This window comes from Odontesthes bonariensis, chromosome 23 (assembly GCF_027942865.1).
Source record: "Odontesthes bonariensis isolate fOdoBon6 chromosome 23, fOdoBon6.hap1, whole genome shotgun sequence".
Taxonomy (NCBI): domain Eukaryota; kingdom Metazoa; phylum Chordata; class Actinopteri; order Atheriniformes; family Atherinopsidae; genus Odontesthes; species Odontesthes bonariensis.
In genome coordinates, this window is record NC_134528.1 from 12,967,318 (window position 1) to 13,038,000 (window position 70,683).

At 38.5% G+C, this 70,683-nt stretch overlaps 6 protein-coding genes across 8 annotated transcripts; 3 read left to right on the forward strand and 3 right to left on the reverse strand.

Moving 5' to 3' along the window:
• Nucleotides 1-3,468: 3,468 nt before the first annotated feature.
• On the reverse strand, nt 3,469-9,877 carry rgrb (retinal G protein coupled receptor b). Its single transcript, XM_075457390.1, has 7 exons — nt 9,465-9,877; nt 8,959-9,115; nt 8,105-8,226; nt 5,897-6,050; nt 5,674-5,791; nt 4,226-4,339; nt 3,469-3,881 (listed from the first exon to the last, which is right to left on the reverse strand). The coding sequence occupies exons 1-7, from the start codon at nt 9,538-9,540 to the stop codon at nt 3,741-3,743; spliced, it is 882 nt and encodes a 293-aa protein (XP_075313505.1). The 5' UTR covers nt 9,541-9,877; the 3' UTR covers nt 3,469-3,740.
• A 5,448-nt stretch (nt 9,878-15,325) lies between these two features.
• lrit1b (leucine-rich repeat, immunoglobulin-like and transmembrane domains 1b) lies at nt 15,326-18,729 on the forward strand. Its single transcript, XM_075457201.1, has 4 exons — nt 15,326-15,611; nt 15,948-16,408; nt 16,623-16,928; nt 17,067-18,729. The coding sequence occupies exons 1-4, from the start codon at nt 15,493-15,495 to the stop codon at nt 18,131-18,133; spliced, it is 1,953 nt and encodes a 650-aa protein (XP_075313316.1). The 5' UTR covers nt 15,326-15,492; the 3' UTR covers nt 18,134-18,729.
• A 1,993-nt stretch (nt 18,730-20,722) lies between these two features.
• Nucleotides 20,723-22,455, forward strand: LOC142374517 (leucine-rich repeat, immunoglobulin-like domain and transmembrane domain-containing protein 2). Its single transcript, XM_075458238.1, has 2 exons — nt 20,723-21,497; nt 21,668-22,455. The coding sequence occupies exons 1-2, from the start codon at nt 20,729-20,731 to the stop codon at nt 22,453-22,455; spliced, it is 1,557 nt and encodes a 518-aa protein (XP_075314353.1). The 5' UTR covers nt 20,723-20,728.
• A 2,106-nt stretch (nt 22,456-24,561) lies between these two features.
• On the reverse strand, nt 24,562-40,990 carry LOC142373892 (cadherin-related family member 1a). Its single transcript, XM_075457354.1, has 17 exons — nt 40,785-40,990; nt 40,248-40,343; nt 39,775-39,920; nt 39,643-39,693; nt 39,214-39,303; nt 39,006-39,092; nt 37,703-37,819; nt 34,719-34,862; nt 34,553-34,631; nt 34,330-34,430; nt 34,017-34,220; nt 32,555-32,707; nt 31,505-31,669; nt 30,900-30,967; nt 29,352-29,580; nt 28,393-28,647; nt 24,562-26,254 (listed from the first exon to the last, which is right to left on the reverse strand). The coding sequence occupies exons 1-17, from the start codon at nt 40,843-40,845 to the stop codon at nt 25,718-25,720; spliced, it is 2,583 nt and encodes an 860-aa protein (XP_075313469.1). The 5' UTR covers nt 40,846-40,990; the 3' UTR covers nt 24,562-25,717.
• Nucleotides 40,991-45,699: 4,709 nt separating this feature from the next.
• ghitm (growth hormone inducible transmembrane protein) lies at nt 45,700-52,511 on the reverse strand. The gene is made up of 9 exons (XM_075457668.1): nt 52,423-52,511; nt 51,890-52,051; nt 50,696-50,798; nt 49,072-49,183; nt 48,821-48,962; nt 48,501-48,609; nt 48,105-48,293; nt 46,437-46,608; nt 45,700-46,342 (listed from the first exon to the last, which is right to left on the reverse strand). The coding sequence occupies exons 2-9, from the start codon at nt 52,019-52,021 to the stop codon at nt 46,255-46,257; spliced, it is 1,047 nt and encodes a 348-aa protein (XP_075313783.1). The 5' UTR covers nt 52,022-52,051; nt 52,423-52,511; the 3' UTR covers nt 45,700-46,254.
• Nucleotides 52,512-53,544: 1,033 nt separating this feature from the next.
• chst3b (carbohydrate (chondroitin 6) sulfotransferase 3b) lies at nt 53,545-60,110 on the forward strand. 3 transcript variants are annotated; one of them, XM_075457379.1, is made up of 4 exons: nt 53,545-53,785; nt 54,508-54,556; nt 57,380-57,582; nt 57,717-60,110. In XM_075457379.1, exons 3-4 carry the CDS (start codon nt 57,503-57,505, stop codon nt 58,933-58,935), a joined length of 1,299 nt encoding a protein of 432 aa, XP_075313494.1. In that variant the 5' UTR covers nt 53,545-53,785; nt 54,508-54,556; nt 57,380-57,502; the 3' UTR covers nt 58,936-60,110. The 3 variants fall into 3 exon arrangements, with proteins under 3 accessions (XP_075313494.1, XP_075313495.1, XP_075313496.1); XM_075457380.1 differs by lacking the exon at nt 54,508-54,556; XM_075457381.1 differs by lacking the exons at nt 53,545-53,785; nt 54,508-54,556 and having other exon boundaries at nt 57,312-57,582.
• The last annotated feature ends 10,573 nt before the right edge of the window (nt 60,111-70,683 follow it).

Sequence of the window (70,683 nt, forward strand, 5' to 3'; positions counted from 1 at the left end):
GAGTGGAATCTAATGAATGAGAGCAAGTGAAAAGCTGCATAAATGTCTAAGGATGTAAACGGGACCTAATCCCCTGGACAAGATGACATGAAAAATCACATATCACATCTTTGACTCACTCTACGGTGCACTGAAATTAAATTTTCTATATTAATAAAACCCCCAAATGACTTGAGAATAAATGCAAACAGTGTTATGTAAAAGATACCCAAGCTTCAGATCATGGTTTTCATAATATCTCCTTCCAGTTTGTGAGATAATCTGACCCGTGAACTGTAATGTGCAATGTATAATGGATTAACTCTGACCTTTGTTTCTTTTCTAAGTAGATCTCACCCTGGTCCAGCTTTGTCTTCCTCATAAGTAAACAAACTCATTATCTAAGTTTCACTCAATGTAGGACAGCTCTTGTTGATCTAATCAGCACAGACTGATCAGTAATTTAGTTGGTGAAACTGTATTTGTTTTCTAGCTAACTTCTGGACCCAATGATTATTTTTGCATTGTATAGTTTTGTCGCTCTCACTGCAGCTCAGCAGCACTCTAACAGATCAAGTGTTATATAAAGCTACAATCTTTAAATTAAAATGTGTGTTTTTTGCATTGATTTTGTTTTCATGGTAAATATAATATAGCTGCTGAAATGTTTCGTTAGGGAACTTTAGAATTCTGAAATAAAGCAGCAATAGCCAGTTTTGTCATTTTTCATGGTTGTTCAATATAAATCATACAGTCATTTTATGTTTATTAGGATAGTGAAGGACAGTATTCAGTGTATTGTAATATTCAAAGATAGACTGGTTGAGTGTTTTTTTGGGATGTATTAAGCAAGAACTGTGGTGCTCTTAAGTTTGAAAGGCTTGAATCACATAAAGTGTGCAAGAGAGCATTTTGTAAGTGTACAAGAATAAGATAAATGAAAAGTGTTGATATAAAAACTTCTGGTGGTAATGTGGATCTTTGATTAAACATAATTGGATGTGATGTCTTAAAAATGTAATGAAACAAACAAATGAAAAATTCAAATGAAATGTAATAAGTCATTGAAGCAAATTTGGCCCTGATACTGATGCATTCCTAGACTGTGCCAACCTGAGAGTTTTACATTATTCAGCAAGAACACTAATTATACTAAGTAACATCCTGAAATATATTTGAATTTGACTCTTTTTGTAAAATGAAAATTAAATAAGAGCATTGCTGTTTAAGTACACCTTTGCCTGACTTCTATTGGCAGTGCAGCAATATGTTTTTTGTTTTTTTTTAATTAGAGCATCATGTTCCTATGCTTAAAATAGATAATAATACCTGGTTGATTTGGACCGCATGAAATTAAATAAAATCCAAAAATGACGTAATGGTGAGAACTTGACTGATGAGTTCTTTCACCACTGCTGCTTCAGTTTGACAGTTTTACTGCATAATCTGAACATGAATTGATGTGAATTTTTTTGGATTTTGTAGAGAGAGGAGTAGCTAGTTAAAACTATTAATGTAGACCACAAACAGGTGAGGTGAAGGTATATAGTGAGCTAATTTGAAATGTTCGTCAGCTGAGTGGCCTAGCATTTGGGGAGCTCAGTATTTCTAAAGGTGCAGCTACAGCTATCCATTTTCTTTACTGTGGCCAATTTCCATTATTTTCAGATGTTTACACTATCAAAGCACAGTCAAGATACCCTCACTTCACCTTGTTGGAAAGTATTAGTCTAAACCCCTACTCTACTGAATGAGACGGGTTGAAATCATATTTACTTCTTTGTACACTGTGTTGGAAGCTTAACAAGGCCTGCTCTTTGTGTGACATGTCATTCTCCCCTCTGTGAGAGTGTTTGCTTCTGCAGCTTTGATAAAATTAGATCACTGGTGCACACGCCCACTGCCTTGCAATCAGCAGCCAGTTAAAAAAAGACTGCTGCTTCTTAGAATTTGATGGTAATCTGTTGGATCCTTCAGTCTCAGCTGAGAAAATCCTTCATGACCACAGGTAGAACAGGAGCACGACACATTTGAGGAAGGATGTGATTGTACCCAAGATGTAAATTCCACTAATGAGCAGCCTCTTCATGTGCTTGAGGGATATTCAAGTGAGTCAGCTCAGCGACAAAATTCAAGAGTCAGCTTCTCATCGGGGCAATTGTTGTTTTCCAACTTCAGCTTTTTAACTTACGTCCAGCCTATTTTGTGACAGATCTTCAGAAAAATACACAAATTGACTAAACCTTAATGATCTCGTTAATATGGGTATATATTCAAAAGTGTAGTCTATGCTGTTAGCATGCTAACACTGGCTAAAGGGCAGTAAGGCTCAAAGTTCAGTTGACACAAATGGGAATGTCACCGCAAAAACTAAATTAAGTCAACTATCCCAAATGTCATATTATTGTGCCTAATTTCAATCCAATAGTTTTAAAAACACACAACTGAAAAGCACCGAAAAGTTCAATGGATCACTAAAGTCTGTCGGAGTCATCCTCTGAAGACCAAGATTATTTGTCCATCCAATCGTTCTAGGGAGATAAAATTGTTAGACTACTTGCTTTGACTCTTAAATCGATGACTAAGTTGCAATAACAGTGAAGATGGAGCTGCTTTCCTGTCTAAGTTTGAATTTCTAAGCTGTGGACATTCAGGACCTTAATACTGCGTGACTCGTCATTAGAGCTGACTCCTTCTAAATGGAGCCACCATTGACGTGGGCAGGATTTTACCTGCTGAGGTTACTGTGACAGAGATTGTGTTCTTGCGTGGGTTATTTCTGGAGTGGGTTTATTTTGCTGCCCAGACAACAGCTTTCTCCGCACCCAACTTAGAAGAAAAAAATAAACAGACCAGCATGAAAGCAATCAAAAGAGATAAATGGAAAGGACCTAAACGTGTAAGCACAACTAAATGGTGCTGCCAGGTCAGTTTCAGCAGAGATTAAATCCCCCTCGCTGCTGTCATCTTAGTTAAAGTTAATCTAAAAGTCTTTACAGTTTGATATATCACCCCTTAAGCAAGTCTTCTCTGGTCTTTCTTCTCCATGTGTATAGAGAGAAATGGTTAGTCAACAATGTCTCTTTGCTAGAAAAAGCTCTACTTTTCTTTTGCACAATAAAAAGTGTAAAAAGAGAAGTTTAAAAAGCTGCTGAATATAATTTAAGCAGGTAAGATTGTGTGAGATTTTACAAACAAATACCACATTATCTACCAATGTATTCTACAGTAAAGGCTCATCGATAAACAAACAGCCACTGTACCTGAAATAGTAATCAAGCTCACTTTACCTCAGGTGTAGCATAATTGCATAATAGAGTCTTAGCACACTAAATTCTTCCTCCCCTTAAATAAAAGTTACATCACTGGAACCAGTCGACAGAACAAAAACACAATTGTTTAAGCTGTTTGGTAATTGCTTGTTCACTCTTCTACATCACTGTAAATCGGTTTAGGAAGGGCTTGACAACAAAGCACAGAGCAGACGAGCAGCAGCATTTGTTTATTGTGAGTGTTAAATGTGGACGGAGGAATACAAGTTGCTGTAGAAAGAGTTTTAAATGCATCTATCCAGCAGGATGTGTGGTTGCCTCGGACAGGGAGTGTCCTGAGTTTCATCTACCGTCTCAACGGGGTGAAAAGAGTAACTGTACAGGCCCAATGATGTTTACTTTACAACATCTTAGTATGTTAGCATGAGGTACCTATCATAAGAGCAGATAACAGTTTTGGATTTTTGCTCGAACACGCTGAGTTTTCTTTTATTTTGACTTCTTAAGGTCAGGCTCAACAATCTTCTGTCCAGTGAGGAAGTGCCAAACACCGCCACGGTAAAACTCATTTCCAAATGAGTAGAGGAGAGCATTGAAGAAAGGATTCGTCTTCGCTAGGACTGGAAGCACCTGGAAAGAAAAGTATCTCCATTAGCTAACTTAAATGATATTTTCAACTTGAGCTTTCAGTCTAGCTTTCATTCCAGTAACATGTTGACAACGTTGTGAAAAAAAATTAAAAATGAAATAAAATTAAAAAAACTCTCACAGGACATGAAACACTGAGTCACACTGACAAATGTTTACAACAAACAGGTAAGAAGGTAAAAAAGTACAAAAGTAAAACACAATTTGTGATAAAGTGCAATAATCTAATGAACTAACTCAACAATAAAAGGAGCTCCTCGATTTTGTTTTTTAAATCATTTTCTTCACAACGTGCTGGACTGAATGAAGGGAAATGTTGTGCTCACCATTCGTAGCTTTGGAGAGATGACTTTTACATTCTCGAAGCAGGCGTAGATACACATGAGGACGTACGGGCCCCAGCACATCAGCATCACCCTCAAGGGCAAAGTGGTGTTGAACTAGAAAATTGAGTTAAATGTATTATATGCTGCATAATTGATTTTGTGTGAATATATAGCTGAGAACAGAAAACAAAAAATTGTGGTCTTGTTTAGCAATAATAATGGGGAATCTTGTCTTATTGCAACTTGTGAAATGGTAATATGATCATTATATGTGATGCTGCAAAGATGACCAAATATCATCTCTTCACACTGGGAAAAACTATGAAATCATACAGGAAAATCTTAAAAGGTGCTGTCAAAGTCTTCTTAAAGGCGGCCTGTGGTTAAAAAGTTTGCAGATGACAAAGACTCAAGTCCAGGGACAATAATGTGACAATAGTGCGAAAAGTAATTGTAACAAAAAGTACAAAGCCAACACAAGGCTGGAGTCTAAAAATTATACTATAAGTGAATATATTCAAATTAGAGAACAAAATAAAGGCAATGCAGCAAACAAACCCTTAACTTTACCTCAGTTGATTTTCTGTCATCAAACATAAGTTTCTTTAAAAAGGATTTATTCACTTACTTGCCAGCAGTGAGATCTGTGTGACAGTTGTGGCACTATTGAACTGAGTGTAAAGACTGGAAACGTGTAGTAACAGCTATCCTGGCTAGTAACACAATGATCTGGCTACAGTAATGAACTTTTTTTGCTTTATATTATGAATTTTAACCAATCAGTAATGTAGTACAAAAAAACTAGAAGGAATCTTTTTTTGGCAGAAAAATTTTGACATGGGAGAACAGTCCTGAAACAAATGACTGACTCGCTTAAAATAAAATGCCGCCCCAAAAATGAAAAAAATACCGTAAAAGACATATGTCTACATTACGATACGACATCATCACTTTTTAGCATGTTGGCTGCTAGCTCGGAGGAAGTTGCTTACACCAAAACTATTAGCCTACATTACGAAAAGAAAAAAATATCAAATTTTGTGTTAAAATAGATCGTATCATACCAGTAAGCATGATTTGGCAACTTTTTCTGCCAGAAGGTAAACCCCATGGTCAAACTACACCCATGTGTTTTGTTATTTGGGTGAATTTAACGCCTACACATTTTGTCTATACCTGTGTGGCACAGTCACTAACTGTATGCGAGCTATCTGGCAGAATGGCAGTTTTCCCCCGTCTTTAAACTAAGTTATGGAAATATGCAAAGACCAAAGACTGGTGTCTATCTCATCAGAATCCAGGCAAGGAAGCCATAAACTATACTTCCAATATAACATTGTTTTTTTTGTTTTTTTTTGCAGGCAACACTGATAATTTAGAAACAGCAAACCACATGATGTTGTTTAGCATTCTGGCACAGTGGATTTTGAGGGAAATTGCAGAATTACCCTGTGGTTATGGATCTTCTTGAAATGCTTGTAGATGGCATCATAATTTGAGAACATGGCGTAAGCTGGGAACATCAGGTAGAGCAGCACCAGAGTTAGCATGTAGGTCATAAAGTCCCTGGAAGACAGGATAATCACATGAAATATGGTAAATGGTTGTAAAAGTGCTGAATACAGCTCAGAGCATAGCTTCTGTGCAATACCTAGATTTATTTATTTGTACCTGTCCCCTCTAGTGTAATCCAGTGTGCAGCATGTCTTCATAGGCTCAAAGTCATAGACGCCCCATCCCATGAGTGGAACAGCAGCCCAGAAGATGGAGAGAACCCAGATGATGGCGGTCATCACTATAGCCGTGCTCCAGAAGAGCTTCTGTCCTGCAGAATAAAAACATGCATGGAGTCAGTTTGGATACAAGTACATATTTGATTATCACATTAGGAGAAATTTAAACGTCTTAGTTTAGTTGTAGCTAATGATATCTTAAATTTATTTTACCTAAGTTTGTCAGAGCAATAAAATCTCAAACTAAGGAGCGAGTGTGAAAAAGATATACAATTAACACAACCACATCTTTCCGAGTGAACTGATCTTGCTGCCATCTGGCTGGTGTTACAGCATGCCACTATGGACAAACCATTATTTGAAATATTGCTTTCATTCTGCTAACAGGCTCTTAAACTTTGCAGCAAACTTCGTTTTAGCACCCTGAATCATGTTTAAGAAACACTTTTTTAACCTAAGGCGGTGCTGCCTGTCTGTCAGAGATGTTCATTCTGTGTATGTTTAACTTTTCCCTCTGACATGTGACTAATTGTTAGTTTTGGAGAGCTGTTTGTGGACCAACTCGCTGCAGATTAATCACTGTTTAAGGAATAACACCATTTCTGAATCCAAGTAAATAAATTAGATGGTTTTACTACACTTTACCATGAATACACGTCAAATATCAATGAAACTTCATTAACAGACTCTTAGTACACTTGAGCAGAACATGGAGATATAGACAGCTTAACATCCTGAATATTCAAACTAATGTCTGTCTGTCAAGCTGATGGTTGTTAAACAAAAGTTGTGTTCCTTCACCGTCCTCCAGGGAGTCAATACATTCTAAAGAAATGTTGGCAGTTTATTCACAATCTTTAGGAAATCGCTCAAGAAGAACCTAATAATTTCAGGCCAAGTATGCTGCAGAATCTCATGATGGGTGTCCATTTAAAGCCTCCTTGCAAGAAGAATGGTAAATACAATGTTGTTGCATGACTGGGTGGGATTAGCACAGAATTAACTTATGTTAATGCCAACAATGGCAGAAGTGGGGGCCAAAGGGACCACTGGTCGTTCCCTTCATGTCCCTGTATCACATATTTTATCATTTTTAGACGCAGATTACTAGATTTTAGTCATTCCTGTTCACTTTTAAACTGCATCTACTTTGAACATGTAACTAACTGTGACTCTAAAATCTACAATAAAGGATGCATCTTGGCTGTAGATGTTAGAACACTGACATTACACAAACAACCCTACAGTGACTGTGCACTGAAGGTCTAGCCTGGAAAAGAAAAATTCTGCAAGTTATCCATAAACATTTCTAGTTTATTGAAGCAATATGATTAGTATAGCAAAGCTGGCTCACACAAAAAAGGGAAAATACTTTAATATTAGACTTGCTTATCATTCTTTTTTCGGAAAAAAAAAAAAGATTATTTCAACATATTTCACCTGAAACGTTATTTCTTGACCATCTTCTTTGAGGACCAGATTTAAATCTCAGCATTTTTAATCTCTATGTCTCTAACAAACAAATAAGGACAGTTAAACAGCTGGTTGTTTTTTTTGAGGGACATTTTAAGTGTCATATAAAGACAATTGTACTGTACTTTAGCTAGTCTTGCACTAAGAAGAAAAGCAGTCTGTACACAATATGAACCTCTTCTATTCTTGCACTCAATTTGACTGCAGCATGCACATAAAAAGGAGGGAATTACGTGGTCTAATATGCTGTGCATGCTCTCCGCTCCCCTGACATAGTAGTATCGAGGTTCTGGTTCCAGATATTTGTTAGACAGTCTAAACAACATAGGCTTACTTTGAAAATGCATTCATATATGACTGAAGTGAGCTCTTTTTGCTGTGTGTGACAAAGGAGAATGAGCAAAAGTGCCCAATCTGGAAGAAGTGGAGCAAATATCTGGAATCATAAATTCTGCTGATAAATTCATTGTCAGCTGAGGTTTGGTTGACCCGGTCAAGAAACTGGATCGGAAGAAATATCTGGTTGTGCAGAGTTTGAGGATACGCCAGATGGCTTTGTGTGGGACAAACAGTGAATGTTTTTGTCGTCATGTTTTACTGATGCATCTGCCTAGGCAGAAACTTCAGCTGAAATGCACTTTCTGATGCAGCTGTGGTCGTTTCTTTTACTCACTGGTGCAGTACTGGTGATATCTGTCCCATGCGAGTGCAGCCATGAAACTGATGGAGGCCAGCACTGATATCATCCCCTGGAAACCGTGATAGGCACACCCATCTTGACCAAAGGGCCAAACCCTAGAGACGACAAAGAAACTTGTGTCAAGCTCCAGCTTACTGCATTCATTTAATACACACACAGAGCAGCAGGAGGATATCTCAGCCGCCACTTTGGATTAACCCACCGCTTTGTTTTTGGCTGGTGACAAACAAAACCCACTCACAACTCTGCATCACAGGTGGCCTAAATTGTTAGCTGTTAAATAACCTATTTCATGTTCATTAACTATAAGAAGTACACATGCTTTAATGTTGAAATAGACCTGTTTTTCTCATGCTGTGAATGGCTGCAGCATTTCTGCTGCTCTATCTGATCGGTGGGGGGATCTTTAAAACAAAACCTAATGTTCAAGCCTGATTATTTGTCGCCATGTTCCGTCATTATGCAACAAATCTGGTTAATTCTATTACCAAAATAAAGAAACAGTTTTTAAGACGAAACACCAAAACGGTGCGGGTGTGTTTGTTTTATACACCACTTGAGCAAAACCTGCCCTGGAAAACCAAGTAAGCCATTGTTTTACCTTGTTTGATAACTTCAAAACAGATTTGCTTGCAAGACTTTCCTTCTGAATATTGGACTGAATTATGAAACCTAGAAGCTCACTTAGCTTTAGCAGGAAATGCTCAAATAGTGGACCAAATTTTCTAAAGAATGCAACAAAGAATCACAGCAGCCTTCCTGTACATGATAAACAGTGCCTGCAGATGGAAAGTAACTTTAAAAAGTGTATGTCTTCTGTTTGATACCTGAGATAGCTTGCATAGGCAGCTGTGAGCCCGTTTATATTCAAACTGAGGTCGGCCAAAGCGAGATTGAACACAAAGAAGTTACTGGGAGTTCGCATCTCCTTGACAGTGAGGAAAGCCAAGATGCTGATGCCATTGAGGAAGAATCCCAGCAGGCCTGAAAGTGAATACAGGTGACAGATTTTCCTTCACACCTCTCATTACAAGTCTGCTTTTTTTTTTTTTTTTTTTTAAATGACACCACTGTTACCACAGTTTTATAATCAAGAACTAATCCCAAACTCTATGGAACACAAAACATGCAAACAACTGTATTTAGAATGTTGTTGTAGCCGTACTGCACTGCACATGTCAAACATTACACCCATCCACCCAATAAAACAGACATGAACGCGTTGTTTGACGTTTTATAGAAGTTTTAGAAGCTGGACTTTCACTTTCAGAAATGAACTGTCTCTTTAAATTCTGCACAATCGGGTCCGTCCTGTGCTGCAAGGCCCACTTACCCCCAACAAGAAGTGCAGAGCCGAATGTAAACATGTCAAAGTCTGTGAATCCCTCCGGTAAAGTATATGCTCCCATGTTTGGATGTACAAATTAAACTCTGCACAAAACACAAGTCTTTTTCCTCGCTGCGTATCGAGCCACCGACTCTGCTCAACTATCCCCTTTTAAAGGCTCTTTCACGTGAAAAAGCATAAAGGGACTAATCTCGGTTAACCCCCCTTGCAATCCTCGGAGGAATGTCCTAACGAGCACGCTCCCTTCAAACGTTCTGCAAGTCTTATATGACAAAAAGTTAGCGCCCTTGCTGCTCAATTATTTGAAGTGAAAGCTCAAAGTTTGTGGAATCAGTTCTCTGTTGGGATTTCAAACCCGTAGCTGACAGAAACTAACCTCCCCTTGTATTAGTTTACTTATTTCGGCTTTTGTGTGATAAGGAAACAGAATGGGAACATGGGAAATGTTGTCTTTTAATGGTAGGCCTACAATGGACTCTCATTCGGTCCTCTCACTTTTGTTCGTCTGGTCGAAATGTGCTAGTGCAACTGGCAAATTGAGATAAAGTTTAACTAAGCCATCGTGATCCAGCAACAATCCATTATTATTTCAGTCAAAATCCAGCTTGTAGATGCTTTTTGTGGCCAGATAAAACTTTTTCAGCTTGAGGTTCTTAATGTTGGTCATTTTATGGTGAATGAAGGACAATTGCCTTGTCTCCTTTTTTTTTACCTTTTCAGCTTTTTAACCGTGTGTTTGTTTGCAGAAATTGATGGTCTTCAATTGAGCCTTTTCTGTCCTCTATCGGTTAGATTCCTTGTATCACTGGCTGCAGCAACCACAACAACTTTATCAGTCCACCCCTGTGCTCAGCAGCAGAGAGTTGTTCTAAACACTTCTCATGACGAATTTTGTTTTTAGCACACAGGATGGTTTCTCTGATGACCCTTATTACAGTCATGTTTTTGCAGATTTGGCTGCATAGTAGTACAGTGTAATTATTCTGCATGGCTCCAAATTCACCCCCACCATCCTGAGGAAACTGCGACCAGAAAACAATTTTCAATTCTCCTAAACATCTCCTGTTTAGTCTGAGTGCAACAGGCAGAGTGCAACAAGGGGGAGTCCACAACTGCTGCTGATTGTTGGCACAAAGAGTCAGATGCTGTCAAACTAGAATAATGATAAGAAAAATAGCTCTGGGCTTCTTTAGTCAGACCAGCTCCGCACATTTGAGGACTTCTTCTTCTATCTATCAATCAACACGCAAATAGGTAGACAAATATGTGTTTTGTAATACTGAACCAAATATAACTACTGTATATTTTTGGCCTACAGCTACCAAAGATAGCCTACAGTTATCCCTTACAAGCTACTGCAAGTCTAAAAGGTAATTTCTTAAAGTCAATGAAGGCAACAGGATTTTATTAATTTAGACATCTGTCTGTCCCTTAGATAAACCTTGAAAAACGAGGACAGTAGAAAAGTGACCTCAGGCTGAGTCTTTTAAAATGTAACATTTGGACAGAGTCTGATTGCTCCACTAATCTGTGCACAGATTACCAAAAACTCATTAACTATGTAGTAACAATGTGTCCCAATGGACTTATAATACCCTTTTCTGAAACTGCCCATATTGTCCTGACCAAAGATATAACAAAGCTGCATTGTCAATGCACATGGCTGCATCTGCTGCTCTGATGACAGAAATCCTGACATCTCATTTGGAGCATCTGATCAGAACATAATGTCTGCTGTCCCTAATCCAAACAAAAGACCACTGAGTTATGAGTTTGTTTTCGAAACTAAGGCTGTGGTGTGAGGCCAGGCTAGAACATAAAGCAACACATTGAAACACAAGTTTCACAATCCAAAAGATTCGATAACACAATCTGTTAAGCTACTGCGGCTGAGGGTGATGAAACTGGAGCCGGTCTGAACCGACCCAACGGAGAGCATGAATGCAGTGGACTGATCGACTGCCAGAAATACCAGATGCAGAGCTCCTAATCAAAAGTTAACTAATATGGTGAGTGTTGAACTAACAGGGGACAGTATTGAATTTTGAAAGCATTAGATCTTTCACTGAGGTCAGTGCCAGGCTTATGAGATCATCGTTAAAGTAATATCTCATTAAACTTCCTCTCATCTTTTTGTAATCTTTCTTCATTGTGTTTACACTATAAATAAAAATTTGTGACCTGCATACCAAGTCTGTTTTTTTCTGATGTGCTTACACATTTGCAGTGGTTAAACATTAGTCCATTGGCAAATAGCTAATAACTCCAACATAATCTTTTGGTTTTGCAATAAAACAAAGGTTCCACTGTTGCATGGGTACCAAAGCTCAGGAGCAAGTTGACAAAATGAAAGTGGTTTTGTTTATTCCTAAAGCATAAAGAGGGAAATAACAAATTTGAATCAGTTTTTGTAAGTTAAGTCTTGTTTCCAGGTAATAGTGTTTTAGGGTGATTTCATTTTGGTTGAATTTTGCAGCAACAATTCAAAAAGAGCTGTGCTTCACTATTTCACACTGATGGTCAGAATATCTTTTCAGGTCTTTCGTCGAGGAGGTTTCTTGTTTTCACAAAAATCAGCACCCTTTTTCAACTGAACATAGTTTAGCCTTTTTCAGCCAAAAACTTAATTTTGTCAGTCCATAGGACCTGTTTCTAAAGTGCATCAGGCTTGTTCAGACTTACATTCGCAGGAACAGCTCTCAGAGTTCAACTTGGCATAAATCAATCCCTGTGGAGACTGTCCACCTCCCAAAAACATGACCTAACGTTGTCTGTTCAGGCAGGTAAAGGTTACCTTTAATGATTACCTTCATAGAACAAGTCATCTATTGTGCTAGATGAACTGTACCAGAAGTGTAAAAATGGCGTCCATGAACTTAATGGTTGTGTTGTAAAATAATTGAATTTTCACCCAAACCATGGTCATGTTGAAGGGTATAAAGAAATATGACCCTGGGGGAGTTGTTCATGTGAACTCCAGTCTCTTAATAATGTTCTGAACTGAGAGAGAGCGAAGAAAACATTTACTTTTTCTCTTATATATTTCTTCTGCTTTATACTGTGTTGGTTTGTGTTTTTGGTGATGTATTTTGTTGTTTCAATTTCTAGTTCTTTTTGTGGCTTAGTTAATACTGTAGTTTGTCCTACTTCCTGTTCTATATAGTAGAGCCCGAGTCCTTGTGTTTTCAGTAAAGTCCCTTGTTCTTTTTTTTTCTTTTTTCTACACCTGCATTAATTCATTTTAATCACCACGTCTTTTGTTAGTTGTTTGCTCCCTCAATATAAATACTCAATTTTTTTTTGTTCATTGTCAAATCCTTGTCATTGCTTGGAGTTTTATATTCTTGTTTCTTTATAATTGCACAGAGCTTTTCCTGCCCTGGCACAACTTTTGGCTAGTTGACCAAAAAAAACCAACATTCTTTTCTTCACCTACCTTTCTTCTGCTTTTGAGTCAGGCATACGGGTGGGTCCTTTGCCTTCATCTGCTTCAGCCATGAATCATGACATATAGGCTTTTATTATTTATAGTCTCAGGAGGCTTGTGAAGTCAGGTTATCAAAAGGTTTCAAATGTGTATCACTTTCCTTAGTGATGACTGTGAACCCCTATCAAGCTAATTCATTAATTAATAGCTTAATTAATCAACCCATTTGTAAATTCAGTTTTTGAAGGTACCCTCGTCTCCCCCTTGAAGGAAAGTTTGTGCAGGGGGAGGGTGGTGTGGTGGGGGACAGGTGCGGGGTTTGAAGTTGTCCTATCTGGGGGCAGCCCTCCTGAAAGAAATGGAACATATATGTAATAATACGGGACAGAGAGATGACTGGATTAAAGGATTTTAAATCCCCCCGGGAGGCTGTGTCTTTAAACCTCTGCACCTGCAAAAAAAAATCCTCAGGGACTGTAGCAGCACATGCATCATCCACAAAGTGTGTCACAAGCAGCAGACTCAGTTCCCCATGAAATATATAAATACATAGATACATACTGGAACAGCTAACGTAGTCATTGGCTTAAAACAGGATATCATGCTCACACATTTTGTCATTTCCAGCCTTTGCCAAATGAGTGAAGGACAAAGTTCTGCAGGCTTTCTGACAGTCGTTCAAAGTTTGTCTTTGGACATTGGCTGCTCTCTCAATCAGTTTCAGGCCAGTCCTTGTGCCTGACCATTTTTCAAGGAATCTGTATTTGTTTTTGTTAAGCTGCTTTACACTGGCCTATGAACCTTTCAAGTATAAAAAGACAACTAAGGTGAGGGATGAAACCGTGTTGTGTCTAAACATAACAAACAGCTTAGCAAAGAGCCATCTATAAAATGTTATCTGTAGTTACTGCTTATAGTTGTTTTTAGCAGCCTATTGAAAAGAAACTAATGTGTGATAGTTTCTTTAGGTGTAACTATGAAAAATGTTAACAGTTTGGCAGACATGAAATAGTATTTTGTACAAACCAGATGATTACCTGTGTTAGCTCTTAGCCTATAACTGTTCATATCTCAGCATGGTATGCTTTTGTCAAGATAATTCAAGGAAACTGGGCACGTAGAGGACAAAATTAGAAGTGACAGGTCTAAAAAAAATATATCTCAGCAGATGAAGAGTACCTGAAAATGATGTCTTTAAGAAATAGGAAATAATCCTGAAAAGACCTGACACAGGACCTGAAAGATGCATACAAACTTTCCATCTGCTGTTCACTGAAACCTCATCAGAAATGGTCTCCATGGAAGGTTGGCTGTCAAGAAGCTTTTCATAAAGAAGGGAAACAAGAAGAAAAGGCTGAGGTATGCCAAATAACTCAAGAAGTGGACTGAAAATCAGTGACAACAGGTCTCATGGAATGATGAAGCTTCCTCAGAGGCCAGACCTCAACATTATTGAAGCAATGTGGGATCATCTTGACAGAGAACAGAACAAAAGGCAGCCAACATCTAAAAATGAGCTTTGGAATGTCCTTCAAGAAGCCTGGAGAACTATTCCTGACTACTTCTAAAAGAAATTACAAAAAAGCTAAGAGGGTTTAGGCTGTGTTGAAGAATAAATGTGTTCGGACCAAACACTGACTTTCAAGCTTGTTAACATTGTACAAACTCTATTATTGCCTTATATTCTGTTTTCCCTCTTGTATACACACATGTTTACGTTTTTCCATTTTAATCGTAGTTGATAAAGAAATAAAGAGGGCTGCATACATTTTCATTTTGCTTTGGCACGGAATCAGAATGTTTAAATACAAGATAAGGGAAAGAAAAATGTTTTTTAGAAAATAACACATTACCCATTTCAAATCTCCACTGCCATCTGGTGGCCTTTTTTTGCTTTGTAACTCCATGGTTGGTTAGAATTAACTACATTTTGGGGATATGCAACTTCTAAGGCAATACCTGAAACTGGAGGACACTCATCTACTTTTCCATCAGTTTTTTGTTTATTTTTTTAGAATTTAACTGCGGTAAGAGGTGAAATAAGTAAATATGTCAGCATTAAAACACATTTGTTTAAAATCATCCTCACTTTCACATTTATGTAGGCTGCATTAAAAAAAAAAGAAGAAAAAAAAAGAACAGGTTTACTTGTGTTAAGTTGTTCCTAACTAGTATAGCCTACGTGGGGATTTTAATTAGTCCACATGAAGACTCCAATTGATTTATCTGCCACATTGAACAGCACAGTTGATAAACTGCCATGTTTAACCAACCAATCAACTATTTGGGAAGTGGTTCTCTGAGAAAGAGAGTGAAAGGTGTGCAGCCTATCAGCTTTCAGGAAAGAATAGCCTAATCGTGTGAATGAAAATAACTCAAGTCCTCCTTTAATCCCTGCCTATCCCTTTTATCTGAGGATTCAGACCAGTCGGAACAGTGCGTAGCTGCGAACCACCACGATGCGTCCGATGTCCCGTTAGACCGCGTTTGAGCGCCTGTTGTTTTTTTTTAAATATATTTGTTTTTTTCTATTTCTATTTTCTATTTCTTAGTTTCGCAGCGTTTTAGCTGCTTTTAGAGGGAAACATGAGTCGAAACATTGCTGCAGCATTTTGGATGGCTGTTCTTCTTCCTTTAGCGAGTTCTACATGTCCATCACAGTGCAGTTGCTTCTTTCACAAGTTAAGCGACGGATCTAAAGCAAGGTAATTGAATTGAATTTTGTTTTCAGTACTTGTGTCGCAGAGTCTATAGCGTTGAAACAGATTTCACTTAAGCTTTCCTCTGTTCAATCACTCTGTATATTGAGGGATTAACGTGAGGTTGCTCTTAAATCCCCTTTGCTTGTTACTTAACAATAGGTTAGATTACACTTTCCCCCTCAAACTGAAATGTTATTCTTGATAAAAATAGATGCATAAAACGTATCTAGTTTAATAGTTAATCCACTTCTGTAACCCCATCTAGTTGGAAAGTAGGTTTAAAATTGTTCCTACATCGTGTCACATAAAAAATAATGATATTTTTGTCTTTTCTGGCAGGAGTGTACTCTGCAATGATCCAGGGATCGCTGTGGTCCCCCCTTTTTTCCCCATTGACACATCAAAAATACGTATAGAGAAGACAGCGGTTACATACATCGCCAGCAATAACTTCCACTACCTCAACAATCTGGAGTTTCTCTGGATGTCTTTTAATTCACTGAATTCACTGAATGCCGACAGTTTCCGGGGTCTCTACAATTTAGATGAGCTCAGGTTGGACGGAAACCTGCTCACCTCCTTCCCCTGGGAATCCCTGACAGATATGCCAATCCTAAGGCTCCTGGACCTGCACAACAACAAGATCTCCACCATCCCCACCTCAGCCACCAAGTATATATCAAACATCACCTATCTGGATTTATCCAGCAACAGTCTCACAACCCTTCCTGCTGAGATTCTCAACATGTGGCTGAGTGTAAAGCCCTCTCAAGACTCAGATTCCTCCAAACTAATTCTGGGTGAGGATCAAGCTGTAATATTTTAAGACACTGGAACGTTTTCTTTTTAAAGCTGCCTTTTATCGGCCAGGGATTAGTCTAATTAGAGATATTGTGTGTCAAGCTGCCTGACTAATTCTGATTTTCATTAACTCTCAAATGCAAGGTCTTGTTCTTACAAGGACTCAGTTTTGCACAAACTGACAGCATTTAGTAAATATTGGTTCTTCCGCAGGTCTCCATGACAACCCATGGATGTGTGACTGCCGAATGTACGATCTGGTTCAGTTTCAGAAGTCCCCCTCATCGTCCGTGGCTCTTATTGATACTGGGCTTAAGTGTGCCGATCCAGAGAGTCTATCTGGGGTTTTCTTCACTGAGGCGGAGCTGCAGAGGTGCCAGGTTCCCCGGGTCCACACGGCTGTGGCTCGTGTTCGGAGCTCACTGGGCAACAATGTCCTGTTGCGCTGTGGAACCGTGGGAGTCCCCATTCCCGAGCTGTCTTGGAGCCGTGCTGATGGCAAGAAAATGAACGGCACAGGTGAGTTCTCCTCATCTAATTCCAAATGTGCTGAGATGAGAGCAACATTTATTTGTGTAAAAGCCTAAATGTCAATGAGAATAACGTTCTTACATTTGTGTCAATCTGTTTAACTCTGTGGGCATTTTTGTTTTTCAGTTCAGGAAGAGATTTCAAAGGAAGGCATCATTTGGTCGATTCTTAGTGTGCCTGCTGTCTCCTACAAAGATTCTGGGAAATATATGTGCAAAGCCACCAATTTTGTGGGCACCGCAGATGCCATCATCTCTTTGGTGATCACAGACTCCATCCGATCAGAGGAAGAAGTTGGCGGTGTCTCTAAGAGAGGCAGAGGAAAGAAGGCTGGTGGCATTGGAAGAGCAGCATACCAGGAGAAACTCATCGCCAGGTATGTTCCTCCACCTACCAGCAGTGCTGCCCAGCCCATCATTGAACCTCTTAATGGCAAAGGTGTGACTGGGAAGTACGAGATTGAGAGCTACAGCATCTCTGATGACGCTTCTAAAGGACAAGGCAAAGGGTCAGACCCCCAGAAGCCGTTGGACATGGGTCAGGAGGTTTTGAGTAACTTAGCTGGCAATACCTCATCCTTACAAGCTCCTGAGAAGAGGGTGGTGCGTTCGGTAAAGGTGATTGGAGACACTGACCACACCGTCTCTCTGAACTGGCGAGCTCCTACAGCGACGAACATTACAGAATTTAGTGTTCTGTATGCTGTGTTTGGTGAGAGGGACATGCGTCGCATCAATGTGGGCGCTGGAAAGAACCGAATCACTATTGAAGGCCTTGTGCCAAAGACGAAGTACATTGCTTGTGTTTGCGTCAAAGGTCTGATCCCGAAAAAAGAGCAATGTGTAATCTTCTCAACAGACGAGGCTGCTAGTGCCAGTAGCACTCAGAAGCTCATTAATGTAGTGGTGATAACAGTGGCATGTGTGATCGCTGTCCCCCTGACACTGATTGTTTGCTGTGGGGCACTAAAGAAACGCTGCCAAAAGATGATGGGGCGACAATCAAAAGAAATGCAGGACTCCTACGTCACGTTTGAGACTCTCAACGCCGGGGGCAAACCTAAAGGGATGGAGGGGGAGTATTTGACCCGGCTAAACCCAGATGAATCCAACAGACTGCTGTCAGCGAGGTCAAGCGTTGACTCAGAGGCCTTAGCAAGGAATGAGGGGCCACCTAATGAGTACTTCTGCTAAAACCAAACAGAACCTCAGTTTGTAGAAGATGCACTTTGTTATGACTGTGAAGATGATAGATAGAGCACAGAGCTGCTCAGAGACTCACAAGATTCAAATGATCCTCCTTTAAGGGTCTTCAGAGAACACTGACTGCTCTGTCAGCGCTGGATTTATGAGATTATTTCACAGCCTTGTAGAAACAAAGTCAACAGCTCATTTGGTTGAAAGCAAAAAAAAAAAAAAAGGGAAGATAAATACAATAACATTGTTTTAACATTGATGTAAACATGAGAAAAATGCTATTTTTTATTTATCATGCACTTTGAAAGGTGATGTCTTGATGCACTGAACACTCATAAACCCAGTCAATTGTCTTTCTTTTGTTTCAGGATGTAACTTCTGCTTTGTGTTGAAATCTTTAAAACAGAAAGTCTTTAGAGAACCAGCAGTCTGTTTAGTCTGTTTTGTATGTCGGTATGATGTGAATGTGCCAGGTTTACTGTTGGATCAGAAACCTAAAATACAATGCGTTTTATAACACGGAAATACTTGTAACCTGAGATATGTGTATGTTTGAATGTAACAACTGAAAATAAATATCTTTTTTATAATGATTCATGCTTACAAGCCTTTTCCTTGCCATTGCAGAGGAGCGATATATTTGTTTTAATAAAGATCCGTGTTATTTTTGACTGAAGCAGATTTTATTATGTATAGTAAAGTGTATTTGGAAGGCAGTTTATTATTCACTGTCAAATGAAAGCAGCTGAAATATATAAGGGAACATTAGTTGTCCTGCCATCAAATATGGCTCAGATATTCATGTTTCTTAGAAGATTCATTTTTGTAGTTTTAGTGATATTGACCTCTAGCACCACCATGACGTGGCATTTGCAACTCTTAGATGAGTATTGCAACATTAGATCAATTGCATTTCTGTTAGGAGTTTGCATGTTCTCCCCGTGTGGGTTCTGTCCGGGTACTCCGGCTTCCTCCCACCGTCCAAAAAAATGCATGTTAGGTTGATTGGTGACTCTTAAATTATCCCTCGGAGTGAGTGTGACCGTGGGTGGTTGTTTGTCTCGTTTGTGTCTGTGTGACCCTGTGATGGGCTGGCGACCTGTCCAGGGTGTACCCCGCCTCTCGCCTAATGACGCCTACCATTGGCTCCAGCCCCCCCACAATCCTAAATTGGATTAAGTGGGTATAGAAAATGGATGGATGAATCTGAAGATCTAATTCTAAATTTGTCCTCTGCTTTTTGCAGTTTAGGACCAGCAAGCAAAAACAATTCTGCTCATATGAACCTCAGCTGTGCTTTTTACAACTACATCTTTGCAGAAGAAGTCTGAGGATTTGTATATATGTTGATAGGTAAACTATCAAAAATATTCTGATAAGAGTCTGATGAAAATACAAGATGTCAAAGCACTTAGAGTATGCATCTATCTGATGATTATGGGGTAAAAAAGGGGGGCTTTTGTCCTCTCAGTGAAAATATTATCAATCATCCAAGCAGACTAGATTAAAATATTTAAAAATATACAGCAATTTGGCAAATGTCTCAAAATGATCAGATAACTGAGGGATAACCTACATTATTGAACATCAGATTAATTCATTTGCCACTTAAATCAATATACACCTCCATAAAAAAGCTCAGTCATAAGAGAAGAAATGTTAAAAACTGGATCTAAAGGGCCAGAGATGTTTTTCTACCTTCACGCTTGATTCATATGCTGACTCGGCCTTTACTAACCTGAAAGACAACCAGTGTTCAGATTATTGAGGTCAGATTACAGTCCTTTCCAGACATCTGTCTAGCTGCAGCCCTCCCTCCCAGCACTGCTAAGCCTGACGGCCTCCGGCCCACTTTACACAGATGGGTCTCCTGGTATGTTGGTACTGCGCAGGGGCAGAATGAATTTAATTAGACCGACACAATTCATTTCAGGGACATACCTGGACGAAGAAATCCAAAACTACCCCATATAACTTTGAAAAACTCTTAACTGAGCCTTTGTGAGAAGGAAATGTTCAAAACTTGTGTTTTTGAGCTGATGTAACAATATTTTCTAGGCAAAGTGGACCATCACTATAAATACACCTTTCTTATGTCTCACATGTCATTTGATGTCTTAAGCATTACGTCAATGAAGATTAAGGTAATAGGCTTTCTTCTATGCAGCCGATAGGCATGTCCTGCCCTCACAGGCCTATTTCACATGCTCGTCCAGGAACATGGACGCCTTTTGTTTGGCGTTAGGTATCTCTTTGGTATTTTCTATCATCATCCCTGGATTCTCAACTTGTCTGCCGGGTTGCTCCTGCACAAATGATAACCTGGGGAAGTAAGTGACCACTGAAACTACAGATACCTTAGCAAGCTGGTTATATTCTAGTCATGACCTTGTTTTGAACAAGTTAATCTATGCTTTAAGTGCAACCCATGAGACAATAATGTTTGAAACCAAATGTTAGAATATCATCAATGATTTTGGGCAAATGCTACATCTACAACATAAGTAGCTGTGTATAGAAGAGAGATTGTATTCATCTTTAGCTTCTCTTGTCAACAAATGTCCTGTCTCTCAATCTAGATCTTTACTTTGTATGGAAACCTCCATGGGACAAATCCCAGAGGACATCTCTGATGATTTCACGAAAATTCGTATTGAAAATTGCCACCTTACCGAGTTACCTCGAGGTTCCTTCTCTCTAGTTAGTGCCTTGGAGTTTCTTTGGCTGAATTTCAATGAGATCACCCTGATGAACATCAAAAGCCTGGAGGGACTCGCCAATCTGACTGAGCTGAGGCTACAAGGGAACAAGCTGACCTCCGTACCATGGACGGCATTTCAGGACACACCTAAACTCAAGATTTTGGATTTGAAGCACAATCGACTGGATGTGCTACCTGAACATGCACTGAGACACTTACCTGCATTGACCTACTTAGATTTATCCTTCAATCAGCTTAACATTATATCAAAAGAAGTCTTTATTAATTGGCCTCTGTATCAAACAGCAGAGAAAGCATGGGGAAAAGAAGGGATGGTGTCCAATGTAGTTATGGCACTGCATGACAACCCCTGGTTGTGTGACTGCCGCCTCAAAGGCTTTGTTGAATTCATTAGGGAGGTCAGCCCTCCCATCATTCTGATGAACTCTTACATGATGTGTTCAAGCCCAGCCACCAAAGCTAACAAGTTTTTCCATGAGATCCAGTTGAAAACATGCATGAAACCAGTGGCCTCTGCACCAGTGACTAACATCTCTTTACCTCTTGGGGCAAATGCAACACTGACATGTATAGTCCAGGCCAGACCTGACCCAACCATTCAGTGGATGTACAACCTGAAAATTCTAAGAGGATTTGCAAGTAAGTTTTTGTTTTTATCACAACTATCCATTGTGAACCTGTTGAGGGAGGACTTACTGGGTTTTACCTTGAACTCTCAGACAAGTGCTGCCTAACTATGTCTTTAGCGAAAGAAAACAATCCTCAGATTGAAATGCTCTTTTCTTAGATGCTCTGTTTTCTCTTTGCAGCAACACAGATTCAGATAGATGAAGAAACTGTCACTTCCCAGCTGGTGATTCCCTCCATTCACATAGCAGACAGAGGAGTCTACACCTGCATGGCCAACAATTTCATTGGCAACTCCTCTGTCAGAATTACAGTCAACATCAGCTCCCACAACTCCTCAGTTCCTCTTCCTCCACCTGTCCCCATGCTGTCATCTGATGACAATGTCCACATTGATATCCGCATCGCCAAGCAGACAGTTTATGGCATCACCTTAGAGTGGTATGCAGCCACAGGAAACCCTGCAGAAACATGGTTTACTATCCACTTTGGCAAATATGATTCACCCAAGAAAGAGATGATCTACATCGGCCCTGGCATCAACAGCTACTCAGTCAGCGATCTGCTTCCTGTCACCAAATACGAGGTGTGTGTCACTATGAAGAACCGCCCACCCAGGGAGGGTCAGTGTATTGTGTTTGTCACAGGGAATGATATGAGTGAGCTGGAGCAGAGAGAAAGGCTCATTCACATTATAGTCATTGTGTGTGCCATGGTGCTGGCGGTGCCAGCTGGTATGTATGCGTGCACCACAGATGCCAAGTTCAACTGCGTGGGCCGCTGCGTGGATCTTTGGAGGAAGCGAAGGATGCATGAAGAGAACCTGCAGGGAACAGAGAGGCAGGGCCACTTCGACAGCCTGCAGGCAGGTAGCGATGAAGCCCTGTGCAGGGACTCAAAGGAAAAGCCAGTGAAGAGGCGGAAGTCTGAGGATAGGTGCAAAGGAGGAAGTGCAGCTCATCTGTACTAATGTCAAAGTCAAATAATGAATATATAAATGTATTTGTAAATTATGTCAGTTTTAAGTGTAGCTCCAGTTTGTGCCTTTTCTTTTCCAAACAGGAACATCATTTTTTCTCTCATGGAGCAAACATGATATTCTGTCATCTAGCTGGAAAAAACTTAAGTTTGATTAATTATTTTGAACATTACTTGGAAATTTGTAGTTTGTTAAACTAGTGCATAAGAGGCACAAACTGGGGCTTTTTTTTTTTTAAAGAAAATATGTAATTCATAATCAGCTCAAAATGAAGATGCCTTTCCTCCATCTTATAGGGAGAGTGTTATATATATGTACAAAAGAAAATATATTTGAATAAAGTTTTTCTTAAAGTTTTGATACAGCACTACTAGATTAAAAATGACTGTGGGTTTAGTAGATTCTCCCACAGTAACATATATTTGTTTATTACGAAATAAATTACAATAATATTGTACTATATGCGAGTTTATAGGGCACTTTGTTCCACTCTGAGCTGAATCATTGTATGCTTTTTACAGACCCCAAATAAGCTGTCTTGTATTAGAATGAAATGTTTTTGATGTGGATTAAAGTGAATACAAATCCTGAGACGTACACAGTTTTCCAACACAATCACTCAGAGGATTTGTTACATAAGCAGCGTTTTCTCATGAATTTATGCATACGCTGGTAAACAGATTAGAGTGATTTTCTATCTGAATCCCAGTCAACAGGACATGATATTTCCATTTAATAACAGCTCCAAGCTTACTGTGTTTGCACAGTAAATAAAAGGCATAAAAATCATCAAATGTAAGTATATAACGAACAGAAATATTGTGCAATGCTTTGGGCTGCAGTGGAAGAGTTTCTCAGATCCTTTACTTTAATGAATATATCTAATGACAAGGTAGGTTAGAAAGCTGTTATACAATAGTACAATGTATGACATCAATAAATTGTGTAAGCGGATGATGTCTGTCACTACAGAGAAACTTACAAACTATGGAAATCATTTACATGTAATTTTGAAATGATAGGTGTTTTAAAATTGATGATCTGGTATCATGAAATATTCCATTAGTTTCTCAAAAATATTGGCTTTGTATATTAGTAAATATGTTTGTCAAAAGATTTCCCAGGTTTTATTTTTTTAAATAACATAGTATCTTAAAGCGGTACTATGCAACTTTTTCATGGTCATAAAATTGCTTGGCAATCATCAGATTGCTTGGCTGGCCCGTTCTGATGAAAACGGTGACATTTCCATCTCCATCTGGTATATATATATATATGCCTTTTTTTAATCATACTTTTTAGTTTATCAAAATTATGAGAATTCTTTTCAACGTGATGATTTGGTTCCATCGAAAAAAGAAACAGCTTAGAACGTCTAAACAAGCCTATTATGTCAAAGTAATAACTTATTTTTTTATAGTTTCTCTAAATGATAAGAACCACTGAGTTCTACTTAGTGTCACAAATATATGGAAAAACTTCCCAGTCAAAAATAATGAGAAAACAGAAACAGTAACTTTGTTCCTCAACATGATTCAAATCTTGGATTGCCAAGTCACACTGACTTGGCATCCTAAAATGACTCTGTACAATAAAATACACACATATAATCTTTCTCAAAATAATGACTTGGTATCTCAAATTTACGACTTCATACAATAAAAAACTGTCTCTAAATAGTGATCTAATGACCTGATGTCACTGCTGTCAGAGGAGAAGAAGACAAACCTCTCAGTTTTTGGAGCACTGATAATAACTCTTATTCGTTGATGTGCTCTTTTAATCTTTTAAATCTCAAATACATGTAATACATTGAATAAAACTGTGTGTGACAGCTAAAAAGTGTTGGCACTGTTCATAACCTATAGTTGAATGCGTTGAATAAGTAAGTAGCATCTTTAGCTGTCAAATGAATATGGGTATTGAAATGTGGAGGCATAGAAGAACTTCCACATCCCATTGTATCTAAAAATGAAAAAATCCCCAATTATCTACTAATATGATTGTTGAATTGAATTAAAACATTATTCAGTCCGAATATAATGGTGCACAGACACAATTTTTTCAAATATTTATTTAAAATCAAGACGGTACAAAGACGGTACAAATATGTTACTTCGAAGAACCAGGCATGTGTAATTCATATTTATGATATATAATTGATCTTGACTTATTTAAAATAGGTACAAGTTAAGATATAGTTATTTATTACAGCAAGGACTTTTTATTTGCCTACATTTGAAGGCATTTATGCTTAATATGGAAAGTAACAGTGTGGGGACCCCAAATGTTTGACAAATATTCTCTATCTAAATATCTATATATATATATATATTTATAAACAAAATGTCCAAGCAAGTTACTAACACATAACAATGCAAGCTCAAAATCTTTTTCAAGCATTTGACTAATTCTTACCAAATACATCCCACTAGTGGAGTTAGATGGGTTTGTTTGTATTTTATATTTACTGCTCCACGTTACACCTGAAATTTCATATATATATATATGTATACATTTATATATTTAAAACAGTCAAAATAATACAATTCTGTACACTTTAAATCGACCCATGTACATTTATATAAAAGCATTTTTCTTTCATTACTCAAATAAATAAAAGCAGGCTTGTGTTACTACAGTGGCACATTGTAATCATACAAAGGAGCAACTTCTCAGCTTTGAAGCAGCTGATGTAACACAGTAAAAATATGAACACACGGGTCTTTTAGCACTTCATAATAAGCAATTGTTCTTTCATGACTGTGCCATTCAGATGCACGCTCCAATGAGCGAGAACCCATTTAATTTCTTATTCTTAGGATTTATTGTTAAAAATCCTATTCTTTGTAAAAAAAACATTGCAGGGTTGTGAGCACTACACTTTTCAGGAAGTTATGCAACTTATGTATACACAGTAAGTCTTTGTAATCCTCTCCCTGGATAATTTACAGTGCTGCTTCTTGCTGTTAAGATGACATAATCCTCCTCAAGATGGCAGTGTGGTGAATTATCAAGCTCTCTCTTCTCTTTACCGAAACTAGGTCAACTGAGGATGCAGTGCAGCCCACTTCTTTAATGTCTCATCTTAAGACATAATTATCTGTAAACCTTCCTGTTTTACCATTTACTCATGAACAATCTCAAGGTAGGTCCACCTTCCAGATCATCACATGGAGTGCAGGTGAGATGGGTTAAGAGCAGTAGAGCTGTCAAAGAATGAACCTTTCACCAGTTGTTCGTGTAGTTTCAGTTAATAAAGACCTTGGTTGTTCTCATTGATTTTCTGCTCCAGCTTCATTTTAAGCTCAGATACTAAAGCAGAGCTCATGTTTCCCTCTTTGCGGCGGCCAGATTTAGCTTTCTTGGAGCCTTTGGAAGCCAGTGCACCAGATATTGTCGGGACTGCCCGGTGCCTCTCTGTGGGCCGTGTGTTAGATGGAGGTGGAGGAGGCAGACAAGGCGCAATCGGAGGCTTCGGCCGGAGGCTGCTGGCGTCATCCTGGGGAGTGCTCCCTGGGTCACTGATGAGGAACTTCTCCGCAGGATTGGTGAACTTAATAACAGGCATCTTGAAGGTCCAGGGCTGATGGTCCCTGGGTCGCTTCTTAATGATGCGGCGCACTGGCATGATCCTGTTGGACTTTGAGTTGCGCATATACATAGCCGTAGAGATCATGACTGTCACTCCTACCAATACAGTAATGATAAAAGTGACCATGCCTAGAGCTTTCAAAGGATTGTCCCTACTTTTCATTAAAAAGGCCGCCATAGGCCCCTTGAAAGGAGTCTGTAAAAGAGCACAAATAGAATAATTTGAATCTGAATCCAAGCTTTAACACACCATTTGTCCAAAGCATGTAAGCATATGAAATGGATGCGCAAAGCACTGACAGAGGAGGCCCAAACAACATGTCTACTGATCATGTAATGCTTTCACAAACACACACACACATTCAGTCATCTGTCTTCCTCTGTCCTACAGTATGGGACTGCTGATGCAAAGCTAAGAACTAGTCACGACACGAGTTGTTGGGAATGCGTCTGACAGTGCGGTGCTTTATGATCTTTTTTTTTGATTGATGAGGGCCGAACATGAAGGATGAAAGTTCATGGGATCAGAACAGAGATGTTTGTGGGAGAAAAATGGAGTATAAGGAAAAGAAGAAGCTTGAATCCAAAGTAAATCTTTTTAAGTGAATTTGACAGTCATATAATCTGAGTCATGCTCTAGTTAAAAAAGATTAAAGAATTTACATACTGTATCTCGTAAAAAATATATATATGACCAATTACCAATTGGTACCATAAAAGCTAAGTATATAAAAACTACATTTTTAGAAAAATATTGTTTTTCCTTCTTTTCATCTTTTCTAATCCCCCCCAAAAAATCCCCCCCAGGAAAAAAAAAAGTTATCATACTTTCAGTATTTTCTTAAATGTGCTCAAGTACTCTTTTACAGACAACAGCCAGCCAAAGCTCCCAGCTGAACAATGAAGTAGTAGCTGTGTCTCACTTGACTCTGCGGACCACTTTAATATAGTTGCTCTCAGGGTTGATTCTGGACTTTTTCACTGAGTTACAGTACAGGATTGTAGATATACAGACTGTTAGTAAAATGAGGGACGTGACAATGCTGACAAAAATTCCAAAAACCGTCAGCGGACGCTTGCTTAGGCCCATGAAGTATGAAATAATTCGACCTTTGATCTGAAAAGCACGATACACAACACAGAGACAGAGCCAAAAACACTGAGTCATCATGAAAATGGCAGAATGAATGCATGGTGAAAACATGAACTAAAAGAGAAATATGAACTGATGTGAATGACTGAAAACTTTGACATCTTTAACATCTTATGCTGTATTTAATTACAAATCTAATAAAAAGACCAGGGGCCTGAACTATGAAGCAGGTTATTGTGTCAGATGCAACAATGGCAGTTTTATTGCTCTCTATAGCAAATAAAGAACAAACATATAAGAAAACCAGTTAGCAGGCTTGTTAATTTTCTGTCATCCAGGCACTGAAATATTCAATAAAAATGGTTTAGGTTATCTAATTTTGTTTAGTTTTTAAAGCACCTTATAAGATGTATGTGGATATTGTGAATGAACAGAATCTATGGGAGGCAATTTTACAAATGCCATACACTGTACACAATCGAGGAACTCTTTCATAGTTCAGTGATGACTTTGATGAATAAAAGTAATTTGTGTTAGTTGCAAATCGATAAAAGACTAAGTAAAGTTTTTGAATAATCAGTCTCTGTTTTACATCTGTAATAAAGTTTTCTTCTGAGTGAAAGTAGAACTGCGTAGCTGACTCTCACTGTCAACACACAAATGTTGTTTTTATTTTTTCATTTTCTAAGAGAACTGATTCGTCAAGAGGCGGAATACGTGTTGATATCTTATGTATAATCTAACATGCTAAACAGCATTTTAGGTTCTAATTTGTCATAGTGATACACGTCAATAAGTGAACCAGCTTGAAGTTACTAAAAATGACTTCCATAGACCACTAAACCAGCCTTGTAGTACAGGCCCCAAAACTATTATGAACTGATCCTGTATGTAGCCATGGCCATGAACTTTATTCCTAAAATGCTTAAAACTATTTCTGTCCAAAATTTGATTAAAAGCACGTTATAAAATAAACAACAACATTGCCAAGTATATTACAATAAAGAATAAAAAATTGAATATAGAGAAGATCGTGGTCGTTTCACATAATTAACGAGCAACTAATGTTATCCTCCCAGGGCGAGGTAGGTGAGCAGTGACAGGCTGAAACAAGGGTGCTGATTTAGCCTACAGTAGGATGGCAACAACGCCTATTGTCTAATCTGAAATAACTTTAGTCTACAGCTCAGGTGTACAATAACAAGCACTGCGAGCATGCTGCAAGTCAAAGCAAGTCTTACCGCCTCTGTGATATCGATATTGACCACAGCTGTTGTGCTGAAGGACGGAGAACCTCGGTCCCTGGCCTCGACAACCAGAGACCACTTGCAGTCCTTCTGCTTGGTGATGTTTTGCACAATCTCCATAGACTTGATGAAGGGCTTCAATTTGATCTCCCCGGTGTCTGCGTTGATATCAAATGCGTTGTCAGGATCTGCTTTCATGATGGAGTACTCGATGACGTTGTTTGGTGACTCTGCATCGTCATCCACTGCCTACACGAAGTAACAATTTGTGTTATCAAAATATCAATATTAGCTTTGTTCTTTACAAAACAAATCCAAATAATACATGGCATATCATATGCAGTGATTCTATGAAGATTCTAAGGTGATGGTTTTTAATTCGTCTGTGGGGGTTTTTGTGCGTTACCCAAGCTAGGCTATCCCTACTGCCAAGGAGAGATGGAGATTTATTTTTTCAAATTTCAGAATCCCCAGTTAACCTAACATGCATTGTTTCTGGACTGTGCGGAGAGAACCTATGCATGTTCGAGGAGAACATACAAACTCCACACAGAAAGGCCCCAGCCGCAATCCAGGAACCCTCTTGCTGTGAGACGACAGACAACCACAGCACCATCCAGTTTCAAGCCCATTTCTTTTTAATGAAGAAGAAACATATCGCCCAGTTTGTTGACATGAAATTGATATAAGATTTGTAGCATATGAAGTGCACACAAAAGGCAACTTAATTTCCTATTATTTTGGGTAGACCAGTTCATTTCTATCAGTTGCTCTTCACCTCCAAACACTAGTTTCTGAAGCTCATAACTTCAAGTGGATTAGTTTAGTCCAAAACTCATAAAATGTTCAGTTTGCAGCAAAGAGAAGCTTGAGAAGACATGACTTTGAATATTTAACATAAGAAAACTTTTGTTTTTGTATTGTTGAGATGATAATGATACAGTGTAATGTACCTCTACTTTGACAGGCGAGCCAATAATCATGGTCTTCTCCAGGAGTTTGTCATCAAATTCTGGAGTGTGGTCGTTCATGTCAAGGACCGTGACGAAGACTTCAGCCAAGCTGTACTTGCCCTCGGAATCCTCAGCCTTAACGTAAAAGTTGTATTTCGACCTGACCTCTGCATCCAGGCTGGTCCAGGGCTGTGTGGAGATGAGGCCTGATGACGGGTTGATGGTAAACCTGCAGGTAAGATCAGACAATGCATGAGTCACAGCCACAGATGCCAATAAACCAGGTATAGCCATGATATTTCACACCACAAGTGATATTTACATCACTTCCTGTGAATCTCTGCATAATTTACACTAAAAGGTTGCTGCCTTTATTGAATGGAACATGAAAAAAAATGCTCAAGGTTATTGTTAAAATGTTAATCTAAGAGAGCTGAACTGTTTTGGTCCAAATTAGATGCGAGTTACTTCATTCTGTGGCAATTTATAAAATACTCAGTGTTTTTTATTGAAAACTTATGAGCTAAAAGGCAAAAGTCCATCCATTGTTCTGTCCATCCTTTCATCTCTTCATTCATACTTAGTATACCCGCTTCATCCTGTTAAGTTTGACCGGGGGCTGGAGCTAATCCCAGTTTCTGTTTTTTTTCCTGAGCTTCCATCGAAAAGATAACTTTGCCCATGTAAGTCATGCCTGCATGTGCTGAGACAGATATGATAACGCTTTAAACCTACTGTACTGTGCTTTGATGAAGATTCAATCCCACAAAACGTCAGATCATTTAGCTATCTAAAGGATCTGTTGATGTGTAGAATTTGTACACATCAACAGATGTCTTTGTCTTTCTTCTCAATGTATAAATCAAAAAGAGAATGAAAAAAAACGGCCATGCTGCTACTCTCCCTACCGTGCGACCTACTGGTTTAATTTTTCAATTTTCCTTCATATTCTAATAAAAAAAACTGTCTCAGAGATCAAATAATCACATAAATATCACAAATAAGAGTTTTAACAAGTATATTCACAATACTTTCTGAGTGCTTTCTTGGTCAAAATCAGGCGTGCTGCCATTTTATTCAGCTGACTTTTCCGTCTTGTTCTCAACTGTGAAAATTCACAAGTAAATCTGACAACTTTCACACAATTAACTCGGGTTCTGCCTGCAGACAAGCATAAATTCTCACTTTTCTTCTGCTGCATGCTGCCTTGCTCTTCAAAGATACCGTTTCTGAGGCTCCAGCTGTCACATTGCATGTTAATTGGCTCTGGCTATGTGAGAGGGGCCAGGCTATCTATTTTTAACCCTCCAATCCAATTAGGAGATTATCTAGCATCTTGCAGCCATTTTGGAGCGAGCTGTTTTGTGCAGCAGAGGCCAATCAAACTGGTTTTCTGTGTTCCTGTTCTATTAAAGACACAGATTATTCAAGACTAGTGTCTTGCGGGCTGAGTTTACCAAACACTCGTAAGTCACAACTCAATCACTTTTTAGTCTGTAAATAGTTTTAATAGAGTTAAATATTTGATCAGGCTGATTTTTTACTTACAAATCTGATCCTGATCCATAAATTGTGTATTTGACTACACCCCAAGGCCCCGAGTCTGGATCATTTGCCTAAAGGAAGAAAAAACAGTACAGATTATACGCCTAATAATGTGAAAACATCTGTCAATCTGTGAGAAATGTACACATGAATTACTTTTACAAAATGACACTGGGACATTAGAAAAACATTGTCCATAGTTGTTTTGTTTTTTTCTGTTTTTGTCACTAGAGCTGGCTGTGGATAACCAGTTCGGCTCTTAAGCTTATGTAAAGAGGGTGGAGCCTTGAGTATTGAGAGGGGATGTGAGGATAGGTCAGCATGATTAAACCTTGGAGTGTAATGAAGCTTTTTACTGCAGTCTGTGTGGTTGGTGCAGGGGACAGTATAGTTTGACACAAATGTGCCAAAATTTCTGTTCATAACCCCCCTCTGTGAGGACTTGCACAGGGAATATGGCTGAATGTGTCATGGAGACATTCATTTCATAAGCAGGAACAGCAATAGCAAAGCTTTTTAATGATTGGCTCTAACATCCTTTTATCTAATGAATTCCACTTAGTGATATGCATTGACCAAAGGGTTGAACTTTATTGTGATTGACTCACCGTTACAGACACAACATTGGAGCCTCCAGGGGAGTTTTCGGGCACCCTGGTGATGTAATACTCTGATGTGAATATGGGGATGTTGTCATTTGTGTCCAGCAGGTTGATCACGATGTCAGCTGTTGCACTGAACCGCTCAGGGGTGTCGATCTCCACTGCCAGCAGCTGTAGAGAGACAAACAAAGTGACCAAAAATAGAGCTGAAATGTTCAGCCGATTACTCAACTAGTTAATTAGAGTCAACCTGATACTAAAACAGAGGTTGTAAGAACCTAAAAAAAGAACAGCCACAGGTCTGTTGAATTAATCTTAAATGAATGACTGTGAAGGCTCAAAATACTGTCCCTGATTTTAGGCAAATAAGAAATTCTCAGACGTATCACTTCATTAATTAAGAAATATGCAGGTATTTCTAATTAATTTTAGCCATTCAGATTATTATGTTTGAATCATAACATTTGTTAACATGCATGGGAGTATCATTCAAGATACAACTGAGAGTGGGAATAGCATCACTTTAGAAAAAAATGTTCAGGTCCATTGAAATAAGTTTACATGTTTTAATGTCCTAAAAACCACAACATTTTTTCTCATACTTCTACATTGCTGCCACACTTCTTGTGGCATTCTTTCAAGATTCACTATGACCTCAGAAACTTCAGAAAATTTCTCTTCTAAAAGGCCATTTCTGCTCTAACTGCTTGCTGGTAAGAGTGCAAAAAGGCTATTCAGTTTTTTTTCTGATGAAATTTGCCAAGTGAATTTGGCAGATTTCATGGTGTTTCATCTACCTTTCATTCAGGAAAGTAGAAAAACCTAAACTTCAATTGTGATGTTTAAAGCAGCTGTGGATCAGTGTCTTGCGTGTGGAAGAAAAACTCTGTTTTGTGACACAAAAAAGCTATATAACACACTAAAGGTGAGAAAAAAACAAAACAAAAAGCATAAAAAGAAATCTTCTTATATCCCAAATACCAAATTTTTACCTCTGCTCATTTCTTTGACATTCACATGCTATTGTTGTATGTCTTGTAGGATGTGAGGTTTTACCTTAAAAGAAAGGGTTGATCCCTTTTCATAGTCGATGCCAGATGTGTCCTCGACAATGATGGTCACTTGGGCTTCATTCAGGACAGTCTGGGGAACCACTCGAAGCACTCGGTTCGGCCCCACTAGTCTGAGCTTAAATTTAGCGTTTGCTCCCTGAAAACAGGCAGAAATGTGGAGAAAATGAGTTTGTAGCTGCTCAGACAAACAATGAAATGAAAGATTAATCAGATTCAGCAGGACCTCAGAAAACCTTAGTAGATTTTTGTAAACAATAATGCTCCATGAAGCCAGATGGAGAGAATAAATATAATGACAATAATTCGCTGAACATATTATATGGTGTTACATAAATCAAATCAAATCAAATCAAACTTTATTTATAAAGCACTTTTCATACATTAAAATGTGCTATACATGTTTAAAAGCAACCCCCATTGTACCCCCCCCATATGTACACACACGCAGGGACACATACACACACACATAATAATAATAATTAAAAAATATATATATATATATATATATATATACATATAAACAAATAAATAAAATAAAATAAACTTAGAAACGTGTGGCTGAATACAGAGGACTCCAGGTCAGGAAACACCATCACAGGAGGCCATCTGCACTGGGTGCTGATCACAACCCACGACCAGGACGCCTCCACCCGGGCACACACCAAGCTAATAGGCCAGCGAGGGGCCCACAGCAGTGGAGCACTGCCGCAGACCCCCCACCTGGCCAGACCAATGTTCACCACGAGTCAGAGACATCCCAGCCAGAGTCGATCACAGCCCCCAGCACAGACGGCCCCCACCGAGGTAACACTGGGAATATGGAATAAGGACATAAAACTACAAAGGCTAAGAACATTGAATAAATAAATATATAAATAAAATGAAATAGTAATAGGAAATAGCTCAAATGAACTCTGTAGTAAAAAGTAAAACAAATAAAATATTAAAAGAGCTAAAAATATAAATTGACTGAAATAAGTAAATGAATGTATAAACAAGACATTAGTTAAAAGCTAAATTAAATAGGTGGTTCTCGAGCCTGTTTTTAAAAATATCAACACTCTCTGCGGCCCTCAGGTCCTCCGACAGGCTATTCCACAGATGGGGGCCATAGGGCTGAAAAGATGCCTCACCGTAAGTTTGTGTTCTAGCTTTAGGTAGTATTAAAAGGCCAGTGCCGGAGGATCTCAGGGTGCGCGAGGGTTCATATGATAAAAGCAATTCTGATATATAAGAAGGTCCAAGACCCCTAAGACATTTAAAAACCATTAAAAGGACCTTAAAATCAATCCTAAAACACACAGGAAGCCATAACTTCATATTCGTAAAGGCTTGTAGACAGATATTAATTCACTGCTATATAGAGGTTTTAATGTATCTGTCAGGTGAGTAACAAACTCAGAATTTAAAAAAAAGAATGAAGAAAAACGTGGAGTAAATTTTACCTGATCAGAGTCATTGACGGTGATCTTAAAGCCTCGGAGGATTTCCCCTGCAGGTGGATGTTCATACATTGTCACCTCAAACTTGCTCTGAGGTCCATTTTCTCCATAAAATGTAGGAGGATGGTTGTTAAGATCCACCACCCGGACCGTCACTGTGGTAATATCGTAGTTCAGCAGCTTGTTGTTTGGCCCAACCTCAGATGCCTGTATTCAAACATTACACTGATGAGATCATATAGCAGTAACAGTATATTCCAAGGGTAATGAGAGCAGTCCCCAATAAGTGTGTGGAAGAAGATGAACTGAACAAGACCTTGACCATAATTTCATAGAGTTCATTTTTCAGCAGAGATGGGTGGGTTGTCAGGGTGATGCATCCGCTGGTGCTATTCATGTCAAAAACACCGTCGCTACCTGCAAGATGGGGACAGACATGTTGTGTCTGAAATGTGACTACGATCTTAAAATGGTCACAAGGCAATGCAACATCATCACAAAAAGCTCAACTCTGCACCAATTGCTTGTCTTTTCCTTACCATCCACTATTGAATAATGTATAGGATTGGGATTGCCTTGATCGCCATCTTTGGCATACACTGTGTATATTTCAGAACCCTGAAATTTTAGCAAAAATAAAGTTTCACTGTATGTAAACAAAAGTGACAACATTACATCACGGATGAAAGCAAAGCAAGGTCTTACAGGGACTGAGACTTCATAGATGTAACCAAAGTATGGGGTTCCTACAAACGATGGAGGCATATCTTGAGCATCAAGAACATTGATTGTGACCGTAGCTGTGGAGGTCAAAACCTGGTGCTTTCCCTTGTACTTCCCACCTCCGTCCTGGGAAAACAAACAATACAGCTAATTAGATTAACTGACAACAGGCCAGTAACATGATTGGGTCTAAAGAGAGCAAAATGAGTTTCTCAGAAGTAATGGTGGGCAAATGCAGCTTAGAAAATGTGGAGCAATTTCATATTGATGTACCTCAATATAAAATTGAAAATACTCTGAATATTCCATCATCAACATTACATTATAGCATCAAAAGATTACAAGAATCTCGAGACACCTCTCTGGGCAAGGGACACGTCCGAGAATCAATGCATCTGCATTGAGAACAGGCTTGATTCTGTCATGGAAATCACATCATGGGCTCATGAACACTCATTATCTGTGCATTATCTGCACAGTTCCCTGTGCTATCCCCAAAAGCATGGGGATAGCACAGGGAACTATCACAGGACTCTTTGCATGACAGAGAGTCATGCAAAGAGTAAGCAATATGTGAATATAATCCAGAAACACTGCTGTCTTTTCTGGGCTAACGTGGAAATCATTCTGTGGGGAGACAAATTGAAATTTAAAATTTTTTGGGAATCAACTTGTTATCAGTGCCTGTACTTTCAATGGTTTGGGGGTAAATTAATGCCTATAGAACAGGCAACTTGGACTGAAATACTAAATAGTTTTTTTTTTTACATATTTTAGAGCAGGGTATGCTCCCAGAAGAGGAGATGCTACACAGTGGGGAACATGGACTTGTCCTATCCCTTTGAGACATGCTGCTGCTATCAAATTCAAGATGACCTAATATTTTTCATGAAATAGTAAAATGTCTCATTTTCTACATTTGATACGTTTTTTCTATGTTCTACTGACAATGAAATATTGGTTGATGGCAAATCATTTTATTCTATGTTTATTTAGATTTTATGACAAATCTCAAGTTTTTTTTTTTTTTATTCTGGTTGTAATTTGAAGGTGTGGCTGCAACTGGCTGGAGGTCGGGTCAAATTTGAACTAATAAATCAAAAATGATTTGGTTTCGTACATTTTAAAAGTCTTGGGATTATGTGATCTTTTTCCACTGTGACAAGATGAATATACAGTTTCATAATTTTTTTCTTTTTTTCTTTTAATGGCTTTGAGAAGCCCAATATCTTATTTGAAATAGTGTGATGAATCACGTTAAAGGAAATGTTCTAATTTCTCCACTTACAATCTCCAACAACAAATTTCTAACTTTTGCACGGTAAATCTCTTACTTCATATTTTGCTCTTAAAATGTATCTACTTCAAAACAATAGAAAGTGTTGAAGTCACATATTTCATTACTCTTACCATATAACAATATGGTCAAATAGTTTAAAGTTTTATGTTCCTAACCAAAGAAAATGACCCAAAAGTATCAAAGTGGCAGCCTTGACAGGAGCTATTTGAATGATCTTATTGCCAAAAAAAGGAGCCTCTGAGCTCCTCCTTGAATTTCGAATATAAGGGTAAGGAGATAATACCAATCAAAAATTCCTTGTGGCCGCAACTTTTAGAGGTTCCACGGGGACAGTAATTGTTTTCTTAATGTTCTACTAATTTGAATTCATGGCAGAGGCAATGTGTGAACAACTTTATGAGATATCTCACTTTTTTTTTTTCTTTCAATTTCTAGAAGGATGATTTAGTTACCAAACATGGCAATAAAGTAAACAGCTAGTATGAAACAACTTAGTAAGACTACAAAGTAGAGCACCAAATTCCCTTTTTGTAGTCCATGTCTGAAACAGCTGAAACAGCTGTATTAACGGTCTTGCCATCCCCTTAAAAAAATCTTTCCATACTTCTTTGACCTCATGACATTTTCAACTGATATGAGGTAAAAATGTTGTGAAAAAGACCATTTCCTAGATCTCTATAGTTTCATCGGAAGCCATTTGAGTGAGCTTCTTTTTTTTTAATGCATCTTAGATATTGAAAATGAAATTTGTGGTACCAGATTAATTCACAATTGTGTGCTGATACCAGGCTGTTATTCAGTCAGTATTTTATCATAAAGTGGCATTTCGGTGGTCATACCTACACTCAAAGCAAAAAAAAAAAGAGGATAAACACGAGTATACTCTACAAAGCTATTACTCCAAGCGAGAGGAGCATTGGGAGCAACACTTTTCAACACTTTACCAGAGCAGCTCATTAAAAACTTGACAGCCTCCAACAGCTTTTCTTAAGAGGTGTGCCAGAATAAACATGTAAAAAACAGCACTATGTGAGAAGTTTTTGAGAACATACTCATGGAATTTCAATATGTTTTTCCCACTAAAATTGGAAAGATATATCTAATAGTTATAATTATAAGTTTATTAAGTTTTTATATTAATTTATATTCTATGGTGGTGGACAATCCATAACATCCTGGCAGGACAGAGGAACAGCTGCAGTGAGAGGCTCATCTCACTGCCCTGCAGGACTGAGATGTTCAGGAGGTCCTTTGTCCCGACAGCCATGAGGCTTTTTAACAGTGACTATGTTCTTCTCAAATTTTTTTATTTATTATTATTATTATTATTATTATTATTATTATTATTATTATTATTATTATTATTATTATTATTATTATTATTATTATTGTTCTAATATCCAATCATTGTAAATATTTTAACTGAGCTATATGACAATTAGAATTTCCCCCACGGGGGATGAATAAAGTATTTTCTATTCTATTTCTATTCTAACGTTCTTTCCATCAATCAGTGTTGAAACCCTGTACACTTGCATTTAAATGTGCTAACAGTCTAAAATACATGGCTTGAAAGTGGAAGAGTGTAAGGATCACAACACTGATAGAAGTCCTAACAACTGGGGATGGTGAGCCCTGTAAGCCAAGCCAGAAAGTGACCTCTCACCTTTGCAACTACTGTCACAAAATGTGTTGCTGTGGTCTCATAGTCCAAAGTCTCGCCAGGTTTCACTCTGAGAATCCCGCTGTGTCCATCAATGGTGAACTTTGCAAATGGAGAACTCTAATGAAATAAAGAGTCAAACATTTAGTAAGATTAAAACAATCAAGAGCAATTAAGCTACTTTCAGAAATGCCTCTGATCAATATTGACTCGCAGTCTGCTCCACTTCAACATCATCACGTCCGCAGTTTTATCTGACAGCTGGTACATCAACAGCAAGAACTACTGCACTGTCAGCTGTTGGCCTGCACCATACCTAAGCCCCTATTAAGCCTGCAATGCCTTGCTCAAATGTAATTGAAATTTAATCTACTAAAGCAACACCATTACCAGACTGCTATCTGGTACGAGATTAATCTTTCCCTTCCCGTACTGCCCCATCATTCGAATGCCCTTTTCCTCCCTCCACATGGCATTACAGCTCCCATGATGTCAGTTTGACCTCTGGTCTTACCCCTGGGCTTTAGTCTCCTATCAAACCAACTAAAAGCACCATTATGAGAGTAATATGGATGCTGGAAAGAACACATTTTTACAAATTCAAATGGAACAAGCAATGAAAAAACAATCATAGAAAGAACAAAAGCTCAAAGCAATAAAATGAGAAATACAGAACTAAATTGTAATACAAAATTCTGGTTAACCCTTTTAAGTGAGGTTTTGGAAACTGTGAGGATAAACCTGTTGGCAGACTTCAGGGTAAGATTCCAGGGTGTGTGATTAAGAGGCCCGAGCCATAAAGAGCTCATATGTGATTAGTCAACTCTGACAATCAACTCTGAATTAAATTGGATGACATGTGCAAGTAGGCTGAAAAAGCTTTGACTATTTTAGCCTTGGTGAACTTGGATTGATTTTTTTTCTGTGCACGTGCTGCTGTAAAAGCCTTGCTGCTTTTTCAGCCTGATGGTAGAGTGAAGATAGATTCAGTAGGGTAAGTTAGACATGAAGGCAGGAACATTTTTATGATTTGGGGAATATTTATTTCTAGATGCATTGTAAATTCAAATAAGATACAAATGGATAACTAATTTCTCTTGAGCTTTAAAATCTACATTCTGAGCCAATATGAACATGAGGACTTTGTGTTTAAAATTCACCACGAACCTCTCATGTCTCCCTGAAATTTATCAGTAGCCACAGGCAGCAGCATTTTTATTCCACTGCACAGGCTCGCCAAGAAAGCTGATGACTGTCAGGGTCACAGCTATGCATCATTCGAATAACAATGAAGCTGTAAAATTACCTGTAGGTAATATGAAACACTGCCTCCCGAGCCCAGATCTTTATCCACTGCATGGACTCTGTAGATGCTGCTTCCTGCAGCAGTGTCCTGGTAAAGAGACGTGACATTTGATCATGTTAAAGCCTACTCAGTTATGATACCTTCTTTGACTTAGTTGTGAGATTTAGTGGTTGTTATTGTGCATGGTTATTTAAATGATATACTGCACCTCGGGGATATCAATGATAAAAGGCAGGTTTTGAAATTCAGGTGGCTCATCGTTGGAGTCCGTCACAAATACTCTCACAGTCTCAACGACCTGACAAGAAAACAAAACAGATGTATTAAAGGCTGTTTATTTGAAGTCTGCATTCGTGTCTAGAGAGAAGTGATCGGAAAATTACAATTTTATACATCCATGTAAATATTCACGCGTATATTTATACATATATATACATATATTATGAGTATTTTATAGTAGTTTTTATGCTGTCACAGCACCTATTTTGCAGTACACATGTCTGTGTGTGCCTTTCTTTACTTGTATTATTATTATTTCATAATGAAATTATGATGGTAAAATAATGACTTCAAATTATTGGTCACAAAACAAACAATTGAAAGACAAATACAACAATAATCAATCAGGAAAAATTACCTTGTTGCGACCGTCTGTTATGCTCACAAGCACAGAGATTTCATCTTGTTTCTATAAAAAAGAAGATCATCATTGTCACTTTAGGCCAAAGTGTTGTTTTGTTTTCAGATTAGTCCTCATCAAAAGGCTCACCTCTCTGTCGAGCTCTTGAATCAGAGTCACGTTCCCTGATTTGGACTCCACCCTGAAATATTCTGTGGAGCCTTTTTCAAAAGTGAGACCGAATCGTACCGGGTCCCCTTCTGGATCCGTACCATTGAGGATGTAGACCTGTGTTCCTATAAGGAACACACCACAGTGAGAAATGGAAATAAGAGTCAACTGTAAGGAAGATATGGCATGTAGAAAAAAGTTTGTGTTTGAATTCTCAGTGTTTTCTAATTCTATATGTTCAATAGTGAGGTCAGATGAGTCACCACCCATATTGTTTTCTTCCCATAAGTCTTGACGTACGTCACAATCCTAAAGGTATTACAGCGATAAGCTGGATCCTCATTACAAGTGTGATCAAAATTTACACCTTCACCTACAATTAAAATCACCCCGCAAAAAAATGTATGCCAAACGTGTTGCTGTTATAATTATTAATAAAGTGTGAGACATACCAACTGGTGTATCCTCAGAGATGCTGAACAAGGCCATGTTCCCACTTGTGCTGCTAGGACCATTGTCGTAAAAATATGGAGCATAGTCTGATTGGCCTTCATGAAAAAACAGATCAATATGTATCAAGAGAAATAACGAGACAATGACCAAACCTTTTCAAAAGCCACTGCATGCAATGTATAAATAAATGAAAAATAGATCATTTGTAATTTTCTTTATTCTGCTCTACTAAAAAAAGAATTTTAACCATTAACCTATAACTTAGGACTGTTGCATTCACCTGCTAAAAAGAGCAGGAAAAGAAATCAGGGCGGAGGAAGAGGAAGGAGATCAATCAAAAACATATTGGATTTAAGGCTCAATGGTTAAAATTCCAACGAAAACATAACTGCACATTGAATTTAATGAAGTACAAGCAGCATGAACAGTGTACTCTAAGATGGACCTGCCCTCTTTGTGTTAGAGGATTAAGCAGATAAGAGCAAGCAAAGAAGTCTTAACCACACACGATGAAAAAAAGAAGAGCAGAGCCTTACCCAAGCTGTAGTGAAGCAGTAGGAGAAACAGTAAAGCATGCGTTTTCTTGTCTTTCTTCATCCTCGTGCAGAGGTAAGGCTTGGCAGGCTCATGTGGAAGGCTTGGTGGAGGAAAAGCGAGCGCCGAGTGTTGTGCCCTTCTGGAGGCGTCTCAGCAGGCTCAGGGGGAAGAGGCTGGGACAGATTCTCAGGCACTAATCCAGTGACGCATCCCTTCCCTCCGCAGACATCTTCTGCCACCCTGCTCACACTCCGATCCCTCCTGAAAAACCAAACACAGAGGGATGAGAGTTCAGGTTTCACACATTGTGGTGTGATCATCACACCTCAGCACACATGTGACAATGTGTACATGAGGCTCTGCATCCATGATTACAGATAATTGAAGCATTTTTAGTGTTTGAAATCAAATGCTTCCAGTATTGCGTTCAGTTTACACACTGAGAACCCTTCAAGAAACAAAGTGTGTGCAACATACTTGTGTACTTGTTTGTTTATTGTATTTGGCTTCTCTCCCTGCTATAATGAGTTTCAACAAACTCATTAGTTACCTTTAGTGAGCCACAGTGGCCTAAGCTTCCATTGGACTCTCTTCTTGGCAACTCTGACCAAGACAAGTCTGAGTTGTGCTCACGGATCGCTGTTGGAGAGAGGCTTTCTCTTGTATTTGCAGTACACTTTCCCCAAGAAATCCACTGACCAATCTGTCGAAAAGTCTCAAGTTACAAAACATGCTAACAGCTAATGTCAACAGCCATTGTTTGATGGGTCATTTTTGAGCTGCAATTCTGTTTCAAAGAACTGCACGTCCTGAAACGTAGGATATTTGCCACTAAGTACTGCATGAAATCCCAAGATATTCTCCTGGTATGACTCACCAGCAACTTAAGCAGGTCAAAAACACTGCTCAGCTATGAAATTTAAATAGATAGAATAAAATTACACTCTGGGAGTATGATGCCTTAATCCTTAAAATATGGATGATGCTTGTGACATCATAGGTTTTATTTTTGAACATACTTTCCACTTTGTCCGGAGAGTTTTTGCACCTTTTTCTATTTTTTAAAATAAGATCCGTGCACAAGCGGGTGTCATGCGAGTGCATGTTTGCCTGACGTTTGGGTGATATGTGTTAACAGTACTGACTCATGTTGAGCTGCAGAGTGTGTGCCTCCTGTATTCACAGGTGTAAAAATAGTCTTTGGCTTCATATTAAACATTTTAGGACGGAAAAAAATATGATATGAGGATTAGGGGAACACAAAAATGCAGATCTATGTACCAACTAGCTGAAAGTGCAAAGAGACTTTGAACAGCATATCTTCATAGTCAGAGGAGTAATCTTAAGTATATCTTACTGCCTCAATAGTCTATTTGCTTCAATCTCGTGTCTGCAATATTTTAATGCTGGGCCTGATGGGATTGACTGAATCTACTTCTATAATCATAAAATATTTTCAACAGCAAAATCATAACGTGAAATTAGTTATTCCCAGCTAAATAAATGTACAAGGCAAAAAAATCTAAATCTGCAAGGAGCCGGTTAACAGAGGGACATGACAGCAGGATTTCAGCTCAAAAACTCCTCATGACAAACATGAATGTACATTTGACTTCAGTGATACAAAAGCCATAAAACTGTGGAAAAAAAGGTGATATGGTGAGATGAGTCATTCTTCACCACAAGTGGACGAGTGAATGGTTGTGTTAGGGATTTGTACATGCTGGAAAGCTTTGATATGACCACTGCAGTGAGAAGATCTAGTGTTATGGGGTCATTTTTGTTGGTATGAACTAGATCTAATTGTTCCCCTATCAGGAGACAGTGACACCGCAATAAGACAAAAATGTTCTGAGAGACCGCCTTTATCTACGACAAAAGATCTCTAACCTGGTGGGCGTAGTGTCTTCAAGGACAACAACCCCATCCGTAGGGAATGAAGAGTCACTGAGAAGTTTGACGAGTATGAACATATTGTTTCGTGCTCCTTGCACTCATCAGCATGGTAGTCCATCTTGTATTTGTGTACTCTAGACATTGTGTGGATACTTTAAAATCATGTGACTATGGCTGCACTACATTGCTTGAATATTGGGGGTTTACGTTTTTTTTCATCATCCTTATACATCACTCTCTTTTACAGAATAGTCATAGTTGCATCCCTGTCAATTTGTTTGGTTTCTGTACATGTCATTCAGATTTGCAGGATAATAATACATCACAAACCGAGTTAAAAAGAAATCCAGCCTGCTCCACCCACAAGCTTTGCTGTTATCAGTAAATTCTCAACAGCAATTATTTTGTACACTTAAGAAAATCAGACTTTTTCTCTGTGTTTTGACTTTTTCCTGGTCAGAAGTGGGAAAATTCCCAGTTCTTACTGGATATTGAAAGCAGCATCAATGGTAATTGCATAAGCAGTTATTATTTAGCAATTATAAAAACAAAGTTGTGAACATTGGTAAAGTGCTGCCCATACAGTAAAAGTTATAGTTCTTAGCAATAGTTTTTCTAAAAAATACAAAGAACATACTGACATGGCAAGGCTTTACCAAGCTTTTGTCATGGAGAAAATGATGACACGATTTTGACTCACAATGAGATTAAACCCAGAAGCAGTACCTGGTGTAGCATCTATCTCAAAAGAGGCAGATAGATGCAGATAGTAGAGATGAGTTGGAGTCAAGTGGCTCACTCCATCACCTAAAACCAGACGCTATGAACCGAGGTGTAAAGACATGGTTAAACAGGCAGCTGTTGTACTGTTACTCTGTGGTATTTTGGCCAAAACTTGTCACAGACATCTTGTTAAGATTTTAGGATTTTTTTTACAAATTATACTGTATGTCTCCTGTAGTCTCATAGATGTCAGTGGATTTCAAAGTAATTTTTCTTCATTATCAGGGAACAAACTGTAGTTAAATATGTGGATGTGCAAAGATTACTGTCTTCTGAGCTTGCTTAGTCTCTCTCTCTCGTTCTCTAAACACACACACGCACACACACATAATCTGCGTCAAGCCTCTGAGCAGTGAAATCCTTGGACCCTAACTAAATGTGAGTCATCAGTCTAAATATGCCATAGAGAGGGCAATTTCTGTCCCTAGTGATGACACATTCCTGCAAAATACTGAAGTTTTTGCTCTTCTCGTCCATCATTGCTCTCTTCATCCCTTTTTTTAAGGTCATTTTTATACACAATATGTGCAGCATAAATGTCCAAATTATTCACGTGATCAGAGATGTTTAAAACTCTGCTTGGCAGCTGTATGCTCCACGTGTGAACGCTTTATCCAAACACCTGCATATTTACAGATGTTAGCATCTGTTGCACGTACCCTGGTTTGAAGGTTTAATTTTAGAGGAGCAGCCAGATGGCGGACAAGAGGATTACTACACTAAGCCTTTGTCATCTGCTGCTACACACTGACTGTTTATGGGGAAATGGGCTACAGGGTGCACCCCACTCGTCTTTCATTCTGGTCTGAACTGCTAAGAATGTGGATAACAAATATTAAAACATGTAAGTAGCTTTCTAGCAGATTACTTTGGGGCATCAGCGGGGGTTTAAGAATTAAATCTCACACAACAGATCAAAACAGTATGTTAATTAGCGTTTGGTTTTGCAGGACACTGAACTTAGCTGCAATGTTCAATCAAAGGTCTGAAACTTTAAAATGTATAAGAAATCTGACCAGCTGAACAGACTAAGTCACAGTTGGTATCCCTTTTTTCCAAACATTGATCCCTAAACCTGACCAGAAAGATAGCTATGGATCAAATAACGGTTGGATAATATATCAAATAACTTTAAAAGAACAATGAACATGAGCAAATACTTTCAGGATCCACTTTAGGTCAATTTTAATATCAATTAAGGAGAAGGGGAAAAAAATAAAAAATTGCCTTCAAGGAGATATTAACTGAGCAGAAAATTTCCCTAATGACTTACAGCAGTGGGCTTCAACGTTTTTCAGGCCAGGGACCCCCAAACTGATGGAGAGTTGGAGCAGGGACCCCCCTACTATTTATATGGCATACAATTGTGTTTTATATTTAACGGGGCCTAGTGCCGTGTATAAATATAGCTACTCTGTTATTGTACTAAGCTATTCAAATAATACACAGGTTAATATATTCATGTTTTTATTTTAAACATGTGCAAGGTACAGGGTGGCCGTGCCACTGCCATTTATAAACAAACATCTTGCATACAACACTGAGCTATTCAAATAATCCACAGATTTTAACTTTAAACATGCATGTAGATGGGACAATGAATCCTCAAACCATCTGTGGATGGCACACGTTTGCACACAATTTGAGGAAAAACTTTTTGAAAAAAAAAAAAAAAAAAATTCTTTTTTTTCTTTTTAAATCGTCTAATCAACCAAAGATTTCGCGACCCCCCTGCAGTACCTCCACGGACCCCCTGTTGAAGACCTCTGATTACAGGTTAATTTGAACAATATCTTTGAATTGCCTTGAGATGACATTTGTTGTGATTTGGTGCTATATAAATAACATTGAATTGACTTGAATTAAATTACCATCAGAAGTAAATGAAGATATTCTTCAAACATTCCTAGGAAGAAGCTAGAAACATCAGCGTATCCTTTGCAGAAGTCTTTTCAGCATCTAAAAGGGGGTGTGTCAGGGTGATCCCAAAATATAAAGTGAATTCAAAGTAAATCCGCACATATTCATTAACACCTTTATTGCTCTTCTAACAGAAATAGTGCAAAACAGCAATATGATGAAAAATAAAAAGCAAAGACATCTCATGTTTTGTCTGTCTCTTTTTTTTGCCTTTTCTTTTTTGGGGGAAAAAAATAAAAAATCTACTATATACACTTGATATTGTGTTAGTTCACCTTGTGTTTACTTTGAAATTAAGCCACAAAAAACAAACAATCACTTTTTACTTATTTATTGATTGATTCCATTCTTGAAATTACTGCATTTTCTACAGAAATATATGAATTAAGTTAACTTCATCCTGGTACAGAAGTGCAATAACTGTAATTCTCAGCACGTGGATGCAGCTTTGTCTGTTCTGTGAATGAAGAGCAGTCTGCGGATGACATATGTGGAGCTTCTGTGAACATATTATCCAACTTGAAAATAAATAGAAAACAAACAATTATACAAAGGACATCTGAGGCAGGCGAAATGACACCGACAGTTTTAACAGATCTGTGAACCCCAGGATAAACAATAAACCTCCAAAATCATCTGAGAGCTCCATCTCATTGTGTTATCAATGTACATCTTTTTGTCTTCTTAGGCTGTTCTGGCATCAGAGCGCAACCCTAAAAATTCACGCACTTGCAAAGCATTCAAGTTTGAACGTCTACGAGTTGCATTAGTCTCGTCTCTAAAAGATAACACTCGATGTGCACTGATGGGAATAAAGGACTTTTCTCAGCTCTGTGGAATGAAGAACTGCAGCGGAGCTCATCTTGATGTTTACTTCCTTCTGCCGCCACCGCCGTTGGCCAGAATCATCACCAGCCTCATGAAAATGTTCAGTGTGTCCATGTAAATCCCCATACACCTGTAGGATTAATCCTCACATGAGACGGGCACATCATACGTTAACCAACAGTGCTCTGTAGGAAAAACAAATTGGAATTCCTAGAGTGACTTACGCATTAATGGGGTCAAATTTCTCCACACCGTAGAGTGGGTAGGTCTCAGCCTTCTTGATAACCTTCTGTGTGTCATACAGGAGGAACATGCTGAACAGGACAAGTCCTCCGTACACAGCAACCGAGTACAGTCCTGCTCCGAATGCTGAGGAGGGCGGCAGGAACATCGACCCTGAGAAGGAGAGAACGCTTTTGCATGAGACTCACAATTACAGATTCTGTATGCAGTGAGCATATCTATTTACATTAACAGTTGTTCTAATTGTCTTGACAATCATTACTTTAATGTAAAAAAAAAAGAAGAAAATTGAGTCACCACAGCAACGACAGTAGCGAGTGCCAGATTTCTGCCCACAGTTGTAACCAAATTAAGCATCTTATAATTTTGTCGAACTACATTTTATGTCATCCTTCCCAGCTTTTGATATTGATGTTCTGGACAGGAGTGTTCATCCATTTTTTATTTGATTAAAACCATATTTGTGTCAAGGTGTGGAGGGCCAGCAACTGTATCGAGATCATCATATGTTAAGTTAAACTATGACAACCCCCCCAAAAAAACCCAACATATTGTCCTTACCCTAACTGGCAGAAAGCTATCAGACAGTCTTGTTACAGTTAAAATTCTCTTAATCCACTTCACCTGAATCTACCAGATAAAGGTAGATAAAGGTAGTCTACAGCTAAGTGTAGAAACATTCTATATCAAGAAAGGGATTAAGCTTTGCTTCATGTTCCAATGATTAAATGTAGCTGTATATTCAGATGAATTCATACATAATAAGAACATTCCGTTCCTGTCATGACTAACCGTTTCATTTGCATAAATCCTCTGGTTTGGATTTGTGAAAAACACTTTCAGTGTGATTTACTTGCATATTTCGTGATAAGGAGTGAAGTGAGTTTTTCATATATCTTAAATCAAGCAGCCCCCCCCTTTAAACCCTGACATTTTCTTTCATGTGAAAACACAAATGAGATGAACTGACTTTGTGCAGAGACTGCTAACTCCCAAACATCAGGTACTTAAACTTGTAAATGAGCCATTCAATATGTTCAATTTACTAATAGTTGTATAAACTTTAAACCTTATTCAAGACACTGAATCTGTTTTAGTATTTTTGTCACCTACCCTGTTTTTTTTTTTGCATTCCTTTTTGGTTATAAATCACAAATAAAAGAAATAAGTTAAAAAAAATGACATCATGACAAGGGGTGTAGCTACATACCAACAAACACCTACAGTATGTCAGATGTGTTCCTATAGAACCCAGAACAGACCCAGCCTTGGAGAAGGAGCTAAAATTGTTATAGGAACTGAGGGCCGTAGTCCCGAGGAACTGCAAAAGGTTCCTACTACAGTGGGAGTGCGCCTATACACTACCACCAACACACAACACATGGGGCTGCAATTCTGCTTCTACAGGATGCCAAACTCACACAGATATATCAACAAATCGCCCATTTCTGTTTTTAATCAACAAGGCTACATTTGTCATCGATGGCATAATTTCTGGGAGAAACTTCAAGCCTCAATTCAGGGTTTCATCTGAAATTACCCCTCCAACTCAACACACGCTTAAGAGTTTCAGTTCATGTGTCCCCTCACTACTACCATTTATTATTATACTACTATAGGTTTATTAACTGAAATTGAATTATACTAACCAAGAGAGGAGGCAAACACCACTCCAAAGCCAACAGCCAAAGGCCCTCCCATGTTGAGGAACTTCTCGCTTGGGGCACACATGGCCACAGTGGACAGGCCTCCCACAATGCCTGCGGTGTACCAGGCAGCCCTCATCATCAGAGGTCCTCCCAGGAGAGTTAGTGGAGCGATAACCGCGCCCATCACACCTTATCAGTGAATAAAACAAAAAGACAACAGTAAGTCAACTGCAAAACATTCAATGACAAAATAAACTGGTGCAACAAGTGAACAGTTGAAGTTTAACAGACAACGCCAGCCACGACACATGACTGCCCTCTAATGTTCAACCCATGCAACTGCAATAGCAGAAGTGACAGAGCTGTGTGAGACGAGGCGTTAAGGCCATTACAAACCTCCGTGGAGCATCCAAGCGAGGTGTTTGGGCATTGGGCTGTGCTCATATGAGATGGACCTAACCAACATCCCTGCACCAATCATTGCTGCAAAAGTTGCTCCAATTGCCTGGATTGAGAAAAAAAAATAAAAAATTCATCAGAATAAATCCATCTAAAAACATCAAAGTAGAGACATCCACTAACCAGCGACATGGTTTATAGGCCTTCACTTTAACTTTAATAAATGGAGCAATGAACCAAAGCTTAAAAAAAAAAAAAAACACAACAACTAACAAACAAACAGAAGAAAGAAAAATCATCTGAGTAGTAAAGCTCACCAGCCAAGAACCTCTCATCATCAGACCCATAAGTGCCGGGGTCCTGCTCACAGCTACAGCTGACAGAGCCGTCAGTCCAACACTGCCTGCAAAGTACATGTAGGTGGAGTGGATCCTGTCCTTCACATACTGAGGCCAGATCCTATAAAGACATGAAAAAGAAGCCTTTAGATGTTAGGAAACAAATTTTGAACTGATCTGGGGTTCAGATTCAAATCAAAGAGCTGTAGATAGAAAAACCTGTTACTCACATTGATTTCTCGATGGCACCGATCTCATTGGACATGCCAAGTCCATAGTAGCATAGGGCTCCTAAGCCGACGGCAGCACCTCCAGCCAGAAACATCCTCCCCATGCTGTCAACTTTCGACAGAGAACAAATAATATTACGCATGCTCTTTATTTTTTAGATTATACCACATCATACCAGTTATTGAAAAAAAAAAAGAGTGCAAAAGACAAGTACGCCTCTCAGTTTTGATACAGCACAGTCGTTATTAAGTTTAACATTTCAGAAGGCTTTGAACCATGTGAGCTCATTATATTTTTGCAAACTATGGTCTGTTTGAAAGAAAAAAGGCTGGCATAAAACTCCAAGTACAGAAGACGTTAACAATGAGTAAAACTATGAAAGGAAAAAGTGTAGCGAACTCAGTGTGGAATAAGAGATCCTGCACATTTTGTGACTCATAGACAAGTTTACATAGATGGGCAGAGGCTTCATGAGCCAGGAAATGATAATCACCCCAATCACAAATCGGCCTTTGGTAACATTCACACCCTAGCGCCCACTATACCAACATGTCAAATCAGGTCTAATCAGCTAAAGGACCTTGAAATACAAGGGAGGGTCTGAGTCCCAGGACTGTGACCACATGCTCATTCCAATCTAAACCATTGTAAATCACTATTCCTCAACACAATCTCTACCTCCCACTGGGAGTGGAGACTGTGGAGACTTTGCAGACATCCCTGCGTATCTCACTTTTTTTTTTATTCCAAAAAGGGATCCTTCTCTTTAGGTCCCATTTTCATCAGTGCTATTGAAACTACAGTAAATGTGGTTACCATCATTGTACAAGTCATTTATGGTTTTTATTGAGTTCTAGAGTTTAATTTTGACACAACTTACAAGATTGCATTGATTGCATCTTAACATGGTGTATGACAACATGCATTTTTATTGATTCGTAAACATAAATTTAGAGGCACGATTCTCGATTGTAAAGGTATTTCAGCCTCTTCACCGCAAAGGAATCAGTAGCTAGAACTATTTAGGTTTATTTTGCTTTCAATATCAATATCTAAGACTTGATGACTTGCTTTACATTCATTTTTTTTAATATATTTCAATTTAACACTTGAAATAAAATTTGAACCGTATCATTGCGTCTTTCAGACAAAGACAATAAATTAAATAAATGTAATTTAAAGCTGCCGTCTGCAACTTTTTTTAGTCATATTAGCTTGAACTGTCATGGGATTCTGGAAGTAGAATATTAAATAGGCTGTTTAGGAAAAATCCCGAAATCTGTAGCTCCCTCTGAAGCCTGTAATCATGCTTGCAAAAATTGAGCGCTCCCGGCTGTTTTTAACCAATCACGTTAGGGTGGAGGAATCGCTACCTGTCAATCACAGCTTGTGCACACGCTGCTGAGCGCGAGTCTGCCCCAGCTTGTGTGCGCGCACACTGGTGTGAACTCACGTGCACAACCTCGTCCACAGAGTGGGAGGGGTTTGGAGCTTGGTAGAGGTTGGGGGAGGGACCTGAAAGTTGTATCAGTTCGAATTTTCCGACTTTAGACTCGCAATTTTGAAAACCTGCCGACGGCAGCTTTAATGATGAGTATTCTACAAAAGTATCAAAGCATTTACTTTTGATGGCCGTATCTGTTGCTGGTTCAAAAGCTGCTTCTTTCAGCTGTTCCCTGGTGGTCTTTGCACGCCGGAATCCAAATCTGGCCTTAGAGGAGTAACCCTGGTGAAAGAAGAACAAAGCTCAAGTAAGGCTGAAAATGTTGATCAAGAGCTTTAAATGATAGAAATTACCACTGAGAGCAATCGGGAATGGTGCAACCTGTGTTTGGCTGCTGTCACCCGTCAAGACTACTCAGTGGATATGTGTGTATGGCACTTTACAATTCAAATATTCAGCTGACAACATTTTTAAAAAGACATTTTTCACTGATATTACAGAAGGCCAAAATGATAGGGATGCTAAGAAGTCACCAAAATGGTATAAAATAGACCAAAAGTGGACACCATAGCACATGCTTCCCAGTATCTTATACACTAAAGTACTATTATTGTGTTGCCAGTTAACTAAGATTGCTCTAGGTTAGAAGATACAATAATTTTGAGTCTCCACAGCTTCATTCATCATGACTGCAATGCCTTTATAACATCAAAATCTGTATTAGTCTATTTTATCCTAATTTCAACTGGCATCGGTTCATAGAAAATGTATAAAGGCAACAATCACTGACAACATTTAAAGTGCAAACAGATTAAATCTAAGAATGTTAATTATGTAAACGGGATAAAGTATGAAGCAAGTTCGATGCATCCTTCGGCTCAACCAAAGTCCTGGACAGGAACACAGTGACTGCATGCAACATTCGGACCACTAAAAATCAGAATCCCATCAGAGGAAAAAAATAACTTTTTAGCTACACGATACAACAAGAAAACAGAAACAGTTCCCATTTTCAAAAAAAATAATATTACAAGAGTAGTTTGCCCACGGCCCTCCCCACTGCCAATCTTATCATGACCATTCCCCCTTAGGAGAAGAGCAACTGTGATGATCCATTAATCAGAGGCAGATCGTAGCTTTGTATCCCGTGTTTAGTGTATTGAGTCCAGCTGTACAGCATTTAAGTTAAAGAAAGGACACCTCACATTCAAAACAAAAATATGACACGGACAAATACCACAGCATCTCAATACGAATTTTTCCAGTGTTGTGTAGTCTATCCCCCTTACAGAAAAGTGAGTTCAGCAACCAGAAGAGACAGATAAAACATTAGAGAGCCACGCTTACCAGCCTGGACACAAACATTACAGTACCTGCTGTGGTCTGAGCAGAGGTGGAGTGACCCTCAGGGTGGGTGCTCTCAGGGCGGAAGAGCCCTGTGACAACACAGGACGGAGCCCGGCGAGCGGGAGACTCCTCAGGCATGTCAGCCTTGCCACTAACATGTTCACAGTATTTTATTTAGCAGTATAAAACTGAAAATGAAAAAAAAATGTCAGCACAGAAACGATTATGCGCTTTTGTAATGTCATGTCTGCGCCTAAATCGTTAACAAACATACATTTGTTGTTCCGACAAAAACCTCAAGTTAAAGTAAGTTACAAAAGCACTGGACAACTTAAAAGTACTCCAACAACAAGACTGGTTGTAAATAAATAGTGAAGTCGGGGCATATCACGTTATTTAACTCGTTGGGTTAGCTAACGTTTAGCTACGTAAAGACGTTTTATATGTCTCCGAGATCTGCCAGTGATACAGCATTCAGACCAACTAAATAAATGATCAATTGACAATAAAATATAACTGCTAACTTAAAGGTTTTTAGCAATAAATCAACGGTGCTTACCGAGAACAGTGGTAGACGATCACCTTTCTGGAAAGAAGTGCGCAAGTTTCTGACGCAATTGTTTTGCAACCTTCGAATGGACCTTCTTGAACGTTCTCAATTTGTGCGTCATCATTAAGCGACATCCTGGGAATTGTAGTTCCAAGTTTGCGAGCGTTTTCGAAAATTTCGTGTTCGAAAAATTGAATCGAGATGCAAATAAGAAATCAACATAAAAAACAAAACCCAGCCCTTTTTCTTTTCTTTTCTTTTTTAAATGACAGTATCCGACAAATGAAGTCCTCAAAAATGGACTTATAGGCTACACCAAAACATTTTTAATACAGTGTATAAAAAAAGAACTTTGTAATTCATGGTCTAGTTTTCTGTTTCAAATGATCATTAAATCATATATATCCTATTATTTTTGTAAACTCCCTCTCAATAATAATAAGAATTATTATCATTACCTCAGATGACTTAGTCAAATAGCCTACATGTGGGGAGGTAAGAAACAAATACAAGGCATGAATACACAGAGCACCTTAGTTACAAAACATATTAGATTACATTACATTACATTCGATTACATTAGATTAGATTCCCCTTGATTGTCCCACAATGAGGAAATTCACATTGTTACAGCAGCAAGAAAGATAAAGACAAAAAACAATAGAACACATAACAGCAGGTGGTATCAACAATTAACGTCAAGTGAATTATATTATAGAATTAATTCAGTATCTTATCTGGGTCGTGGGGGTGGGAGCGTGGGGTGCAGCCTGTTACACCTATATTATATTATAGTGACATTTCAACGGTGTCTGTTGAAAAGTACAGACGCAGATTGAACCTTTGTCCACTAGGTGGAGCACTCGTCCTTTTGTAAACGCTAAATCAATGACAACCATAACCTCAAATTGGCCCTTAAACAACTTTATCTCATGGAAGTTTCAGACCAAAACCCCTATATTTACCCAAACATTGTAAACTTTGTTGTATGTGAGTAAAGTATTCTTTGTTGGCAGTAAACAGAAGGTCTCTGTTGGGTCGTGCCAGGAAGCCTCCTGCCTTAAGCTCCGCTCCTCAGGACCAAAGTTTCCCATGTGATTCAATGAGTCAGTACAGTTGGACAAACTTGTCACTTCACCGGACAGCCTGACCTGTAGCCTTCTCAACATGACTCCAGCTGATCCATATGCTTTAATAAATAAAACTAGTCCAGCATCTTCTTTTGGACTGATTTTTTTTTTTTTTTTTTTTTTTTCACACAAGTGAGGTCGTTTTGAGGAAGTAATGGATTTTTTCCCGGGAGTCGCACTTTCAGGCGAGGCTGAACAAGTGGATGAAAAGCGGGACGCAGACACCGCAGCTCATCATAATGGTTTGTATAGAGCGGAGAATGTTCTTTATATATTTGAATGATAGTTTAGGAATAGGCTACCTTAAACCTGTACTTTAATACAAAAACGACCCCAGAGAGTCTTAAAGTCACTACAAATGAGACACCTGTGACTTCCCTTTTGCGTCAAGACGACGTCCTTATAATATGTCATCGTGCGCTATAAATGCAGCACGTCTTCCAGAGACGAAAGCACTTCTGTTTTAAGAGAAGTTAGGTTCCCTGCAGATTTTGGTTTAACTGCCTCCTGCTTTTGATTTCGCATGTCCAAGACATCTCAAGGTGCGATTTGATAATCAAACATGATCCATTCGCAGTCTTATTAATTTCACCTGCTTCCTGCATATCATCTTCTAATGTTGTGGATGTAAATTCTGGAAGGAGGGGTGTGATGTGTTGTTTCCTTAAATTTACACAAAGGTCTTACCTTACTCATAATCACTTATGGACGCGCTCAACCCTTCCCCACAACCATAAGACTGCTAAGTAAACGTTCAACGTTTCTATCACACGCTCATTAATTACAAGTAATACATAACTTTCTTAAATATAGACATGTTGAACTGGACTTGTTCAACTGCCGGTTACCACAACAACCACAGCAACAGCAACCAGTTAGCGGACTCACTCACCCCAATGAAGACCACGAGAAAACTTTCCAAACACACGGATAATTAAACACTGCCCACCTTGTTTTCCTTTAGGGGGTGGCCAAGGTGCAGACTTGATGTCGTCAAGATGCTAATGCTGAAGGTAAATTTAGAAAGTATGTGAATGAAAACCCCCGATGTGATGAGCCAGTCAAAACTATTTAATGTTTTAAGTATCTTGATATCTTTACGTATACCTGTCAGAAAACGGTATTGCTTCATTTTCAGTGAACCATCCTTCATAATACCTCAATTGTTGTTGGGTTTTTTTCTCTATATAAAATCTAATTTAAAAAAGACACTAGTTGGCTTAATCACAGTTGTCAAGTGATTACAGTGGAGTTCAATGGCAGCAATGCACAATGTTTCCACAATGATCTGATATAACCACATACATCACATAGATAATTGTCATACTTTACCATAATTTGCGAAACGATTTAGTAATTCCTAGTCTGCTTCTTTTCGGAGAACATGTAATTATCTCAACTATTGTAACTGTACTTCAGAGAGACTTTCAAAACCATCCATTTATCTGTTGAACAATGAAAACATGAATGGCACATCTACTCTTATCCATAGCGTACTCTTTCAAGACAGTCTCATGCCATGTGGGCTCGGGTGGCTGGTATTTAATTTGTCTTCACATAAGATTTACATTAAATAAGAGGTAGCTATTAAAAGCATTTGTAACAAGATGATAAATGGTGCAGTGGCGGTTTTGTTATGAGCAGATGATCAAATGTGTCATATGCCTCAGTGGTTTGTGAATATTCACGAATGTCAGCTCATGTGGGCTTTTTTTTTCATGCAGCAGATGCAATAAGCTGAGATAATTGGTGTACACCTAATTTATTATATAAATGACAAAACATCAGATTACTTATTTTCTTGATGAATTGTTAAGGTGGAATGTTTTCATTTTTTTACTTTATATCAAATATGGGGAGAAGTACACACTGAGTCCTGCAGGACTATAGAGTTGTAGCTGTCTACTCATGTCTCAAATGTCAAGCCAAATATATTTTTGCAATAATTTCTTTGGGTAAAGTCATTTTAGAAAATAGACTGCAGTGCAAATGCACTGTACTATCTATCATTGTAGATGTACTCAGATCTCTTGTATTCTTTTGATGCAGTCTGCTATCTGACCAGTTCTACATGACTTGTAACATCCCAGGGCTTTAGTTACTAACTGTATGACGTGTGAATGACCTAGCAGTTTACGTTTTGGCCATCTCACCCCAAAAGGGGGTTCAGAGTCACTCCCATGTAAAGAGGCCTTTGTGGTTGTGGCATGCGGCAGGGTGGTGCAAGAAAGAGCTGACTTTTCTTTCCCGTGAAAACGCAGGAACAGGAAACAGGAACAAGAGACACGTCTCAGTACACAGGCTTCACCTTTTCATTACACACCATTCCACGTCAACAGTGCTCTACTGGAGCTGGAAACCTCCTGTACCCACTCAGAGAATTTCGCATGCAGTGTCCAACCATTCCTTGTGTTTAGACTGCAGTCATTTGGACCTGTCTGTGCTCCAAACTGGCCCAGGACAGAGGTTGCAACAGGATGTGAGAAGGGGACCTCCGCTCGTGTAACGCAGAAACTCAAAGACATCCAGACTCATCAGAATTCAGAACAATAATGGTCCTGGCTTCATACACAGGGTTGATTGCTTTGTGTCAAACAGTCTAGAGTACCTCTAGAGGAAAGAGTGGGATGTTGCATTTGTCTCTGCTGATTGACAGCAGCAGTTTCTTGATTTCTTTGGGTACATTTTTTCTGAGTTGAGGCTGTCTCATTAACTCAAGCTGTGCTATTAAGCTATTCACTGGCAGGCAAGGTAGGCAGGATTATGCTAAACTCTGAAGATTAGTCAGGGATCTAAGTCAAGCTGCTATTATCTTCAAAGTGAACTAATATTAATCTTTCAGGAATGTGCAAGATTTTCACAAATAGGTGCCATTAAATCCACCCTTATCTTCATTTGACTAGTGCCGGCCCTCTACAGAGTTGTAAAAGCACTGAATGGCCCCCAGGCTGAGAACTCTACAATTTATGGCTCTGTGACAAGCTGGCTTTCCCCTTCAGTTGCAGGCACAGTTATACCGTCCAGCATTTGTACATGTGTCAGTCTAACTCTCTGTTTTAGAGAGACAAGAGCAGCCTGTGTACCCCCCCCCCCCCCCCCCAGTGTTGACGAGGAGGAGCAGCTGGCATTTTGGACATCAGTCTGCTCTGCCGCCTACATCTGCGGGGGGTAGAGTATCACTCTAAGCCAGACAACTTGAGAGTTTTTTGGCAAGCAGCTTTGCAGTTGTGGGATTACAGTTTAATTGGTAAGATTGTGCTTGATTGCAGCCTGTCCTTCATATTTCACTGTGCCCTCATAGTTGTTTTCCTGCTCGTTTTTAAAAGAAACTTTTAGACAGACTGTCTCGTAAATACAGTGTCTCTATGTGCTCCAGCCCCCAGTCTGGCATGGTGGGTGGGCATGTTCCTGAAATGCACTGGTGCACTTAAAGATAACAAGGACTTCCTCATGGCAAGGACTAGCTTAGATTCCTGAGTAACACACTCAAGTTATTTTCTCTCCTAATCTTCTTATATAGGATATTTTTGTCCATAATCAAATGTTTCAATATTATATTTGCAGAAAAAGTTTCTGAGCTGCTTTGCACACATAATAAATTGGGGAAGCAAGAGTCTTGAAAAGAGGATGAGACATGTGTAACCACCTCTCTGACTCAGCATCACAGTGCAGTTTTATCCATCGATATAACGCTTATGTTCCACTCCCCCACAACTTCCCTCTTTTCATGGTTGAAACAAATAGAGTGTTCTTACAAAGGGAACCAAGACAGAGCAGTTGCTCACAGCTATCTCAAAATGTGTAACTGACAGGTTGATGTTCATTTCATTTTACAGGATGAAACAATAACGGGAATTCAAATAACGGAAAGCCTCTTTAAGACTGAAGTCCTGCAAGATTGACAGAACCTATTAGGAAGCAGTCTGTAAAAACATATCCAGACACAGCCGCATCCAAGAATGAGGATCAAATACACAATACCCATCGTCTTCTTTGTTGCCCTTGTTATCATTGAGAAAGAAAACAAGATCATCTCAAGGTAAGTCCATTTCACTTCCAGCACTTTTAGTTTATTTCAACAAAACGCTATGAGCAACATACAACATCTGTGTCAGGTTTTGAATTGGTCAACTTTTAAAGACAACATAACTATGGTTCTTCTCACACTTTTAGGGTGTCAGATAAACTCGCCTTAAAGCAGACCCCCCAGACCCCGCTACAGCCCAGTGGTTTCTCCCACTTACTGCAGAAACAAAATGTTTCCATACCCTCACTCAGCAAGGACTTCATGCTGATGAAACGTCGTCTGGAGAACTACAGCGTGCACAAGAAGGTGAAGAAAATGGGCCGGAAACACATTCTCCTGTTAGCCACCACCAGGACAGGCTCCTCGTTTGTAGGCGAGTTTTTCAACCAGCAAGGTGGCAACATGTTTTATGTGTTTGAGCCACTGTGGCACGTGGAAAAAATGTTGACCCTGGAGACTGGAGGCACCAATGCTACAGCAGCCGCCAAGGCATACCGTGACGTGCTCCAGCAGCTTTTCCTGTGTGACTTTTCCCTGCTGGAAAGCTTCATCGACCCCCTCCCTGTGGACCACATCACCACAGCCCTCTTCCGCAGGGAGTCCAGCAGTTCTTTGTGTGAGGAATCCATCTGTAGTCCTGTCATCAAAGGGGTCTTTGAGCGCTATCATTGCAGGACCAGACGCTGTGGGCCCCTAAACCTGACCATGGCGTCTGCATCCTGTCTCCAAAAGGAACACAGGGTTATCAAATCTGTAAGGGTGCGCCAACTGGAGAATCTCCGTCCTCTAGCTGAGGACCCACGGCTTGACATCAAATTCATTCAGCTGGTTCGGGATCCTCGGGCTGTGCTGGCTTCACGAATGGTGGCCTTTGCAGCCAAATACAAGAACTGGAAGGAGTGGGCCATGGGTGGGGATGTGCCCATTGATGATGATGAGGTGAAAAAGCTGAAAGGTAACTGCGACAACATCAGGCTGTCTGCTGAGGTCGGCCTCAGACAACCACCATGGCTGCGTGGTCGTTACATGCTGGTGCGGTATGAGGACATCGCTCGTTTCCCAATGAGGAAAGCAACAGAGATGTACAAGTTTTCTGGAATCCCCTTCACTCCTCAGGTGAAATCCTGGATTCTGAAGAACACTCAGGCTTCTAAACAGACCAGTGGCGTTTACTCAACGCAGAAAAACTCCTCTGAACAAGTAGAGAAATGGAGGTTCAGTCTACCATTCAAGATAGCCCAGGTTGTGCAGAGAGTTTGTGGGCCAACACTGAAGCTCTTTGGGTACAAATTTGTAAGCAGTGAAAAGATGCTGACAGACAAGTCTATTAGTCTGATTGAGGACAAAATATTTAACTTTTTATAGACTTTAACAAAGATTAACTCCAAATAAAAATACAGGAAAAGACAAATCGTCCTCTGCAATGGATCATATTTATTGGAATCTTTAATCTTAATACATATATATATAATTATATATTATATATATATAATTTTAGATTTTTTTTTCTAAGTGTGCTATTTAAAGATTTTTTACTATTTAAAAGTGTTTGATGAGGATTATTTGATTTTTTATCTAGCTGGACATGCAATTAAGGCTATCGAAGCAAGAGTGGAATTGCAATATATTAATAGCACAATCAAAACAGTAAGATGTCTGTATGTTTGCACTGCACACTGTTTTTTTTTTTTCATCATGCCAGGAATACAGAACTGTTTGCTCATCAAAAAGCCTGTTCCATTTTTAATTTCTGAAATTCAGATTATGATGGCCATGATTTAAATGGATTACAACTGGATAACAGTTGAATTGGATTGACTGGGATTATAATTGCATTGAACTGGACTGTATCCTTAAATTGCATTGAGACGACTTCTGTTGTGAATCGGTGCAATATATATATAAACTAAAATTAAATTTAAGGTCTAAGAGGGGATACTTGTGGGTTTATGATACAATGATCTGTTCACAATACCACAGGAACCTTGATTAGATATTTTTTGTCAAGCAGCGCCTGCATTAGAAACATAAGCTACTTTTGTACCAAAGAAACTTAACCAAAAAATACGAATTGTTTTGTATGACAATGCTCATGTCTGGAAGAGGAAATACCAGTCTCTTGCCAGGTGATTGCTTTTTCATGAAATTAAGAAGTAATGTCCCATGCAAGTGTATTTATTTGTATCTCTTACGACTCCAGGTCTGAATGTGCTGCAAAGGTTCAGTTCTTTCCCCCTCTTCAAGGATAGCTTTTGTCACGCTTACACTGTACTGTTGAATATACATGTTTGTAATTTGGCCAAACGCTGCTTGAATTTGTCTTGAGAACTGTAAGGATTCATCAAGTAAAACAGATGTTTGTACTGCTACTGTAGACTAACATTCCAACTGCAGCTGGTTTGCAGGATTGTGCAAGGTTTGTCAACAGGACTCTGTCTGTTGACACAAGTTTTTGGCTGGTGATGATAAAAGACCCCGATATTACGGCCAGCCAGACGGCTTTGCTGACGTTGAATTTTTTGGTCTTTTGGCATTTTATTTGTTGCAATAAATCTACTTTTACATTAAATGTGAAACATCTCTTTTTTGAGGATCAGACTTTTGACATGGAAATACTGCATCCACAACTGGAAAAACTCCTTGAAATATCTGAGGTAGTCCTATAGATGTTAGAGTTAAACATATTAAACAGAGCACAACTAATTTTGTTATATTGTTTTACACAACAGAGGTCAAATAATGATATCCTAACTGGTAAAAATATGCAGTAACTCCAAGTAAGACATGCACAAGCAGTGTAAAATACAAGACTCACTATACTTCTCTCAGCCCTTACTGGGCCTGCTTTTAAGTACACATTTTGTTTGACCATGTTCAATGTAAAGTCTGATGCATCCATTTTTAGGCACAGTAGTGCTTTGTTCACCATGGTCATTTGGTCAGTAAACAGCAATAAACAGAATTTGAAATTTTGATCTAATGTTACAATTTGAAGACCAGTTGAAGGTGCAACATGTATGTATTGTTGATAAAAAAAAAAATAGAACAAGAAACGGCATGATGAAGTTATTGGAACTTTATGTATCACATATTCATGTATGAATTGCTTTTGTAAACAGAGGCTTGGTCCTTGCAGAAAGCTAATATAGCGTAATTAAACCATCAGATCATTACGAATTATGGTTGCTGGATCATTTCTATGCTGTGGCTGGTTTGTGCAATGCTAAAAATGAATGCTAATGTGCCAAAATTGAATACAGTCAGGCTTAGAAAAAAACAGAAACAAAAGCTAACCCCTTCAAGAGAATTTTTTAAAATATTACATAATGCATATTTGAAGCTATAATTTGTTGTGAAGGAAGCATAAAAGTGTACCACAGATGTTAGCCTTGTGGTGAGACAAAAGGTTAGTGTTACCATTGAACACTGAAAGCCATGGGTCATATTTCTCATATGATATCACTTAAGCATCTGTATCCCAGCGACCAAACTTAATAAGCTTATAACCAAGAGTTATTGAGATATTTAGATTTAAAAAAACAAAAAAATCTTCTTCACTGAGGATCATCAAAATCAGAGGGAGTTTTCCACAAGGCACAGTACTTCTTCTTGTCTTTCTCCTGCCTAGTTCTTTAAGACTTTTTGTGATGGCTACACCACAAGCACCAAAGTCAGGTTAGGAAATCTAAAGAAAATCAAAAACAAAATATAAAGAATCAATAAAACAAACATTAAAGCTTATTCTTATCATTTCAATTTTGACACACAGGTGCTCACTGAGTTCCTCTTTTTGTTTGAGGTCTTAATTCAAGTGACTCTGGCTTCCTTATTCTGTGAAATTAAATGTTTGAGTTTTCAGCTCAAACACTTGGTTTGTCTCTAAGGAGGCAAGATGGAAGGATACTGCAGAGGCAGCTGCCCTGACTGTCAGTGTGTTTACCACTGTGGGCCCAGCTATTTAAGTCATCAAACCTAGTAATTACCCCAACTTTACATATAATGTGGTCTAAGTCATTTTTGTCCACCTGACCCCACCCGCATACAGAACTTCAGCATTTATACAGTCTCTCTCTCTCTCTCTAATTCTTTTCATTTTTACACAAAACAATGACTTTTTTTGTCTTAACATTTATTCATCCACGCTCCACATTGCTGAGCTCCACAACTTCAGTGCATTGCAAGATCTATTCACTCAAACTATAACAACACATCATTGTCTGGTTAGATTGGTTGTTCTATTTTTGTTAAAAGTGCTGCCAGGTCTTCAGCATTAGAGACCAAACTTAATGTGGAGAGGTTTAGTGTGCATAAACTCTTATACTGGGATGATTTTATGTGGAATCTGTGGAGGGTGGAGTCACTGTATGGTTGGGACAAATATAGAATAACCACTTTCCACTGAATTAAAGCCTTCTCTGCCCCCCTCCTCAGTAGTAAAATGAGGGTATTTAGGTAGCCACACCCTCTTGGTCTGTTATATGGTGCTTTACCACATCAACCATGAGGGGTTTGAAATATGCAAAACAGCATGAGCCGAGGATCTGAATGATAGCATGCAGCAAGATCTGTGATAAACAGAAACAAAATTGAGGTAATTCCAACATGTGGCAGAGATACATAAAACTTGTGCTGCTGCAGAAGATAATGATGGTTGACGAGGAGACATAAATCTGAATACACAGCAAATTATCTCCTACTGAGGAATGTAATTCATAAAGCTCAAGTTGTTGCATGCAGTAATGGGTGACACTACGAGGTATGGGAACAGAAATTCAAACCCAAGAATCACAGCAAGCAACAGAGTTATGTGGAAACAAATGAAGCTGTTTTATCTGTCATGTAGAATTGGCGTGTTGATTTTTAACTCTATGTTGACAGTTTTCCAACCAAACATGACATCCATATGGGTAGTTTTCCAGAGTTCCTGCAGAAGCCGTTTTACGCTCTGTGCTGAAGTTTGCATAGGAAGCAATTTGTGGTCAGTATCATGCTGCTTCAGAGTGAAAAAAAAAATTTTGCAACATAATGGTTGCCATTTAGTGACAGTTGATCAGGAGTCAGCAAACTACTTTCTAATATCAAAACCAGAAATATTGTGCCTAAAGAGAAAATTGTGAGCAGGGGAAGTATTCATTTCATACTATTATTGTATTTTTCTTCAAACAAAACAATGCCCACCCTCACTACTAGAGTCAATGTAAAATAACCAATTTACCAAATATGCAGGTTTTTGAATGTGGCAGGAAGTCACACAACCAATCAAAACAGTTTAAAACAAGAGGCAAAACGAAAAAATAAATAAAGCATCAGCATCAGGGCTTCAGGGGGAGGACTGACATCTTCTGTGTGCAACAGAAGAACACATAGCCTGTCCAGTCCTGTAAGGAGATAATCAAAAGGGAGAAACAAATAAACAGATGGATCATGGTATGTTGGCTGTTTTCTAAAACAACCTTTTGAAACCTAAAGCAATACTTTACTAAAACTGTGCTTGAAAATCGTAATAATCTTTAAGGACTTGTTCTTGTCTTCCACAGGCATTACACATGATCGTGATGCATGACTGCAGTTCTTTACAGTACCAACAAATGAATAAGCACATATCATAAAAATCTATGATGACCATCAAAATCAGAAAAAAAAACACTATCCTGTACTTTTAACCACGCTTAAAATGCTCTTAAGATGTATGTATACATGGTCAGAATAATGCATTTTATCACTACACAATCTTACTCTATCGATGCCAGTTAGTGTGTGGGGAAAGTTATGTCCATGTTTTTTGTGTATGATTGCACCTGATGCTGTTTAGATCATGCGCACAGCTGCTCTCGTGTCCAATGTTAACACTTTCTAAAAGTTGTGTTGCAACGAGTTAGAACTTCATATATTTCACCAGTAAAGATTAAGATTGCTTTTTCTTTTTACCGTTATCTATGCGCTCATTCATCTCACAGAGAGAAGTTAGCAGCTGTTTCCTCGTGCTGACTCACAATGCACAAAAATCCAAATCACTATGGGGCAACTCTGCACTCAAGTTGTTTCTGCGTTCATATCATTATTCTCTAAGTTGTTGGACATTTCTATGTAGCATGACGTGTAAAGCAATTTTTTAGCATTTTCATTTTTTAGACAGGATTTTGTGGCTGACCACAATGTGAAAACCTTTCACTAAACAAAATGGATGCCAATTTTCTCTGCATTTAGACTCTCCAAAACATGGGTATGGAGATGTGGAGAATCAGGACTTCAGAGGCTCAAGCTGTCTGACCATTACAGTCACCAAAATGCCAAAAGACACAAATAACAATAATCGTAAAAGCCTGTGGTAGCTTAAGAAAATGTAAAACCTAGTTCTCAAAACAATAAAGTGGTCTCTCTTTGAGGTGCTGGCCACAAGTGATCTCTAAAAACAATTCAAAATAATACCACTTTTTGGGAAGAATGTAAAGTCGTGACAAAAAAATCTAAGCTAAAAATCAACCTGTTACAACTACTTAGTGTTTATTTTTTGATGAGATTTTATGATTGAAAAATCCCAGGTTCCCACAATAATTAAGTACATAAACACCAGGGACCTTCCACCCAAATACAGTGAATTCTTTGACTAATCTCGTTTTTCTTTCTAGAGTTTGTTTTCATTGGAACACCTTTATTATTTTATGACTTCATTATTCATGCATGGAACTGCCAATCCCTTTTGCCCGTCTCAAAGGATAACATAAAGCTTTACACCATCTCTAAATTTAGATGTATATTCTTGTTTAAAATAGCTTCAACATTTCTTGGTTTTGTCAAACTGCTGTGGCATTTAGTTTCAGCCAAGCCCCTCCAACACAAACAATGGCTTCATGGACGATGGGGGAGAGAAAGTAAATACTTGGGGATAGTTCAGCAGGTTGTGCAAAGAAAACGAGATGACAAAGTGTAGCTTTGATTGTGAGTGAATAGGTGTTTTTTCTCATACCTATTTAGTATTTCCCTTTTCTATGTGAAAATAAGCTCATCATGCATTTCAAACCAACATTCAGATTATTTTGTGGGTGAAATTAAAGCCGCAAAATGAATTTCTGACTTGCCAGAAAAACACAGAACATTTTGTGTTTTCTTCATCCTTCTGTGTTTCTTTAGGCCTCTAAAAACTGAAATGGGGCCTGAACTTCACACTCCCGGTAGACTACAGAATTGTACAGGGGAATTTAGACTACTGTACATACTGGAAATAACAGATTCTTGTACACACATAACACTGAAAAACCGCTAACACAACCAAAACTAGAAAGAAATCTATCAAATTTCTTTCTATCATCTTTGGCTAGAGCAATACGGATACAAATCACAACTAGCCTTGTATCATTTCTTAAAGAGTTGCATTGTTTGTAGATGTAAATAAAATGGGCCCACTGTATGTGCCACTATGGGCATTTTGCACTGAAACTGAAGTTTGTGAAAAAAAGAACTGCTTCCACAGCCACAAAGCGTCAGTCTTTACTTACATCAATACCTCCTTTTGTGTCAGCACCAAGTGAGAGCAAAAAGCTCTTTTAGAAAAAAAAAATTAGAGCTACTGAATGGGTCACTCCATTTGTCCCACTCTGGCTTTGATCCAAGTACAGAGTAAGAGCCTTTCTACAGCCACTTCTTGTCACAATAAAACAGGCATTACAGTTGGGGGGATTAAAAAGTAGAAGAGGACTCAGGAGTTGCTAATGAGAAGCATTATGCCTCAGCACAGTATCTTCTCATTTTCTAAAAGATGTGGTGCTGATGCATTTACCAATTACAGATTAATCTCCAGCCTCAATGGTTTAATGACAAGCCTTTTCCTTTTTGACATGTGAGCACCAACCATGTGATGCTGTTGCATGGCTGCCACAGATGAGAAGATTCAATAAAGACGATGAAAAATGTGGAAACAGCAGGCCAGAATGGCCGCTGTAAGAAGGCATGAAACAGAAAATATAACGTGTGGGCATTAATTCCTGTCCTTAGCCTCATGCTGATGTTTATCTTTTCTTTTACCGTTAAATACTAAAAATGGAGACTGTCCATTTTTATTTTAAGCTGTTTAACCAGTAATCACAGACTGGAGTACTTTATTTTGGGATTCTGTATTTGGGGGTTTCATAGCAAACATAAAACAGGTTTGTTTATATAGTCATTACATGTGATACTTTTAATATGAATCACTAATAAAAATACAGTTGTGTCTTGGATTAATGATATGGTTATATCCACATTTAACCACTAATCACAGAGCTAGACTAGCAAAACCCATCCCTGTCCTGTGTGCAGTGCTACAGCAGGCCAGCACGTCACTCCTAACAGGACAAAATGAGGGCCACATGGTCATTTGTCAATCTTAGTTTTACAATATGCACTTAAATGCTAAATACTTGTAAGTAATCATGAAAACAAATAAAACCATAAACAGTTTCGCCCACAAGCTGGGCAGGTATTTCCAGGACATCCAATCAAATTCAATGCTAAAAATAAAGCTATGAACAAAGACATACAATAAAACCCTTCATTCTTTTCCTCCCCTTTTTTCTTTTGTTCAGTCATTTCTTTGCCTCCACTAAATATACCCTTTATAAAACAGTGAAAGGAGTCAATATAGGAGGAAACAAGTCAGCCCTTTCCACAGCAGCCACTGCTCTGATTGCAGCAGCAGGAAAGGAATATTTTCATACCTTTGCCTCTGCCATTACTTGTATACAAAGCTGCTCTATTTCCAGCACACAAGGCTGCAGTCTTAAATAGAAGGTGAGTGCAGATAAAGTATGGGTAAAGTGCCCTGTGGAGAAAGAAAATATATACAAAACAGGCCAAATCTTCAAGTGAGCTAATATTTACCATCTTTTACTGAAGGATTGTTATCAAAAGATTTAGGTCCACTTTGAACATGGAACCTACAGTAAGTGTCAATATTGTTGGTATCCTAAGAATCAATTATGTCTTTGTCTTGAGTAAGTCAAGCTGATTTATGGCAACATATTTTCTTCCCGTATAAATATATATGACAAGTATCAATTACTTTCAGAATAATTACAACTAACATTTCTGTATATGTGTATTAACATTGTATTGAGGTAAACTGCTGCCATCCAAGCGATAGAAAAGTCAAAAGTCTTGAAAGCTGAGATCAGGTAGTCAAATGACTACCAGTAGACTACCAGTAGTCATTTGACTATCTTTGCCTGTATTTGTTTTCTCATGAAAAACAAAGCTGGTTTTCCCAGAGAGAACAGGTAAACTTAAAATCTTATCTCATCTGGGCATATTTCTCAAGATAAATTAAAAATGTATATTGAATAAACCCCTTATCACCGGAAAACAAGCTTTGTTTTCTTTAGACCAGATAAAATAGACAGGCACAGCTATTTCCACTTCCATATTTTTTTCACGTTATAACCAAACATTTTGATATTGTTACCAAATACAATCATTATTAATTCATAAGAAGAACCTTATTAAAGTAATCAATAGAAAAACACTATTCAACTAGTTTCAAAATAAAATGACTATAGCATCAATGGAGCAGAATGGCTCATTTACACCAAATCTTGTATCTTTGAAGGTGGTGCCTTTGGTAAATTGTATTTTTATCCTCTTACCTTTTAAATGGGCATTCTTCTTGTTCTTTTTTTTCACGTAACACCCTTTTGCAGCATTCATTTCATCTTTAGTACTGTGTGACACCAGTGATATTGTGGGATTGTGTTGAGCTGAAATCAGCACTTTCAATCACTTCCAAAAGCTTAGTAAATAATAATGGCGATTAAGCATAGTCAGTTCAGTCTGAAGATATGGAGTCTGCACTAAAGCAGGTTAAACATTCCCAAGGTATATTTTGGAAAGCTGGGTCACCAAGTTATACTAAAAACAAGATCACTTTTGTCATTCCCTTTCTAATTGTGTGAACAGTGCTTCTATGAACCACTTACAAATGCTCCAGAATGCAGCTGCCAGGCTGCTGACAAAAATTTTTGATATTGTTTTGTGCTTTTATATTATTTTCATTTTTTTATTTATTTTTTGGTGAAGCACCTTGTCACATATGTTCTTGAAAAGTGCTATATAAATCAAATTGGCTTTCTTACTTTCATTTAGTTGTGTTACACTGCTGGTTATAAACTCAAGTCAACCCAGATTTTCTGACGAGGCAAATGTGCATGTTGATTTAAAAGGGATGGTGCTGGTACCTGAAGACCAGTCACAAATGCAGAGCCACATATTTCTCACAGGAAGAAAAAAGTCACAATCTTAGCGAATATGAAGTATGTATGTAAATGTAAATATATATAGCCTAATACAAGCAAAAAGCTACAGTTTCTGTATCCAAAGTGAGACTGAAAGCTGTCAAATAAGATGATGACGTGATGATGTGTGAATTTGTAAATGAATAGGTTTATCAATACCACTGCTCCATTAGAATGTGATATAGCAATACCATAATTGTGTTTTAAATAAATGAACTAATCTGCTGGTAAAGTTACCTTTAAATTGCATTGTAGAATCTATCAAATTGTACATTTAACTATAAGGAATCTTCTGGATTCCTTATAGAATTTGAAGATTTGCATGACCTACATCAGTTGGAAACAGTTATCTCCTACAACAGTAAACTGCACAGAAAAGGGATTTTTTTAAATTGCAATCTAGGAGACCACATAAGGTTAGTAGAGTTTCTGAAAACATGTGCTGAAGTTCTTCCAAAGGCATAAATGATTTAAATTCATCAGAGACATGTGAGCTCTATGGCAATGATTTTTGGGTAAGTTAAATAATAAGCTCTAAAGGCCATGAAATAAGTCAGCCAGCCTGAAAAAGTGTACAGTTACTGCTCTAGTTGAAACAGGTAGTAAAAGCAGTTTTTTTTGTTGCTGTGCACCTGCGTGTCCCTGTGAGGAAAGATTCAGGTGTGCACATCTTTAAACAAAGAGCGGACAGATCTTGTATTATGATTATTATTATTATTATTGGGTAGACTGGAAGGGTGCACATACCACAACCACGTGAACAACCACTGAGTGCCTCAGAGTGATGTTTCCTCAAGCTACTGAAACATCTGTGTGGCATTAGACTGTGCAGAACAGGTGGTAAGGCCAGGACCCTTCATTAATGCCTGATGACAGATGAGCACCGGTGTGATTGGACTTAAAGCTTTTCTCTTCTTATAGCTGAAAAAGCAGGGAGTTGTGTTAAACCATGTTAACCATTAAGGAAACCTTTTTTCAAAAAAATCATGAGCTGCAAGGGTATTGGTATATTTCAATGTTGAATGGACACTCATGTCGAGCAACCTATGGTTCTGTTAATTGTTTAAAGACACTTCCACATGTGAAAAGAAAAAGGAAAAAAAAACAAGTTTAAAGGCCCCTTCCCCCTTCTCTTATTTATCCTCTTTCAACAACCATGGTACTTGGTTAGTTTGTGAAGGAAGGAGGCCCCTCTAAGAGGGAAACACACCTCTCTTTACTTTTCCACAGGCAGGAGCTGAACTTTGAAGATGACGGGACACTTACAGTAGTTTCTTGTATTTAGGGAATTTGGTGCAGTTGATCTGTGAAGGTAGAACATCCTTTAAATGAACAAAGTGAGTTTGAAATGCACTGCAGGGACTCCAATAATAAATATTGTAATAAAGATGGCTTTAAAAAATATGAGTTACACAATAAACCAGCAATTGTTTGGTCAAATGACCTGATATATAAAAAAAAAAATGTGCCAGCAATTACCCACAGGGGCCTAACACATAGCTTGTAAATGATGCTACGTTATTCAAAAGCAGATAAGTCAGTTCCCATGCTCACGCTTAACTTTTCTTTCACAGATGCTACAAATCCAATCTCTGGCAAAATGACGTGTAACCCAGCAGCTGATAATCTGATGGCAGCAGCCTGATACAGAGGGAGGCGTGATTGTGGCTCTGGCTTGGACACATAGTTGGTGTCTGGCTACAATAAAGATAACATTACATGTGATGGCAGTGACTGAGACAATATTTGATAATATTTGATAATATAGTATAATATAATATGTGTGAATTTTAATGCTTTCACCTCACAGTAATATTTGAATCTCCTACCTCTCACAATGCAACAACATGCTGGTTGATTGGAGTAAATATGAGTGAGCATGGCTGTTTGTCTCTTTTGTCTCTGTGTTGGCCCTGTGACGGACTGGTGACCTGCTCAGGAAGTACGCTCTGTAACCCTGAATTGTATAAAGCGGGTATGGTAAATGAATGAATAATTTACATCGTTACAACTTACGTCGTTAATTTGTTTTAATCTCTTTCTGAACATAAGAAGGTTACAATATTTTAGAAAAGGTCCCAATAATATAATATAATATAATATAATATAATATAATATAATATAATATAATATAATATAATATAATATAATATAATATAATAATATATCATAATATAACATAATATGATATATAGCTTGTTTATAGAGTAAGAACATTTGTGCTGGTTGATATGCATTCTTTTGTTTGCAGAGGGTTGCCTTGGTTACTTCTCTAACAATTACTTTATTAGCCGAGAGTTTTCTTTGTACACTGCTGAAAAAGCTAAAAAAAAATCAAAAAAACATAAAGGCTGTTGAACTAACACTCACTATCACTGTTTAAGAGATGATCTGAAATGTCGTAATGCGAACAAAGATAAAACATGCAGAATGACTGACTTTATAGACTCCTCGGTGACAGAAAGCTGTGAAGGCATAACTGCACCTCATAAAAGAGATAATTCATATGTTTGTGTTTTGACTGCACGTCAAACTAAACTGAGTAAACACCCACTGTGAGCGCCAAAACACAACTCTTCGTTTACGTGCAAACTTTAAATAAAAGAGCAATCTCCAACCTTCAATTTAAGCTGCTTCTGGTTTTACACAGTCGGTGATTTGAGAACAAAAATACAAAAACAGCTCTGTAAAAGAACAAACCCTCAGTGCTATATACAACACTGTACGGTTGGCTTGGACAACATGCTAACAATTTACCCGAGAGACCACCAGAGGAAACCAAAAAGAAAGCTGCTGTTTTGTGTGGCCTTTACACACAAAATGCATCTTTCTTCAGAGGTAAGTAAAATTC

Excerpts from the sequence above, each read along its gene's own strand:
- rgrb (XM_075457390.1), bottom strand. The coding sequence starts at position 9,540 with ATGGGAGCATATACTTTACCGGAGGGATTCACAGACTTTGACATGTTT. Across the intron at positions 9,116-9,464 it reads CTCTGCACTTCTTGTTGGGG|GCCTGCTGGGATTCTTCCTC; the intron begins GTAAGTGGGCCT and ends ATTCACTTTCAG. Across the intron at positions 8,227-8,958 it reads GCCTATGCAAGCTATCTCAG|GGTTTGGCCCTTTGGTCAAG; the intron begins GTATCAAACAGA and ends TGTCGTCTCTAG.
- ghitm (XM_075457668.1), bottom strand. The coding sequence starts at position 52,021 with ATGTTAGTGGCAAGGCTGACATGCCTGAGGAGTCTCCCGCTCGCCGGG. Across the intron at positions 48,963-49,071 it reads GGTGCCATCGAGAAATCAAT|GATCTGGCCTCAGTATGTGA; the intron begins GTGAGTAACAGG and ends ATGTCTTTATAG. Across the intron at positions 46,343-46,436 it reads AAATTTGACCCCATTAATGC|GTGTATGGGGATTTACATGG; the intron begins GTAAGTCACTCT and ends TTAATCCTACAG.
- LOC142374517 (XM_075458238.1), top strand. The coding sequence starts at position 20,729 with ATGGAAACCTCCATGGGACAAATCCCAGAGGACATCTCTGATGATTTC. Across the intron at positions 21,498-21,667 it reads AATTCTAAGAGGATTTGCAA|CAACACAGATTCAGATAGAT; the intron begins GTAAGTTTTTGT and ends TTCTCTTTGCAG.
- chst3b (XM_075457379.1), top strand. The coding sequence starts at position 57,503 with ATGAGGATCAAATACACAATACCCATCGTCTTCTTTGTTGCCCTTGTT. Across the intron at positions 57,583-57,716 it reads GAAAACAAGATCATCTCAAG|GGTGTCAGATAAACTCGCCT; the intron begins GTAAGTCCATTT and ends TCACACTTTTAG.
- LOC142373892 (XM_075457354.1), bottom strand. The coding sequence starts at position 40,845 with ATGAAGAAAGACAAGAAAACGCATGCTTTACTGTTTCTCCTACTGCTT. Across the intron at positions 39,304-39,642 it reads TAACAGACGGTCGCAACAAG|GTCGTTGAGACTGTGAGAGT; the intron begins GTAATTTTTCCT and ends TTTTCTTGTCAG. Across the intron at positions 39,093-39,213 it reads TTATCATTGATATCCCCGAG|GACACTGCTGCAGGAAGCAG; the intron begins GTGCAGTATATC and ends TCTCTTTACCAG.
- lrit1b (XM_075457201.1), top strand. The coding sequence starts at position 15,493 with ATGAGTCGAAACATTGCTGCAGCATTTTGGATGGCTGTTCTTCTTCCT. Across the intron at positions 16,409-16,622 it reads TTCCTCCAAACTAATTCTGG|GTCTCCATGACAACCCATGG; the intron begins GTGAGGATCAAG and ends GTTCTTCCGCAG. Across the intron at positions 16,929-17,066 it reads CAAGAAAATGAACGGCACAG|TTCAGGAAGAGATTTCAAAG; the intron begins GTGAGTTCTCCT and ends TTTGTTTTTCAG.